This window comes from Haliotis asinina, chromosome 4, assembly GCF_037392515.1.
Source record: "Haliotis asinina isolate JCU_RB_2024 chromosome 4, JCU_Hal_asi_v2, whole genome shotgun sequence".
Classification (NCBI taxonomy): Eukaryota; Metazoa; Mollusca; class Gastropoda; order Lepetellida; family Haliotidae; genus Haliotis; species Haliotis asinina.
The window spans coordinates 56,134,621-56,206,709 of NC_090283.1; the positions used below are offsets into that span (position 1 = coordinate 56,134,621).

At 41.4% G+C, this 72,089-nt stretch overlaps 3 protein-coding genes across 4 annotated transcripts in view; 2 read left to right on the top strand and 1 right to left on the bottom strand.

The window, feature by feature from the left end:
- Positions 1 to 18,217: 18,217 nt before the first annotated feature.
- Positions 18,218 to 23,144, top strand: LOC137282605 (monocarboxylate transporter 5-like). The gene is made up of 5 exons (XM_067814379.1): positions 18,218 to 18,422; positions 19,926 to 20,069; positions 20,525 to 21,496; positions 21,841 to 21,891; positions 22,067 to 23,144. Exons 1-5 carry the CDS (start codon positions 18,224 to 18,226, stop codon positions 22,186 to 22,188), a joined length of 1,488 nt encoding a protein of 495 aa, XP_067670480.1. The 5' UTR covers positions 18,218 to 18,223; the 3' UTR covers positions 22,189 to 23,144.
- Positions 23,145 to 54,916: 31,772 nt separating this feature from the next.
- On the top strand, positions 54,917 to 57,862 carry LOC137281029 (monocarboxylate transporter 12-like). Its single transcript, XM_067812185.1, has 5 exons — positions 54,917 to 55,115; positions 55,510 to 55,653; positions 56,107 to 56,922; positions 57,387 to 57,437; positions 57,639 to 57,862. The coding sequence occupies exons 1-5, from the start codon at positions 54,917 to 54,919 to the stop codon at positions 57,755 to 57,757; spliced, it is 1,329 nt and encodes a 442-aa protein (XP_067668286.1). The 3' UTR covers positions 57,758 to 57,862.
- Positions 57,863 to 68,644: 10,782 nt separating this feature from the next.
- LOC137281700 (monocarboxylate transporter 2-like) overlaps positions 68,645 to 72,089 on the bottom strand; it is an 18,679-nt gene continuing 15,234 nt past the window's right edge. For both annotated transcript variants that reach the window (XM_067813112.1, XM_067813113.1), the window contains exons 4-6: positions 70,085 to 71,026; positions 69,501 to 69,551; positions 68,645 to 68,821 (exon numbers count right to left, since the gene is read on the bottom strand). In XM_067813112.1, the coding sequence (XP_067669213.1) occupies positions 68,733 to 68,821; positions 69,501 to 69,551; positions 70,085 to 71,026 (1,082 nt within the window). In that variant the 3' untranslated portion in view covers positions 68,645 to 68,732. The remainder of the gene's footprint in view (positions 68,822 to 69,500; positions 69,552 to 70,084; positions 71,027 to 72,089) is intronic.

Genomic DNA, 72,089 nt, shown 5'->3' on the forward strand with positions numbered 1-72,089 from the left:
CATTGTGATATTACAAAGAAAACTGGGTAGTTAGAGTGAAGCCCCTGTCCCTCTCCATTCCCAGCATAGCCTCAATTAAATTATTTAGTCACTGATCGCTCCGACTTGGCCGGACTGTTTACAACTACGTAAACATCACACATGCATCTTGAAGCTTCACAGGTGAACCCTAGATTTTGTTTACATAAAATGAATATAGTTATATCACTATAAATGCCACAATAGAGTCTTAAAGCATGGTGTCTGCAACAGACACTTCGCTCAAGTGATGTCCAGTGGTCCGTCTGATATCGCCCAGGCTAATAAAAGGAATCGCCTCAATGGTTAACTGTATTCCATCAGGCCTTGTGTTTCAGTCAACACACATTACATGCAACCTATATCTAGTAAGGAATACAATGTCTGAAAGAGCTGTGGCAAATACGTCGAGTGTGATTGTATACATATGTGCCGAATTTCTAAAGCGGATTTGAAATATTCATAATTGTTTTCAGTCGAAAAGTCTTTATTTCGACAATTATTTCCACAATATAACTGTCATTTTGAAAAGTACAAATTATAGTTCTGCTCGGACACTTTTCCCCTGTACCACCTTGGGTGGCCATTTTTTAGCTATGCAGACCTAATAACAAAACTATTATCTTTGACCTAAACCATGGAAGATTAAACCATCTATTCTCGCTTCAAGCTCCGTTGTATTGATATGGATGCAGATACGATTTTGACAAACATCATAGACAGTTCCCCGCGTTTGTGTGGCCATCCGGTAGAAAATGTGAAATATTTCTTCACATGCAATAAATTCATGGAATTATAAAAAAAACTCTTTTTATCCACAAGGAATTAGTACAGTACCATGAGGATATGCATCACTCACTAGCAATGATCTGCACAAATTATTGAAAAAGCGGACTACACTTTGCGCAAAATGTTTGCTTCAAACACTACATTTTCGAACTTGTAGGTATGATGTATGAATCTGGACACTTTTGATTGAGACTGTGTTGAAAATGGAGTATGAAAATGGCTAGTAAAGTGATGTATAGGTAGATATAATAATAATTTGTGAATCAAAACACAATTCAAGTGAGTGAGTGAGTGAGTGAGTTAATATTTAACGTCACATCGGCAATATCTCAGCCATATCGTGACGAGAACATTTAATACTAAAATGAAATATATGTCTATTATAAAACCTGTCAGCGAAGGACAGTAAAACAACTAGGATATCACAGAGTAGAATATAAAACTAGTAACTATACCTAAAACAATTTATCTATGCAGGACAATACAATGTAAAAATGGGCTATAGATTGCTAACAACTGAAGGTAGATCACCATACTAGGGACCATGGGGACTTACAGTACCTTTGCTACCTGCATGGACCCTAGCTGGATTTACATCATTCCCTCAGCCGTCAGCAATTTGTGAAATCTAGCCATACAATACAAAGACGCATATTCTACGATTAAAAACCTGGGAATTTAGAATTGACTTTGACTGTTTGAGGACTTACGTACCCTCTCAGGAGGACAATAATTTTACAATACTTCAACCCCCTTTGAGGGCACAGCCACTAACAATTCTAGTTACCAATTTAAACAACCAATAGTTAAAATACATCTATTTACAGAACACGTTATTCAAAATTCTACCAAAAAATCAATTTCTTTTAAAAAACCAACGATTAAATGAGAATTAATGTTAGTAAAAAGATCCTTTACAGTTTTGACATTAAAATATTTATCCCTTGTGATGGAGAATTCGACACAGTCAAGCAGAATATGCTTGATGACTCTCTCATCACAAGGGATACAAAACGGAGGATCCTCACCTTTCAATAGGTATGCATGAGTATATCGTGCGTGGCCAATACGACATCGTCTTAAAATAACCTCTTCAAATCTGGACTGACAGCCCAAGTAGGTGTAACCAATATACGGTTTTATTTCATGTAATTTATTTATACCTACTTGGGTGTCCCACTTCTTCTGCATCAGATCACGGATTTAAGTTCTAATGCTAGCTTTGTAATCAGTGTAAAGAATAAGAAGTGGTGTCACAGATTTGTTGAATGCTGCCTTGGCAGCAAGATCAGCCATTGCGTTACCGGAAATACCTACGTGGCTGGGTAACCAACAGAATACGATGTCGTATTGGCCAGTAACAAGATTATTATACAATTCAATAATTTCTATTAAAAGTGGATGTTTACAAGAAATATTTTTAATCGCCTGAAGGCAAGAAAGAGAGTCTGAATAGATTATATATTGTTTACGTTTAGGGTGTCTCTGAATATACCTAAGAGCTGTCAATATGGCGTTTGCTTCTGCAGTAAAAATAGAACTGTTATCTGGAATTCTAGAAGAGTGAGTGAGTGAGTTAATATTTAACGTCACATCGGCAATGTCGCAGCCATATCGTGACGAGAACATATATGACAAAAAAGAATACATATGGAAAATATGAAGAACCTGTCTACGAAGGACAGTAAAACCACTAGATTTTCACAGTTAGTATTGAATTCGGATTTTATTGTTATGTGCTGTAGTGTTTCCGTAACGTCCGCTCCGAGCCTTCTTACCTACTCGGTCTGCTGATGCCGTTCATGTTGTCTGCTGACTGACATTAAGCTTTTTACCGACGTCAACGATGGAAAGAATGGCGTCCAAGGACCTATGGCATGGACCGCCTCTTTTGTTGTTAAGTGTCTTCTGTTGGGCATTTTGGGAGTTTAGAAATGATTCACTGAACGCCCATCAAGAGGCGGCCATTCAATATGGTTTGTGTACACTGTACCCACTCAGACATGTCTAATCTGTCTGAAGTGTCTTCTGTTGGGCTATTCTATGTTAACGTTAATGTATTTAACTATACGTCCCTCGGCACTTCCCTCGGGTGTGGCACCCGTGGCGAGCCACCTCCTCGTGGTGGGTGCTGGGTAACGCCAAGAGCTCGCCGACACCCCCGTAGTGGACCCGGGGGCATATTTGGTCCACCAACCTGTTGGCCGTGGGTTGCAGCCCGTGTCGGTGGAGGAGGGGATCCTGGTGGTTGAGGGCAATAGGAACCTGCAACCGTGTTCCTGTTGCTCAACACACCACTTTGGCCCTGACTTCACCTAGACGGGAGGTAGAATTGGCCCGATTCTATCAATCGGCTGGTCACGTCATGCCCTGTGCATGGACAACGTTTATTTGGAATCATCACAGCATGGAAATTTTGATTACAGATTGTGACAACTTTATTTAATTGATCTTATATTTTGCCTAGAGTCTTGTGCCAGAAGGCGGTGGCTCATGGGCCAATCTGGTGATATAGACCTCTGAATTCTAAGTTTCTTAGGAAGATTGTCATGGGCCGGACCAGCCTGATATTTCTTCTTTTTGATTTCTTAGCTATTTATGTCTGTATTTCTGGAGTATAGCATCTCTGTAGCTCTGATCTTGCGGTTTGGTTTCCACTGCAGGATCGTCCTTGTTGACACTCGATGGCGGGTGGAGATCAGGGTTGCTGAACATCCTTTTATTAACATGGCTAAACACATTCCCCCTGGTTCAAAAAAGAATAAACGGAGACATCTTTCAACATCTTCTGATGATGAAGTCTCTTCAGCAGTAGTGGATTCATGGCCAAGATTCTTGGTCGTTGAAACAGCAGATGGAGGTCCATTGAAATTAAATCCCTTTGCTATATCTATGGGTATCAAAGGCATATGCGGAGAGGTAGCCAACGTTACACGCCTTCGTTCTGGCTCACTTCTTGTTGAATGTGCCCGGAGGCAGCAATCTGTAAACTTGCTAGGATTACAAAATTTCGTTGATACGCGGGTTGTTGTCTCTGTGCACAGCACATTGAACTCTTGCAGAGGTATTGTTCGTGACCGATCTCGTTGTCTGGCGTACATGACAGAAGAAGAAATTGTTGATGCATTAAAACTCCAAGGAGTAACTGCTGTTAAACGGTTTACCCGGAAGCAGGATGCAGATATCATTAAAACTAATACTTACATGTTTACGTTTGGACTGTCTTCTCTACCAAAAGCCATTAAAGCTGGTTACTTTAACATCCCAGTGGATGTATACATCCCAGTGGATGTATACATCCCAAATCCGCTGCGATGTTTTAAGTGCCAAACATTTGGACACGGTGCCAAGTCGTGCACTCGTAAAACAGTATGCTCCCGTTGCAGTGGGTCTCATGACAACACTGACTGCACAAGAGACATCAGATGCTCTAACTGTAACGGTGAGCACATGGCATCGTCAAAATCATGTCCTAATTTTGAACTCGAATCAAGGATTCTTAAAGTCAAAATCACTAATAACCTCTCCTACCAAGACGCCAAAAAGTTGATATCCGCAGAGTCTCAAATTACTCCACTCAGAACATATTCAGCCACTGTTTCTTCCCTCGTTCATCCTCCTGTAACCAAAGTTTCAACTTCATGCCAGACAGACATATCTTGGGTAAACGACAAACAAATTACTGTCAATGAATTCACTCAGTCCTCTCAAAATGAGCAAAGGTCGTCGACATCTGCCTCACAGACTGAACAAGAACCAGAGAGACAAACTAATCCAGGAAAGGTTAGTCAGTTGTCCAATAAAGAAAAGAAACAGCTGCGAAGGGCAAAGGCTCTTCAGCATTTAGAGGTACCATCAACGTCACCAACATCAGTGACGGTTCATAATCCGTTTGGACCTCTTGATATGGAGGTCACTCCTTCACAGCCAGAACGAGGGAGTAGACGTTCCTCGCGTTCAAGATCCCCGGTTGAACCGCCATGAACAGCACTATTCATTTAATTCAATGGAATTGTAGAGGCCTTCGGAATAATTTTAATGATCTACAATTATTAGCTCAAGATTTTAATCCGTCGGTTTTTAGTTTACAAGAGACACACTTGAAAAGTACTGATAACTTTGAATTGCGTCGGTACAATTCATTCCATTCCTTCTCACCTCCAGGTGACAGAGCCACCGGTGGCGCTTCTATTATCGTGAGGCAGGATGTTATCCACAGCCCGGTTCCTCTGCAGGCTATTGCTGTCCGTCTCACTTTACAGATCACCTTTACGCTTTGCTCTTTGTATATTTCTCCTTCTACAGCTCTTCGACAGTCCGATCTTCAGGATCTCTTTGACCAACTTCCTCGACCATGTATAATCATGGGTGATCTTAATGGACATAATCCTTTGTGGGGAGGTACCGACACCAACAATAAAGGAAAACTCCTCGAGGATTTCATTTCAAACAATAACTTATGCATCTTTAATGATGGATCTGTCACATATTTACATCCTGGTTCGGGAACTTATTCTGCACTCGATCTGTCCCTCGCAGACCCAACTGTTTATAACGAATTTGAATGGTCAGTTCACGATGACCTGTGTGGAAGTGACCATTTTCCAACAATACTTTCCGCTATAAATCAGAGTGATGACTCATCTGCCACAAGGTGGAATATTAATAAGGCTAACTGGCCATTATTTCAGACAATGTGTGCTGACAACTTGAACTCTGCCGTTTTTGTTAATGTTCCAGATCCGATTCAGTTGTTCTCTGACAAACTGAAAAGTATTGCCGATGAAACTATTCCTAAGGCCTCTGCTAAACCACATGTTCGTAGACCATGGTTTACTGACAGTTGCAAACAAGCTAGGAAGTGTAGAAAGAAGGCAGAAAAATATTTTCGCCACCACCCTACAGTTCATAATTTAAATACTTTTAAAATAAACAATGCCAAGGCTCGACGTACGTTTAAACAAAGTAAACGCCAGTCTTGGAAGACCTTTGTATCAAATATTAATTCACGTACACCAATGACAAAGGTGTGGAACATGATACAGAGAATCAAGGGTAAAGGTAGAAATTCCAGTGTTCATCATCTAAAAGATGGACCCGAGGTTTTAACTGATAAAATTGACATTGCAAACAAGTTGAATTACAATATAAACAAGAATATAATCAATTAAAAACTAAATATAGTACATATAAATCCATATTTACAGATGGGTCCAAGGATGGTGGGGCAGTGGCTTGTGCCACTGTCGTTGGATCCAAAACAGTATCTTCTCGACTGCCGGATCATGCCTCAATTTTCACAGCTGAAGCAAACGCTATATTAACAGCCTTAAAATATATCAATAAACATTCCAAATATAAGCAGTATATAATCTTTTCAGACTCTCTTTCGTGCCTTCAAGCTATTAAGGGTCTTTCTACCAAACATCCACTTTTAGTAGAGATTATTGAATTGTACAATGATCTTGCTGCTGGCCAATACGACGTCGTCTTTTGTTGGTTACCCAGTCACGTTGGCATTTCTGGGAACACACTTGCCGATCTGGCTGCCAAAGCAGCACTCACCAAATCTATGACATCACTTCTTATTCCATACTCTGATTATAAAGATGTCATCCGATCTTACATCCGGGATCTTATGCAGAAGAATTGGGACACCCAGGTAGGTATCAATAAATTACATGAAATTAAACCCCACATTGGTTATACCTACTTGGGTTGTCAGTCTAGATTTGAAGAGGTCATCATAAGGCGATGTCGTATTGGCCACACTAGATATACCCATGAATATCTATTGAAAGGTGAGGATCCTCCGTTCTGCATGTCTTGCTTGATTGTGTTGAATATTCCATCACAAGGGATAAGTATTTTAAAACACGAACCATGAAGGATCTTTTTAGTAATGTAAATCATCATTTAATTATTGCATATTTAAAAGAATTACATTTGTTATCCGATTTGTGAATAGATAAATATTTTATAAGTGGTCATTTGGATTAGTAACTGGGATTGTTAGTGGCTGTACCTTCAAGGGGGGTTGAAGTAGAGTAAAATTATTGTCCTCCTGAGAAGGTACGTAAGTCCCAAGGTATTCAAAGGTAATTTAAATTGACCGTCTATTTTAATTGTAGTATCCCTGTCATTTTAATTTTGGCTAAAATTCACTTCATCGCCTGCAGTTGAAGGGATGATATAAATCCAGCTAGGGTCCATGTAGGAAACTATTACACCGCGTTTTGAGCACTATACAGTTTTGTGACTGTATGAACGCCCACTACGGTGATGTGTAGACTATTGAAGTATTGTATTACGTTGTGATTAATGTGTAGTGAATCTACATGCGATGTTCATGTACTTCGAAAGCTGAATGCACTATAAACATGTTGCAATAATTAAATGTAACCAGTTCTTTTATTGACTACTAACGTAAAAGACGATCCTGTGACTCCTGTGTAATACACGCCTCGTTTGTTTACTCAGGTGTTATATTGTGGATGGGTTGGGGTTGTCCACCTCTTGCACATCAACCTGAATCGTCAACATCCATGTGTACATCTGGGAAAACGTATTGCGAAACCAGGGTTTTGGAACATACTTATACGGATCAGAGGTATGGGGATTTAAAAGATACGACAGCATTGAAAAGGTTCGCTTACAAGCTTGTAAAATATTGTTAAATGTCGGTCCACAGACACCACATGTAATAGTATATGGAGAATGTAGGCGTTTTCCAGTTTATAGTAATTCTTACGTTCGAACGATGAAGTACTGGCTTAAGTTAATGACAATGCATGATGGACGTATCCCGAAAAAGGCATATAATGTGTTATACCACCTAGACACAGCTGGGTACCACACGTGGGCGTCTGAGATCTGCCATATACTTTGCTCGCACGGCTTTTGAGTTTGTCTTGTATTCACAAGCAGTCGGTGATCCGTGTGCTTTTCTTCGCATTTTAGAGAGCGCTTGATCAATATGTTATCAAAACTGTACATCTACGCTTGCAAAAAGCTCACGTTACAGGTTGTATGCACAATATACAGGTCTTCTTGGACCCGAAGGATATCTACCCTTAAATTTGGAATATAAATTCCGTACAGTATTGGTTACATTCAGAGCTGCTGTATTCCGTTTAAAGAGTAACGTGGGTAGGTGACAAAATATTGATGTATCTCAAAGAAATTGTCCCGCGTGTAAAGTACACTTACAAGATGAATATCACTTTTTGTTGAAATGTCCAGCTTATAAAGATCTTCGGGAAAGATTTTTGCTTGACACCTTGCAAGTAAATATGATATCGTTTCAAAATATCCTTAAACAAGAACAAAACTGAAGACATAATTAATATACTTCGTTTCATCTATTGTGCATAAAAGATAAGAGAAAGTTTAGAATAATAGAAATTAGTATTAGAATTATATTTATTAAAAGATACACACATGTATATATATGTGTTCTGACATTTCGCGTTGGGGATGTAACATTGGTAAAAATTACCACAGGCTGACAGGTAAATGCTGAGTCCTTTTAGAACTGTTTGATGTTTTTATACCTGCTTCCAAGATGTATATTACTATGTACATGGGCCTGTGGTCTTCATACGTAATAAAGACTTTGATGATGATGAGGTATTCACTTGAAGTGAATTACCGATCTCTCTCCCCAACACATTCCCCAGGCAACGTTCAAAACATCAATAACTATGACTAGTAATTGACAGAAGTAATCAATATGCAACTTGCATGCAATGCCATACATCGATATCGATATCACAGGATTCGTTCTTCATAAACAGAAATTCGGGGCACATGGTCAGGTGAAATTAAGCAAGCGAGTGAGTGACAGCTTAACGTCACCTCGACAATATTTCAGCCATATATTGACGTAACACATTCGACATAAACAATAAATGCACATAATTTAGTTGCATACTCACCAGTCATCGACGGACTGTGAAATAACAAGAGTATCCCCAAAAGAGTTAAAACTAGCTAAGATTTATGTCAAAAAGTAGAAAACTATTTTAGACTATACATTGTAAAAATGGACTACTGACTAGCGCCAACAACTGAAGGTAAATCACCATTTAAACAAGCTTGAAATACGCAAGGAGAAAGGGTTGCGTTTCCAGCAGTGACTTCTACCATTGAGAGTATGGCGACGTTTTCCATTACAGAAGCCATGAATGTGACACAAAGTGAAGCTATTCGTTGTGTGATGATTTGAAACCAGCTTTGATATGAATACTTTTCAGATGACTACATTACGAACCGGGATTTACACAATCTTTTAGACACAGGCGTAGGAGGGCAAACGAGGAAATTGGACAGCAAACCTCAGTTGCGGCATCACTCGATCACAGGAAGACGTAAACTCAGCATAGTTACGCTGGAATGTGTAAGAGCAGATTCATTTAAATCCGCTAAACCAGGTCAGTTGTATTCACAAATCCCTACTCATGTATCGCGTCACTCGAGACGACCTAATTCAGGCAGCTAGTCGTGTTGTACAGCCTGACGGTATATTTAGAATTACGCCGTGTGATATTCACGCTTGTGGCGATAGCTGGATGGAGGTAAGCGTGTCTTGTTGATGTCAATGTTTTGATGACAGAAAACACGTGCTCAGTGAGTGTGTGAGAACAATGGAAACACATGTTCGTTGTATTTGCAAATGTAGTTTGTTTATAAAGGTAGTTATTTCCCAACCAGTAGCAGATACATTGCTTGCATTACGTAACTGAATGTCCCATTGTCTTTGTCTTTTCCCGTTCATGAACCATAGGTATGAAATATCCATTGTATGTGTAAACCGATAGACTCAGTGTCACACTTCGGCGGATTTGACATGTATGTATTCCTGTCACATATCAATGTCAGGTTATATCTTTACTCGCCAGTCTGAAAATTAAATAGAACTTGTATGAACGAAGGACAAAATGACATAACCTATCATTATTCAGACATTCGCCGATTCAAAAGGCTAGGGGCCGTCACCAAGTGTACGTATTTATATTTTGCAACATGCAACATGCAACATTTGCAAGAATTTGAGAGACACCCACGATCACTTATAAACGGCCAGTTAGCATCAGGTGCAAGACCATTATTTAATGGTTGGTTAGTTGGTTTTGCAGTTTTAAAACTGGCGACAGTAAGAGGTCTATTTGCGTCCAACACATTGACTTGATTTAACTAACAATCACATGTACCTCCATTGCCGTTTCAAATGGAATCGTTTCATTAAAATATTCAAATAAATGAAACGACAGCATTATTAATATTGATTTGGATTAATAAATGCATATATTGTGTAACAGCTGCATAGTTACGGATTAAAAAACTTAAGTAACCACTTCCATTTCTGAAACATGAATTTATTTCATGGTAGAAATAAATGTATTGTGCCCCTTTCAAAAAGACACGCCGCCGTGTGTGTATTGATTCCTGACACACTATTATCTGAAATTGTTAAAGTGATATAGAATACCCACTGCGTGACTCGTGCACGTGGCTTACAGATACGAATCCCACAAAGCGTTCGTACGTTACTAAATGTCAAAACTCTATAGTTCATCGTACGCTACGAACATTCGTGGATCGAGTCCCTGAGTTGTAGTTTTTGTAGTGGTATGTGTATAGGGATATGAAGGTGTTGCTGTTTCAAAAAATCATTGGGTCAGTGTGGCGGCGTTAATTATGGAACAGGTCAAAATGGGTACAAGAAACAATGCCCACAAAAAGCTAAAATGGCCAAAATTCAAGGTCAGAATGGCCACAGAAAAGGTCCATATGGCAATTTGTTTTTCATATTAATGTGTATTGTTCTTGAACGCGTTATCAACTGATACTTTGAGGCTGTTATTTATATTATATTTTGAGATTTTGACTAGGACCCGTTAATTATATGTCTATATAGTTCATGCACATACTCTTAGTACGCCCATACAGCAAACAGTTCCATTACATTATCTTGCAAAACAGGCGGTGCATGTAGACATGTTGAATTAGCAAATTCAATTGAACCACGTCATTCACATCCATCACGTATCAGAATATAATACTATGATGTTAGAGTTAAGCCGTTGTCATACTGAAAAAGAAACGTTATGCAAGCTGTTGCTATGGTAATGTAAAGGTCAAATTAACTAAGACTCAGTGTTCATCAAATGATGTTGTAATGTTGTTTCTGGAAAAATAGAATTGTCAGTAAATAAACAAAATTATGGATTTTATTCATCTTTCATTTAGGTCACATGATACTTGTTAGATGGCATCCTGACACGGAAGGCAATTGCCTGCCACTGAAATAAACTCAGAGGACATTTAATAATGATGATGATAATAGGGGTATTTACAGAGCGCCAGTTCCCCATCACTGAGGGACATGCTCAAAGCGAGTATCACATGTATGCATATACACATGGCGGACAACAGTAGGTACAGTTAGCGGTAGCGTTGGAAGAGATACGGTTTTAGTCCCGATTTAAACACAGATAGCGTAGGTGCACTCTTGAGGTTAAATGGGAGAGAGTTCCATAATGAGGCAGCTGGGTGTGAGAAGGATCGAGCCTCAAAAGATTTCGGTTTATATTTTGGTACAGTCAAGAGCAGTGGGTCAGCTGATCGGAGATTTCTAGCTGTTACAGTAATCCAGACGAGAAAGGATGAGCGATTTAGCCAGCGTGGCTGTAGTTTCAGCTGTAAGAGGATGACTGATTGATCCTATGTTTCTCAAATGAAAATGACATACCTTGCAGAGATGGTACACTTGCTTATCCATAGTAAGAAAAGAGTCAATAAAAACACCAAGATTTCTACATGATGCGAGGAAAGTATGAAAGACTGTCCGATTTGCAAGTGGGTTAACCGGGATTTTTGCTGTCTAGAAGGTGGAGCGATGATGATGGCCTCTGTCGTTTCATCGTTTAATTTAAGCATGTTGGTTGACATCCAGGATTTGACTTTGTTAGGGCAACTTTCCATGTTATCCAAAGATTCCATCTGGTTCGTTAAAGTGGGTTTGGAACGGGCTGCCAGCTGTGAGTCATCGGCATGGAAATGATGAGCCACATGCAGCTCTGATATCAAGTGTCCCAGTGGTCTTGTGTACATGGTGAAAAAGGTCGGACCCAGCACTGACCCTTGAGGGACACCACATGCCATTACTTCACTGTGGAACATATCTTTATTAATTAGGACAAACTGTTTCCTGTCTGTAAGGTGTGATGAACACCACTCCAGGACTGTGCCGTTCAAGCCTTAGTCATGTTATAAACGACTCAGCATCATTGCGTGATCGATGGTGTTGAACGCGGCTGACAGGTCTAACAGAACTAACATGGCGATGGCTCCTGAATCAACAGAGGTCTTTATGTTATTCACACAGTTCAGAGCCGTCTCTGTGCTGTGTGTCACTCTGTATGCGGACTGATAATTATCCATCAGTTTAGACTTTTGAAGATGTTCAAAGAGATGTGCTTTAACAACTTGACGTGAATGTCAAGTTGGATACTGGGCGGTAGTTGCTCGAGGTCTGAGCGTCAATAGCTGGATTTGTGGCTTGATAACTGCCTTCTTTAAACATGATGGCACCCTTCCGGTGGACAAGCTGGTGTTTACGATCTTTGTTATCACAGGAAGAAGCACGTCCACTAATCCCAGGAGGCATTTTGTGGGTAGTGGATCTAGCGAGCAAGATGTTGGTTTAGCTGAAGTGATTAGTGTCTTTAATTCCAGTTCAGAGACTGGCGTGAAAGAAGTAACTTTGGTTCCCGTGAAGTATGTATACGAACCAGTATCACACGCGAAAACCATGACGTATCCTTGATTTTTCTCTAAGAAATACGTACTAAAGTTGTTTGCAAGGGTTGTATTGGTACCATGTGGCAAACATACGTCCGCCTTCTTGCCGATCAACTTGTTAAGAGTGGAAAACAAGAGCTTAGGATTATCACAGTTTGTGCTAATTTCCTCAATAATGTAATCTCATCTAGCATTTCTGATACATCTGTTACCTTCATTCCGTGCAGAGTTGTACATCTGGCGGTGGACTTCGAGTCGTGACTTACGCCAGCGTCGCTCGGCAGAACGACTCTTTCTCTTTGCGTTTCTGACCTCTGCACAATACCAAGGTGCTGTATCTTGGGGACGAATTAGCTTGATTTTGACTGGTGCAAGCTTATTCAGCAGCTTATGCAATGTTTTATCAAACAATGTAGCCAGTTCATTAACATCATCAGGAGGGGAACGAAGGAGTGTTGATGCCATCAGATCATTTATGAAATGATTCCGGATATGGGCTTCCTTCTTGACGACGGGAGGCCTGCTATAATTAAGATGACACGTGATCATAAAATGGTCAGACATCTGTTGATCCTCGACTGAGATTCCAAGAATAGTGTTATCATCTCTAGACACCATCCAGTCAAGGATGTGGCCAGATTTGTGTGGGGGCTCAGCAACATATGCATGTTGCTTTAAGGCATGTGAATCAAGAACTGCACACACGTTTTTTGTCAGTTTATTTTCTTTATTGTCAAACTGACCATGTCTCCAAGAATCAGGTAGACTCCAGTCTTGCCATCTAAGTAGTCATACAGTGAGGGTGGGGTCTATATAGACAGACAGTCTTTAATGTCTTTTTCCCGGAGCTGATGACAGCCACCATGTACTCAAAAGTAACAAATCTATCAGTTAGTTTAGAGAAACTGATAACCATGTCCTCGTTATATATCACAGCTATACCTTCGCCTCTATCACTAAGTCGGGCTACATGGTGAAGTTTGTAACCACTTGGGGTGATCTCAGAACATTTTGATTCATGTCCATTTACTGATAACCAGGTTTCCGTTAAGAAAAGAATGTCAGTGTTTGATTCTATGATGTAGTCAGCAATTTCAACAGTTTTATTTCTAGCAGACTGGGCATTCCATACACTCATCTTCAGACTATCAAGTGACGTCCTGTCCTTAACAGGTTGTGGTGTATGGTCGTCAGTGTACTCACTTGAAATCTCACCAGCAGACCAGAATGCTTTGTTTACGTTTGCCACCTCTACAGCCTCTATTCGTAGGTTTAATCTCACTGATGTTTAGCTTTCTTATGTGACGCAACAATTCTGGCTGAATCCATTGTGTGTTTGATTGGAGAGAACCTGAGTCAGTCAGCTGGCTTCTACTGTAGGAGAGTTGGCTAACACTCACATTAATCCTGCTGGTATTTGGGCTTGGCTCACTGATTGATGAACAATAGCTCTTCAATGCTGTAGTATCAATATAGATGAGATTCCAAACTGTTAATATCAACAAAGTCAACAATCATTTTGCAACAATCTTTGACTTCAAAGACATCATAGGAAGAGTCTCCAGAACATGACGCAACTGCTGTGAAGTTTTCGTAGACATGGACCTGATAAAATTGGATGAAAAGGGGGGAATTTGTGAGAGCTCAAGTTGACTGCTGCCTGGTAGACGCACACGTGGCTACCATCCATTATAACGAATACATTTCAGTGTAGTGGGAACAGCTATAATGGAATGACTTAAGGTAATGAAAAGTAAATGTCCAGTCCAAATTCAATAACAGGAATCCATGTCAGTATCCATGACATATATAGGCAGAGACCATATGATTTCAATTTAACCATCATGTAATTCATTTCATTCGTTCGGGAAGGACGTTCGTAGAAGTCCGGTGCGCTTAAAGAAGTCGTCTTTTGAAAATTACAATTTCGTTCAAGTGTGAGTTGGAAACCCATTCTGTGGCAAACACTTCTATGATGAAGATTATCACTTCAAATCAAAGCTTTGCAGCCAAACAAATGGATCTAATAAATAAGAATCTTGAATTATGAGATTCTATCTATTGTATTGTCAGGTAAATTTGTATTGTATGTAGTAAACCAAAATTGCACTAACTGTTACTTTTAACCGGTAATTGTTCTAATTCTATATATTTACAGTCGTTGATTGTTACATTTCCGGAAAGCTATTGTTTGTTTTTGTTCATACCATGCTTTTCTCCCTATGAGTGCTATATTTATAACACATTTGTATTCTAGAGAGATATTCAGATAAGCAACATACTGCTTGTTAACCAATCCGGGTCCAGTTTTTAAAAATGAATATGCGCAGCGTTAGGCCAAACATACTTCCATTTCAGGGAAACTTTGGGTGCTACCGAGAGGTCAGGACATGTTTACCCGTTCCGCTAAAACCTGGTGTTATTCCTAAAATGTTCACAGTTATTGTCCCTTCACACCAATTTGTTTCTGAAGATAATCAAGACACGGTATCCTTTAGCAAGGACATTCTTAATTTACCTCGACTTTTTAGAGTTTAGACATTAAATAACAATAAAATGTAAAATTCAGGACAGTTTGAACAGATGTGAGGCAGCTTTAGTGTATTGTAAGAGGTGGCATAGGTGTTCCCAGTCTTGTTTAATGAAGACGTAATTCACTGTAGAAGCTTAGGCTTGCAGTTCTTCTCCATGCACTTCCATGATATCCAGTCGTCCTGTTTCCTCTGGCCCACTCGGTACCTAAAACCATCCATACCAAGATATCTACCACATCGTGGTGTACTTCCAATGAAAAATAATGAATAAATCAATGGCGCTACAATTTTTGTCTTACTTTTTAGTTCTTTATGCAGTCAAATTTGACTTTTTAACCTAACCATGGCTTCAATCCCTTATAACAACATTCATTGCATTTAAAGAGAGGTACAACGGTCGTCTTCTTGGGAAGACACCATATGAGCAAAGATCGCTCCAGAAGATGACGTTGCTGTCAATAGAAACCAAATCGCCTCACCTTGACCATTGTTACCATGGCTACCAACGTACGGCGTCATTTGCAGATTAGCTACCTGTAATCAAAGTTAAACAATGGACGTTTGGCCACTGAAGCATGACATTGTGGAGGAGGTGCGGGGTCCTACAGGCTGGCCAGACATCTGCCATAAATGCGACTTTTGACAGTCTGATCAGGAGTCGACCCTTTGTGACTGCTTTGTGTTAGTCGCTGCTTGACAGGGGTTAGGCAAGTAAGGTGGCTGACCATCGCCTCCCAAGTGTCGCCGAGTAATTGCTATCATACCAAGTAGTTACCATATGAAATCATGGTTGAAGTGTTGTGGACCCACTGATGGACTTAGAACTGTGTTTGAAGATAGATATCCCTTCTCAGCTATTCCAAAATGTTAGGGCTTACCTCACGTTAGTTTATCTCATGTTAGTTTATCTTAAGACAACGGTCTGCTACTAATTAACTCTGATTGTAATCTTGCTGGTGTTCCGATATCGTAAAAAAAATCCACGGTCTGGTATACGACATTAATTGGATTAAAACTTGCCACAAGAAATAATTGTAGCCACACTGCTTTGATTAACTCTACACCACATGCATCGAAGTTGCATTCTTCAGAGAGGTAAGTCTAGATAAGCTGGCAGTACATCATCGAAGGACGCCAGTTTGTTATAGTAATATTTATATCTTATAGAAATTATCTTTCAAACATTTATTTATTACCCGAGAGACTGTGCAAGTCTGTTTCTGGGGACGCCGAGCTGGTCGGGTTTCCAGGGATGAAAGGTTGATGACTCGATAGGGTCAACGACCGGCGATATCTAGAGAGGTCAGAATGAAGTTAAGCTGTTCGGATTAACCCAATAAACGACGGAGAACTAACTACATCCACCGTTTTGTCGCACTTACAACTGCACGTCTGGAGAGAGACAATGGAGGCCTTAACGCATTGACTTGTGTAAATGCGAACAAACTGGGATTTTATGGAATTTCCTTTTTCAACATTTGGGACAGAGGATTGTGGGGAAAAGGGGGTTTTAAAATGTACCATCATGAACCAACAGCACTAACGTTCTTGTTGGGAAGCTGATAGAAAGCAGGACGTTTGTACTTTATGAATGATGAAGAGGCAAGAGGGAATCTGAGCTGCATAAATTCGGGGCTTCGTCTGACGTTTAACTTGCCAAGTTCCGCACATGATTGTCGAAGATGCGAAGCCAGATCTTCAGGAAGTGCGTCAAACATCAAACCTGCTGGATATCACATGTTGTGTAAGTCTCATTACTAACATGGACGAAAGCAAATATACCATTTACCAGGTAGGCAAATCGTAGGCACGTTTTGCTATAAATTCCACCATGACTATGTGATGTAAATCTTGTGTAAATACGGATGATAAGATAAGTGATGTTGGTTTGTGGATGGGTCTATTAATTGTGTTTGAACAGTTTTATAACAGACGGTAATATGATGGTGATAACTGTTGAGGAAGAAGTCATACAATTATATGTTTCTACTTTTGATGAATGTTTTATTATTATCATTTTCATTACGTCTGTTGTGTTTATGTCAGCCATGTTGATGGTCAAGTGGAAGTAGCGCGGCAGTGTGGTATACGTGCATAGTAATGCGATCATAAAATTAGACGCATTTTCAATTTTTATTTGGTCTTATTTTATTAACAGTGCAGTCAAATCGAGTATTTCACGTGGGCATGGTCGAATCCAAATACAAACTGTTAACTATGGTTCTATTCATATTTACTAATCATGTACGTGTTCAGCAATTCATATATTCAATGTTCATGTTTATGCCAATTCCACCACGTTGGAGTCTTTACTATAGAGACATGTTCCGTAGATATCTTTGTAAGAGTGTGCACTGTCTGTAATGACGGTTACATGGAAGATGAGTACCATTTTTGATGGTTTGTGTTCAGTATAAAACACTGCGTGAGAGGTACATACGTACTGAGTTTCTATCAAACCCTGCTCGGATGTTCATGTCGTTCGAAAGTTTGCCAGCTATATCTTTTCTGCAAACTGTTTCAGAATAACCTGCTGATTAACTCTCTCTCTCTCTCTCTCTCTCTGTCTCTCTCTCTCTCTGGCTGTTTGTCTGTCTCTCTCTCTCTCTCTACCTTCTCTCTCTCTCTCACGTGCGTTTACTCACAGACGGAATGATGTACACAATATAATGCCATGTACTTGGCTAGAAAAAGAAACAGACGGTTTTACCTCAACATGCCTGAAGTACAGTAAGCACAAACAACAAAAGAGCGAAGCGCTCGTAAACGTATTACGTACGTGGCCAGCGTTTAAGAGAAAAGACGAACTCACATTTCTGAACGCGAAGTAAGTTATAACAGGAAAAGTCACAAATCGACAAAACAAAACATCATTAGTGACCAACAGCATGAGCATGGCTCTATACACCTGGGATACGATTACATGTGCCAACGAGATGGACCCCCCGATTCCGCTGGCAAATGAATCGCTCTACAGTTAAAGGAGAATATGCTTCACTCCAGATTTCAGATCACAGTTTTAGATTTTCTAATGCAATATGTCATGATATGTGTTTATGATGCAGATGCAGCCCAGAATGGAGGTTGCAAACGCCAACATTGACCGAGGCTACGCTTGGGTGGTCCTCGTGGCTGCGTTCGGCCTCCAGTTCATGGTTGGGCTTCTGGCATACTCTCCAGGCGTCATGAACATCGCCATGTTAGATGAAATTGAAAACGATCTGACGAAGACCTCTTGGGTAGGCTCCATAAACTTTGGGACCTGTACGTTACTAGGTACGTAAATTCGCCTGCATCATATCTTCGTCATCAAGTTCATATCTATACCTCCTTCGGGTGGGAAACAAGAACTGCTTTTTGCAGTTAGCTATGGAGTCATACTTTTAAAAATTACATATGCATTATAAATTAAACGTGAAGTGTTTTGGAAAAGTTAATATCAGTGCTTGAAAATATATATTCATTTCCGTAACTATGAAAGTATAAACCTTCAATATACGTACAATACCTTCTTATGTATTACGAGGCTTTGATTTGCCAAGTATAAACTTTAATATAAGGGCTGAAAGTTTCTTGTGAAATTGTCGTATCAAGCAGTCCGCGTTGCCACCGATGTATTATAACTGCGGTGAAAGATACGCTAACGTATTGCTCACTAGATTGAGACACTGTTGCAGAACACTAAATTTTGACCTGTTTCAGGTTAACCATCTGACGTTCCAGAATGAGAACGTGGCACGTCATGGAAAAACTGGTTACATAGATGTCTTTTTAATGCACTTTGCATGATGACCTTAGGAGTTACTATTCTCAGATACAGATAAATTTGAAGGACCAAAAATATTACACAGTGCCTTATACGGTGACCCTACCTAGAACGATGTCCTGAATAAACACATATTATTGTTTGTACACAGGCATAGGGAAACTACAAACAGATTTAGCAGTAACTGCATTATTATTGTTTCCAACCTGTTCATCAGGTAAATACAGTTCAACATAACAATACATAAGGCTAGATAAAAAAGTGAGAAAAATTATCGGGGATCGGCGCGTCACTTGTATTGGTGCGTGTAACTATTTTTTATTGCCATTTCTAAAAATAATTGTGATTTTGCCGCGTCTAAACAAACTAAAACCTCACTGACGTGACAGAACCACCAAATTGTAGGTGTCGGAATTGCTATTGTGCAAACTACGTTTTCCCTGTAAACGAGACATGTAGTGATCTGTGTTGCTTCTGTTAGTTACCTGGTTTAGCATATTTGGTCACAGATGTTACAGGATTTATGCAAATAATTACATTCAGTATTTTACAGCTCATGCTTGCATTGCATAACGTTATACAGATAACATTATACAGTTGATTTGGGGCATCTAATCCAAATATTAGTTCACGATGACAAGACGAATACTGTTATGTAAACGTTTGAGTGAATACTTATGGTGTAACGTCGCTTAATGCAATACTTTAGCAATATCATTGCAACAGACACCAGAAATTATCTCTTCCATATAACTTTGACGACCCACCCACTGGCCCTCGTGGGCCAGTATTAGGCCCCTGAATTTCTGTTTCTTTGTATTTTCAAAGGCAATATTGGTTGGGAACGTGTGTTTGATAATCTTCTTAGCCAGTGTTTTTGTGTCGTGCACAAGCAGGCGCACTTTGACAAAGCTCACTTACTGTCACGAACATTTTCTGCTTATGGAGGACTGTTACTGCCACATTCACAGGTCCCGTTGCTGACCTCATGACTGTTACTGCCACATTCACAGGTCCCGTTGCTGGCCTAATCCAGGATAAAGTTGGTTCACGTGCCACAGCCTTGATTGGTGCTGCTTTCACCTTTCTGGGAATGACGAGTGCCTCCTTTTGCAGATCTATAGTGGGACTAGTACTGACCTACGGCTTCATTGCAGGTGTGTACACAAGGACACCTGCATCAATTAAACCAGGGGTTGCTGTAGGATGTTTTCTGTTCCTTTCATGCTGTAATCAAAACTGATTTGGTAAACTTGTCTTATCTTGGTCAAAGTACAAAGACAATATATCATAGGACTCTCTGCATAATAGAGGACCGATTTCCTTTTCAAATTAACCTTTTCTTTGTATATCATTCTATACGTAGAATATATTTCATAGATTGTGAAGGTAGTGTGTCTTCGTCGAAGAGTTTTAACAGTCATGGACAGGTGATGCAGCTTCCATGTTCTACTAACTGATGCAAGGAGCTGCTTATGATATCAACTGAGACAATAATCCTGAAAGTATATCTTAGGTTTTGTACATTGTTTACATTAAGATAATACTATTTTACGTTGTTGAATTTTCACATTGAAACAACATAACATGAACTTTATATTTCTTTTAACAGGGTTTGGTTTGTGTCTTGCTTGCAATGTAGTTGGCGTTGTTGCTGGCAACTACTTCTTAAAGAGGCGAGAGATTGCATATGGTGTTTGCAGTGCTGGTGGAGGTATGGGTCTGTTTGTTTCCGGGCCTCTTGTGAGATATCTTCTTAGAAACTACAATCTCAGTGGAACCTTGCTTCTTCTTGGTGCTGTAGAATTCCACATGTGTGTTGCCAGTGTTACGTTCAGGCCATTACATGGACATTCACACAGCATAACTGTCACTCCAATGGAACCGGCAGCTAATGAAATCAGAGACGAAAGTGATTCCTCAGTGCACCAACAAGCCACTAATGCTGAGCCCTTAATATTAAAGAAAACAGAAGTTGATGACACAGTTGAGTTCGAACTTACCAACCGACAACTTCGTGGTTCAAAATCCTCAAGCCATGACAACGTTTCTCTTCCTCCATCACTTTACCTTCCAGAAACGGAAGGAATTAAAGCACACATAGGCAATGTTTTTATTGCTTTCAGAATCTTTAAACACTTGTCATTTGTTATGTATAATATAAGCCTCGCGCTATGGACTCTGGCTGAATCTGCTGCCGTCTTTCATCTTCCTTACTACACTCAGCTCAAGGGAAGTTCGCCAGATCAATCCGCAACCGTGTTTACAGCAATGGGCTTTGGCAGTGTTATTTCCAGAATATCTGCGGGATTGATAACTTCAGATTCGAAGATACCACATATTATCATCCAAGTTGGTCTTTTAGGAATATCTGGGATGATAGTGCTATTCTTCCCTCTTTATTCGAGCACCTACCACACACAGCTGGTGTTTGGGATCTTGTATGGGACATACAGCCAAGGAATTAATACTCTGATTGGTCCCATAATCCTTGACTTGGTAACTCTAAAGGAGGTTCCAGTGGCTTATGGGTTTGCATTTTTCTTCCAGGGAATTGGATACATCTTAGGTCCTCCAGTTGCAAGTAAGTGGTATATAACTTTGAGAACAGAAACCTGTTTGCCATGAATTATTTCAGCTGAACAATACATCTTCTGTAACCCGCGTGGTCTATAATCCGCTGTCGCGTGTTAACTGGGATCAGGTTGTCACAATAGCTACTGTGGAAACTTGATTTCTTCATCATTACCTGCACCTATTTAGAACCCTATAATGTTGGAAACAGAGTCATCAGTGCAGTGGTTTTAATTCATGGAAACATCACAGTAAACAGTGTAGTTAATATTTTTTACTGATAATACAGTTGTGTCATTGTTTTGATTGTCCATTAAACCAACACTCTTGCAAAAACTATATTTTCATTTTCAGGCTGGATTTATACGTCAACTGGTGTGTACCATTTCACGTACATTTTTGCAGGTAAGGTATAATGTTGTTAATTGTGAATGTGATATACAGAGAAAATACGATGAGTGTCTAATCTTATGTCATTTGTACTTATGATTCGAGGATACTACATATGATGAGATGCATAAACATGTTCTTTTAATATCTTGTTTGGGCATATATAAATATAATTATTGTATCTTATCAGGATCCTGCTTGGTATTAAGTTCAATGTCAGCTGCAGCTGTTAGCGTTGTAAGAAGAAGGAAAACTCAGGCAATGGATGTCCACCCGCTAGATGGTGATGAGGATCATGTGTTATGTCAATGAAAACCACATGGAGTCCCTGATATACGTCGCCACCATGCATCGTCGTCCTGCGTCACGATAGTGGCATGAAATCCACGAGCCGCGATAGATTGAAGTAGAAACATTTTTGATGAGAAGTATACCTCGCTAGTGTAATAGATATTGAGTACGCTCCAGGATACAATACGGGAACCTGTGACATGACCGTGAAGGTGTCATGATGATATACTCATGTACAAGAATGTATCCACAGCTAACTCATACAGAATTACATCGTAAATGGTGATACTGGTTTCACTGTCAGAAGATCAATTTCCGTGTGTGAGGTAGGACAGGAACTGTAAGGTGACTCCATCAGATATATTATATTTGCATGTAATATGCCAAGGAAAGCGTGGAATATGTCAGTGTAAGCATGGAATGTTTCAAGATAAACATACAATAAATCTAGGTGAGCATGGAATATGTCAAGGAGAGCATGGAATATATTAAAATGAGCCTACAATAGATCAAGGTGAGCGTGGTATATGTCAAGGTGAGCACGGAATGTGCCAAGGTGAGCATGGAATATGTCAAGGTAAGCATCAAATATGTCACGGTGGGCGTGGAATATGTTACGATGACCGTGAAAGTATGTCAATTGAGCATGGGATGTGTCAGAGTGAGCATGGGATGTGTCAGAGTGACCATGGAATGTGTCAAAGTGAACATGGAATTTGTTAAGATGAGTATGGAATGTATCAAGATTAACGAGGAATGTGTCAAGGTAAGCATGAGATATGTCAAGATGATCGTGAGTATGTGAAGATGATCGTGAGTATGTCAAGATGATCGTGGAATGTGTCAAGCTAAGGATGGAATATGTCAAGATAAGCACGGACGTATCAAGTACCCAATCCCTGATCAAAATGTTCACTGAATGATGTAAAATATGTTGAACGATGTACAAGGTGTTGACTGAATAAAAGAACAACGGTTACTATGATACCATAACCACTTTCATGCGGGCCACCTCAATCTACAAACGTAATTAGTGAATTTAATTTCACGCCGCTTTTGGCGTACTCCAGCCATATCACCGTGAAGCAGACTAGAAAAGGATCAACGCATTGTACCCATGTGGGGTATCGAACTCAGGTCTTCGGTGTGACGAGCGGACGCTTTAACCACTCTGCTATCCCATCACCCTTATAAACGGAATGAAGTAATATCAGCACTGATCACTTTACAGCATATGTGGAAATGCACGAAATGGGCCCAAAGCGATTCCAGCATGAAACATCTTGAAATACGTATCCATGATATCTGAAATAACGCGAATGTGAATCCGCCTGAATCCCTTCTGGTGCAGGAAACCAAAGGAGGGCTGGTGACAAGCACTTGCAGAACACCATTATGCCCTCTGAGCCTGGACTTGGTGCGGTTCAGCACAAACTCCGGATACAAATATGCGAATTTGACGTGTTTTCTGTATCACTTCTGCTCACTTAACTAATTGTATTCGGAACGTATCTGTTCGTATCTAACAATAAAATAGCCCAATGGTGTCATTAATTAAAGATGATAGCTTTATTTTTAAGAGCATATTTACAGGCATGTCACTAAATAACTTCATGTTCTGACCCACCGATCAGAAGAACGTGTCTGTACGTCCTGCAAGAATCCGATATTGCCATGTTGCCGTTTCAAGTGAAATAAAATACGAAAAGCACAAATCGCAATACTGAATTCACGAAATGTGATAACTGCTTACTCTTCCTTCCTTGTGCTATTCTTCAATGTGGTTTAAGCATAATTTATTCACTTGGAAAAGGATTGGCAAAACAAGCCTGTATGGCTTATATTAATGCCTCTCCAGAACACATACTTTGTTCACACTTGTACGAAGACATTTTACATAATATTACTCTACAATGACATAATGTTGTATTAGATGAGTCAGAATGTTTCGTACGATAAACAAATAAGTCATCAAAGTGAGAACGGGTTGCATTTGTATAACAAGGTTTAAGTTACATTAAGAAGTAAACGTAGAAGCTTTACTAATATTTGATCATATTTGTTTCGTGGTCAGTTAATACATGGAAGTTATTACCTACTAAAAGTTTTAAGAATCAAATCGTTTTGATGCAATGATGAACTGATGAACTGAGTGTAGAATATCCATATTTGTCTGATATGACACTGAATTATTGCCATTCAGCACGTCTCGTAGTGTGAAACCTTTCGTATAGAAATATCATTTATGTCGTATACTGTTATATTTAGGACACGTGAAGGAATAATGGAAAGCATTCTCAGAAACATGTGAACAGGAGCATTATCAGAAGTGAAACGGATGTATTTGTCACTGTTTAAGTCACTGCATCCCAGCCTAAAGCGACTGTGAATTATTTGACAGAATCGACTACCATTGTCTAGATCAAACTTAATATCAGTATTAGCGCGGGATGTGATTTGATTCTTAAACTGTCCAACAGAAGAAGCACTAGTCGCATTAGGAGGTAGATTATTCCACAGTCTGATTGTATCGGGTAGAATTGGCGTACTTTGTAGATCTGCATCTGATAGTTTGGTAATTTTCATTATTTCTAAGAGTATAATCATTATTGTCAGATAAATCCCTGGAACAAGGTCACAAAGATAATCAGGAACCATGTGGTTTACCATTTTATAAAACAATGTTAATTTGCATCTTTCTATTCTTTTCGCTAAGGAGGTTTGATTTGTCTCATTGTAGAACTTATGGCTCGTGCCTCTGACTGTGCGTATGGCATCTAAGTGGACGTGTTCTAATGACAAGGATTGCTCATTTGTGCAATTGTCCCAAAGATGACTACAATGATCAAATAATGGTAGAATAAAGGATTTGTAGGTTGTTTCCAATGTTTCATATATATTTATTTGTGGGAATGCCAGATTAAGTTGTCCTGAAAGGTAATACCTAAGTGTTTGAGTCTGAACTTCTTTTATGACCGTAGCATTCATGGTGAGGGGAGGTTTCAGTGTTACGTGGGAATTGGATGGTTTCAGTTTTGTTTAGATTAAATTTAACTTGCCAGGTTTCTGCCCATTGGGATACACTGTCTACATCTGAGTTTAGGGGAAACGCATTTGTATAAGGATCGTCAGTTATCACGTAGAGTGACGTGTCATCTGGGAAGAGACGTATATTACTTTCGATTCCATCAACTATATCATTAATGTATACTAAGAATAGAAGAGGCCCGAGAACTGATCCTTGGGGAACTCCGGTTACAATCGGTTTGGATTCTGACTTTTTACCCTGAATAACTACTCTCTGCTTTCGATATTGTAGATACCTTTCAAACCATTTCAATGATGTTCCGCCTATTCCGGAGGAATATGAATAATTCCTTTGTGCCAAACTTTATCAAATGCCTTGCTTATAGCGCAGAATACAGCTCTAACTTCTTTTCCATTATCTATAGCTTTAGAAATAAAATTATACAAATGTGTAAGTTGATACGCTGGTGAATCTCCTGGAATAAATCCAGATTGTAAGTTTGAAAGGCAGTTATTATCACTTATGAAATTAACGACATATTTAAATACACATTTTTCAAAGACTTTCGATAAGCAAGACGTCAAAGTAACCGGTCTGTTATTACAACGGTCGATGATGTTACCCTTCTTATGCATGGGTATGACAAATGATTCTGTCCATATATCTGGGAAGACTGATGTTTGAAGTGACTTGATAAAAAGATGAGTTAATGGCAGAGACAAAGAAGACGATACCAGACGTAAAATATGATTTCTTATCCCATCTGGTCCTGTCACTTTATTAATGTTTAACGATGATAACACTTCTTGAACATCCTTTTTTGAGTAAGATGTAAATCAGTCAAATATGCACTGTTGTTATTCAGATTCACGTTTGGAAGATCTTTATTAGGATCAGCTACTGCCTGCTCAATAAAGTAATTATTCATGACCTTTGCTGACATTGACACTGGATCATGATAAACATCATTATTATAATGAATAGGGGGAAAAGATGTATTTTCAGATTTCTTGTTCATACAGTTTTTAACTATTCGCCACCATAGTTTGGTGTTATGGTTGTTATTTATTTCAATATCTAATTTTGCAATATAACCCTTCTTGGCTTTTCTAACTGCAGAAGTAACTTAGTTTCGAAATGTTCTATAAGTAGCCCAATCGGCTTCACGATTTTTTAGCTTCCCGATTTTATGTTCTCTAGTCCATTTCCTAATGAACCTGCAGATATTTTTATTCATCCACAGGGTATCTTTACTTCTTATCGTAACAGTTTTCTTTGGTATGTGAGAATCACATATATGTGATAGAGTTTTGACGAACGAATTTGTATTCATATTTATATCCGGTGATGATAGTACGTTTCCCCAGTCAGTAATTACGACCTGGGAGCAAATATTATCTTTATTTATCTGACTGTTATCATATACTTTTCTCTGATATGTTCTTGTTGATTTCATAGATTCATTTAGTATTACGGATACTGGACAATGGTCGCTGCGAAAAGGTTGCAAGACATTGCAATGAGGGCTTTACTGTTTTGAGTGATTCTGGTTGGCGATTCTATAAGTTGGCGTAAACCGTGAGTCGCCATAAGATTCGTTATTTCAGTGTCTAATTTGTTGAAAATATCTATATTAAAGTCTCCGACAATGATTGTACTTAAATCCATATCTAATGCATCCTCAATCGATTGATCTAACACATTCCAATACTGCTCGCTTCTATCTGCTCTATAGAATACACCCAATAAATACTTTCTGCTTTTGTCACGGAGCTATATGCTGCAAGACCAATCTTACCTAACGTTTCCATACGTTTAGCAATGAGTGTGTTCTTAACGTAAATAGCGACCCCACCACCCCTTGTAGGTCTGTCTTTCCTGACAGGACACTGATAGCCTGGAATTTGAATACAATGATCTGAAATTCCTCCACGGAGCCAAGTTTCTGTCAAACAGATAATGTCATAGTCATTCAATTCTGCATTTATGAGATCGATTTTATCTTTAACTTTGCAAACATTTAAATGAGTGAGTGAGTGAGTTTAGTTTTACGCCGCACTCAGCAATATTCCAGCTATATGGCGGCGGTCTGTAAATAATCGAGTCTGGACCAGACAATCCAGTGATCAACAACATGATCATCGATCTGACTTGGGAACCAGGTCAACCAAGTCAACCAAGTCAGCGAGCCTGACCATCTGATCCCTTTAGTCGCCTCTTACGACAAGCTGAGTCGCCTTTTATGGCAAGCATGGGTTCCTGAAGGCCTATTCTACCCGGGGACCTTCACGGGTCACATTTAAATGAATAATCTTGAGTTCAGTGTAGTTAAATGGCCCTGGGTTGGGATCGACGCCACATAGGGATATTCTAGCATCGTAAGGACATGTCATCATTACAACACACTTATGAAGGTGTAACAGATGTGGTTTATCGAAAGATAATTTAGGGTTAATAAAACCACCGATTGCCTGTATTGAGAAATGTCATCTTGCATCATGAAATTGTCAAATAAACGGCGGCAGTGGTGGGAGTAAGAGCTATAACTGGTAAAGACTGGCCACGAAACATGAACTAAGTCAAGTTTATGATGGACTAGATCATTGGTAAGCAAAACAGGCAAATAGATTCTGGTTTCTGAGTACAAACTAGGCAAATATACGTACATTTTGTGAACTGGAACCAGTCGAATCAGACTCAAAATCAGCATTTGTTTTGGGGAACAAAAAAAAAGAAAGCAAAAGGTTACAAGGCAGATCATGATCTGCAGGTTAGAAAGAAAAGATCTTTCATGGAATTTGTGGAAAACACCCATACATGTCCACACACCAATTATAGTAGGAAGTGATAACCATGGTTGTAATATGGAAACATACAAGACTTATATACATGTACTCAAAAATATATATCATACACATCTTGTGAGGTGTAAACACACACACACACACACACACACACACACACACACACACACATACATACATACATACATGAAGAGCCACCTCCTCGTGGTGGGTGCTGGGTAACGCTAAATGCTCTTCTCCCGTGTGGACCCGGGACAGAATGTGTCCACAGCACCCCATTGCTTGTCGTAAGAGGCGACTAAATTGGGCAACCTGTTTGCCGTGGGTTGCGTCCCGTGTTGGTGGAGGACGGGATCCTGGTGGTTGAGGGCAGTGGGGCTTTTAACTGCGTTCCATTGCTCAACACACCACTTCGGCCCTTACTTCACCTAGGCGGGTGGTTGAATAGGCCCGATTCAACCAATCGGCTGGTCATGCCAAGCCCTGTGCATAGACTACATGTGTGTCATTGCAGAAATCTGATTTGGAATTATTTTGAAGTTTGGTCTTGGCACTATTGGTAATCTGTAAATTTTAGTATTGTGAATTATGATCATATGAACTTTGCCTAGAGTCTTGTGACAGAAGGCGATGGCTCAAGGGCCAATCTGGTAGATTAATTTCTTATAATTCTTCTATTGGAGTATATCATGCGGGTATCCTTGGTGCTGCAGGCTGGAGGCCCGCTTGGTTTAGCATTGTCCTTGTGATGCTCCGTGGTGGGTGGGGAGCTCGGATGATGAACCAAATTAAACTAACCATGGTTTATGAAATTCCACCCCAAAAAACTAAACGTTTACTTGAAACTGACCCTGATGATACTGACCATAGACCGTCTGCATTGATTGAGCATTGGCCGCGTTTCGTTGTGATTGAGACTCCTGACAAGACACTCTTAGAGCTTAACCTCTTTAGTAGTATAGGGAATAGGGGTTCTGGACCACTTTCAAGAAATGTCTCTACAAAGCCTTATTTAGTAAATAAGGCTTTGGTTGGGTCATTAGCTCTTGCTACTATTACCCCTACTACAAAAAAGTTGGCGGTAATTACTATGCCTACTTTGTGTTGGTAGGAGGTAACACTGTGCCGTACGGTACGATCAATAATTCTTCTCTTACAAACCCCCTACCCGGGCCATCCCTCAAGTAGTACAAGTTAGGTTCGTCGGCTTTCATATCCACTTTATCTATGTTGTAAGTTTTGACTGACCATATAGGATTGGTGGCTCGCTTACGGCTATCGCCCTCGTGTTCCCCCGGCTGGTATAGATACCTCACTAGGGCCCTATCTGGTATCTGTTTCTCCTTCCCACGCAATGGAGCGGCCGACTCTGCAACTATTGATTTTAGTTTGATAGCGTCTGCCGGTTTCTTACCGGTGAGACGGGTGACTTCATGGTTGATTGCCGACACCACCTTGGGTAACCTCGTGACCCATTCAGTCGATCGTTTTCCAGGGGTGGCCATCTCCCTAGCATACTGATAGCCGAACAAGCGCTCAGCCAAAGTCCTATTAAATCTCTCAACTATGGCTTGGCTGCGATGGGCTCCGGCCGTGCCACGCCTGACCTTTGTATCGTGTTTGGCTAGCAGTTGTGACACGGCGCCCATGAACTCCCGTCCGGGGTCAACTTGCAGCTCTGTTGGCCACGTCAGCGGGCTGCGTTTGTATATGCGTTCGAATCCTCTGGCTACCTGGGCCGAATCTTTCGTGGTCAAGGGTTCGGCTTCCTTGTAACGACTGGCTACGTCCACTACGGTTAAGGCATACTTGTACCTCTTGTCGTGGGGTAGGAACAGTAGGTCTGCCTGGTGAACGCTATTAGGTATGTTAATACCGAACCTCCTTCTAGGCACGTAGCGTGGTGCCGGCAAATAGATCTGCCACAGGGCTTGTTTTTCAAGCCACGCTTTGGCTTCCTCCGGGGGTACTCGCGCTATTTTAGCTAGCTTATCTACTGCGCTAGCTCCTTTCCAGTACCCACGCGGGCTGTAGTAAATAGCCTCAAATTTTTTCACGCGGGCTGTAGTAAATAGCCTCAAATTTTTCATGTCCATACGCGTCAATAGCTATCCAACGTTTCGTGTCCATAGGCGACAGGGACGTCTTGTTTATAGTCAGTCCGTATATCTTATGTCCATCACTTCTAAGTGTGTTCATTTTATGCCTAAAGGTACGGGTCTTGAACAGGGCTTCCTTGAATCTGGCGTGTTTGATGTGTTGTTTCACCACATACTTCTTAACCCCCTTAGCCTTCCGGATCTCACTATTGTCGGCTTTCAGTATGGAGTACATCTTCGGTCTCAAACCTATGTACTCGGCTATGGGCGTGCCAGCACACTCGTCCTTCATCTTACCTAGGACCTTTTTATTTACAGTACTGTGTATGGCATGGGTCTTAGGGTAATCGCTGGTGTCGTATAAATCAAGGTGTTTTTTCATGTCCTCGTACACGTCCTCGGTTCGAATCTCCATCAGCAGGGAATCCGTGTCAGTGTACAGCACTTCACACCTGTCGCCGTACTGTTTCTTGAGCTCGTTGTAGTAAAAGTCGTACATCAGGTGTTTGGATAAATCGAGGATGCTCATCCCCACGTAAACAGGCCGGTTGAATTTTATGTGACTTTTCTTCATGTGTAGGGCAACCAGGTTGTCTGTGAATATCTTACTACGGTTGAATGCCGGACTGGCTATCAATCTCCTGAGCTTGTCTTCCTCACTCGACCGAACCAGCTTCACGGTCACGCGTTTCCTCAGGTTCTCCATAGTCTTACCAAACACCGAGTTGTTCATGAGCTTGTAGAGATTTTTCTCAAAATCACTGGTGGCTTTTTTTCGTAGGTCTGTGTTCATTCTGATGTAGGGCTCCATCCATGGACTCTGGTCGAACATGAGCACCCTGTGTATTTTGGTCAGCCTCATACCCAACGACAGGTACAGCTGTAGGTTGCGATAGTGAACGATGTACTTGGTCTTATTCATTAAGTTAGGCACGAGTTTTTCAACGTCTGTCACACGCCCACCTGACAAGTTATGTTGGTACTCAGACATCCAGTCTGGGTTAACCCTCATACGTTCGGGGGCCAGGGGGTAGCTGTTGTGCGATGTGTGTAATTCCTTGGGATACTCTAAGTCAACCTCGAGGATATAACCTTTGTTCGAATCTGGTGCAACCCCCATAACATCAACGTGGGGTACCCATTCGAATCCCCCTGTAGGTAGATACTGACTCATGGCCCAGCCGTACAGGTTGTTTGCGTCGAGGTAGAGAATGTGATTGGTTGGTTTGTTAGGATCGTAACCTTTCACGTATTGATTATTTGCTTTCGCGTATCGTTTGGATGCCATGGAAATCCCACCTCGCAAGCCTTTCTCAATGAATAGGTGCATGTCGTAATCTGTGAGCAATTCCAAATTAACTCCGGTCTTTTTAAGCAAGGCGTCCCACGACAGACCTGGGCTGGTGTAATACCATGCGGGGTCGAGTTTATACTGCTTGAAACATGTCCGCCTAAACGTTTCAAACACGTCGGCTAACAGCAGTACATCTGTCCTCAAGTACAGGTCGTGATAATCACCCAGGTTCTTACAACCCAGTTTATTCCATACGTTAGTCGCGTGCGAGTAATCATCTCGTGAGACGGACGCCTCATTCAGCTTGCTATAAAAGCAGTCAATAGGGGGTAGTCTGGTCTCGGTGAACTTAGCCCAACTATCCATGTACTCATAGGGGTACACACCCTTCCTCATAAGCAGGGGTCTAGTCTCGGCGTCTGTGTATCAATCGGTGATAGGGAAGGTATTGTTGGCCTTGACCAGACTGTCGAGTGACGACAGGAGGAACTGAAACGAGTCAATGAACCTAAGTCCGTTTAAGCTGAAGGAGATGTATCTCTCCATGTTGTTGGGGATGCACGTTATATTACCATCGATTTTCGCGATGGCCTGCATGATCAAGTGTGAGTCGTACCCTCTCAAGTTGTGAAAGACAACGGGGATGTTTATTGTCTTAGGGTTGATTTTAAGCTTGAGGTTGCACGCGTTGTGAGCGGCGCCTCTATACTTACCAGTTATGTGACAGTGATCTCTCACCGAATCACCGTTAAGTGGTGATTCACACACGTGACAGTTAGTGCTACTAGCGTGGGCTAGCCTGTCAACTCGGGTCATACGCATGGGAGCGATTTTATACAATGCATTCCTAATAATTTTTTCTTCCTCCTGCAAACACTTTAGAAACCTTTCAGCCGCGTCAGGCCCCCTATACACTACCGGAGCTTTCGTTTCCCCGTCACAACGGACGACAATGTATCCAAACGAACAGGCTTTATGCTCTTGTGTTTTGTGGGTGAAGGGAGCCTCGCCGGCGGCACCACTGGGGGTATCCCCCACAACTAAGGCTTCGAAGTCGGCATATATAATATAAGGCACAGACATTTGGTTCTTGTGGTTATTGAATTTTAGGATATTATCACCTTCCTTAGGCATGTCGACTCGTATGGCCGTCTGCCCCACACCTTGACAATCATCCCGGTGGGATTCTAATAAATCAGCTCGGGTGAAGCCATGTAGACATCGTTCACAGAAGTGGGTCTTTCCTTTGTATGCTGATTGGTCATACAACAGCTTGCTAAAGTGTTTTATCCATGTGTAGTGATACTTGTCACCTCGCTGGATCATGAATATATTGATAACTTGGCGATCCTTCACCGGGCTGACCCTGTGTACTATTGTTGTGTTACCTTCGTGCCCAAAGACATTTATAGCCAGATTATTCTGTTTTTCTACTTTAGTGATCTGGGATATGGGGGTGGGTTCATCTATACCATCCCAGTTGAGCCCATCGTCTTGGGGATAGCTAGAAAGCCTATCTGAATGAGTGCCAGCTGGAAATAAGGCTGACCTGATAGCTAACCTCAGGCAATCGTTTCCTCTATTCTTAACGTTTACTATGGCATGTTTGTTCCTATAGTAGGGGGGCAAGGCTAGATATGACCCGCCTCTGAACGGCACGTAGTTAGCTATGTCTAGATAGACATTATCGATTTTATCTACAGCCCACCCGGACCCCAAGTGTGTGTAGCGTTCTAGGTATTCTCGTATCTGCTGAAAACTGGTATCGATTGATGCGTCAATGGTCTTTGTATGTGTGACGACCTCTTGTTGACCTCGGAAGTAAGGCTGAACATATTCAGTGGTACTCCCAACCTGCTTATCGAGCGACATTTTCACTGTGATCTGAAACTTGATACTTCCTAGATTATTTAGTTCCTGGTTGACCTTATCAGCTATCAGAGGCTTGATATCTGTAATGTCTATGTTTCTATCAACGTGCATGCGCCAACCTCTCAAATAGTTGCCTACAGCGCGCTCAGTGCGCACGAACTGTAGGTCAATAGCTCTATTCTGTCGTAATAATTCTACAAGCTGTGGTTTTCTCATACGGGAATACCCGCCTAAACCCAAATCGTGTGCCTCGGCTTTCAGTTGTTTTACAGTGGGAGGTTTTGCTACGGGGGCATGTGATAACAATGCGGTTAACCCGGCTCTCCCCAGGTTTGAATAACCCGTGTATCCAAGCTGTTTTGCTTGAGCTTTTAATTGTTTTACCGTAGGAGGGGCTTCTAAACCTAGTAATCTCAACAATGCTGACTTCCGCATTCTAGAATACCCGATCACACCTCTCTGTTTTGCGACCCGCTTGAGCTCGCTTACAGTAGACATCGTGTTTACACCTAAGAGAACCAATGTCTAATTGGTTCACAGTAAAGGGAGGTAACCCTTTCACGCACTGGAGTCTATCTTGAGCAGTCGCCTACGTTCTTTTATGTAGCCTTTTTTATTCTCGTAGATGAGTTGATGTCTGACTACGTTCGCTCCATGAGCTTTACATAGACAGTAGTGTCCTTTAACCCCGATACCACACACAGAACACGTGTAGTTAGGACTTCCCATATGGAAACAACAGAACCCCTGATTCCTGCATTTCCTACCACAGGCCTCGGTCTTCCCCATAAGTATGTATTCGCATCGGTATGGAGCGGGTCTCATGTTTACTTATATAGGTATTTTAATTTAATTGCTTCGCAACCAACGCAGTAGCTGCTATACCCAACACTATGAAGCCCAGTTCACGATTCATTTGTCCCTTGGATGGTGTGTAGTACTGAGCGAGTGTGGGTTTATTGAGCGGTTCCAATTGTTTACCAGTTAGTAGATAGTATTCTTTCATTGCTTCATCGACATCGTTGAATGTTTTAATGGCATGGTTTTCACGCTTGAGTTGTTCGTTAATAAAATCGATCCTCTCTAGGCGTTTTTTAGCATAATCGGCCTGTGCTCTTTGTAATTTCTCAGTAGCGAGATCGTGTCGCTTCCTTTCTTCCTGTATTTCAGCCGCGTGATCATCTCGTAGTTTCGAGAAGAGGAAATTACTCCCGGAAAATGCCAGGGCATTCACTAACGCCCCACCGACCATCATAGCTATCGTGGCCATCCCTATATTTCTTTCATTATATTATCAGGTATGATCCCTTGTTTTACTAGGATGTCTTTTGTGGCCATCGCCATACCAAGGTTCATTATGAGCATACCCATATCCTGCAGGTTGAAATCTAGCTTGATAGTTGGTTGTTTAAGCACCATTTTAGTCAACCGAGCGTACCCTACGGCTAGACTGGCGACCACTGTGGCGTGGTATGCGTCGTTGACGAACGTTTTCCCCTCAGACATTATGTATATGATATAAAATATTAAAATTATAACATGATATGCGGATCAATAGTGGGGGATACCCCCACACCCCCACTGTTAGGGGTTACCTCACTGTTGTGGGGCTCACTGTGGGAGGGTACCCCCACGTATAACCATGTTATAACCACGGCAGCAGTTACGCCTACAGCCAACAACAGTCGGGTTGGGTTGGTCACTTTATGTTGGTTACACCACCGTTTTTTACCGGCAGCTACTCTCTTAGGATTCTTCTGCCTGGTTACTGTTGGGGGTACCCCCACTGGGGTCACTGGTTCCTGTGAAGGGGTCTCCTCCACTGTTGGGGGTACCTCCACTGGTTCCTGTGCAGTATCCATCTATACTATTATTATTATTTTTTCTCTCAAATTGACAATGTTTTGCTGTGATAATCGCCGCCGTCACTGGAGCCAACAACATACCATATTTGTGGTACAGCCCGCAGCTGATAGAGCTCACGGCGTGTTCGATAAAAGGGTCTTTATCTAGGTCCTCCCACAGGTAAAGTCGGCGCTCTGGTGGAATGGGAAGGAAGTGTGATACAATACCGGTGTATATCTGGGTCATAGCCGATCCTATTGTCTTTGTCATTTCTGCTCCGAGCCGGGACTCGTATCTAGCGTACAGCTTATCGATTTCTTCGGCTGACATTTTGTGAATTTTATGCGGGGTGTAGTCTCCAAAGTAATGTTTGGCTTTGCCGCCAACAGCCAACGCCGCCAGTTTCTCTCGCTTGGGGGAATCCCCCACACCCCCAGTGGGGGTACCCCCAGACAATTGTTCGAGCAATTCCTCACACTCCATCTTATAATATAACAAGTAAGATTTAGTTTTAACTATATAATACCCGATGCAGACAAAACACAGTGAAATGAAGGTTAAGTTGCACACGACAAATACTTCAAATATCATAGCTATGCTTAGCATTTGCGAATCCCTGTCCTTGCAGTGAAATAAGGCCACCCATCGCGTCTGCTCCCTGAGGTCTTTCAACACCGAGTTGAACTTCTGCGTTAGCACCCAGACGCTGTGATTTGCATGCCGGCCGGAGAAGGCCAGGTACGATAGCATGTCTCTCTTTTTTGTTATCTCGCGATTAGCGCTGCAGTCGTCCAGTATGAACAGCGTCGGTTCCCCTTTAAATTTCTCGTGAAGAGCTTTCAACCAGTCCTGCAGGCGTGTTCCAGGGTCGATTTTGTGTACGTCCGGGTCCGTCATCACCCAAGGTCGCGCGTACGTTTTATTCATGCTCAGAGTAGGGCACATGATAACGATGTTATCGAACACATCCTTGTAGTAACCCTCCAACATATCCAACACGAAAACGGTCTTCCCACAGCCAGTCTGCCCGCACACTATGGCGCAGTGTGGGTCAGTGGGTAGTTGTGGGTACCCCTGGGGGTCTCCCCCATCAGTAGATGGCTTGGACGAATCTCCCATTGTCTATATTAAGTTGCGCGTCCATAATAACGTACAGATATAATTTCAACTTACCAGCGGTTTGAGCCTTCTTAGTAATCTGGATGGTTATCCCTTCGCTGCCGTTATCTATACGGCGCCCGCTACCGTGCAGTTTATCATCATCCGTGGATCGCATGTCCAACCATAGGGCGTACTTGGTGGTCAGGTATTCACCGATCTGCACGGAGCCGAGGTCCAGGTCCTTTGTTATGTAATCCCCCACTGGTAGCTTTTTTATCTCATCCCACTGCTGGTGTGGCCTCATACCATGACTGAACAGCTGGTTTGGCACGCCCTCGATGGTCACTTCCACCTTTTCAATCTCGGGGTTGAAAAACTTCTCGCTGTCCCTCCGGAATGGATCGTAATCCTCCACGGGGACGACCAGGATACCTTTCATCGATCGCGCCGGCACGTTCAGGTTGATATTCCACACAGTGTCGCTCTTATCTCACACGACTGATCTATGCCTCAATACGCGATCGTACAGGATGGCCATCTTCCCAGAGTACTGGTTTCGAACCTGCCTGGCCAGCTCCGGGCTAGTGACCATGTCGAACTCAAGAGAGATGTTGTCTATGGCATAACTAGCCTCATCACCGTTCGGCGTACGCACTACTTTGCTATAGTCGTTAAACGTGAGCTCGTATTCGAGCCTATCACCCAGCGCGGCCTGGTAAAACGGCGCGTGTCCCGTGAGCAACTCGAAGTCGAGCGGCACGCAGAATCGATTCCCGTATGCTAGAGCGATGGCCTTTTCACCGTCCGATAGCTTGTCTTGCTGGTCTTGCGTGAAGACATACCCTATGCGCGCCCGGGTTGATTTGCTGATGCCCTGGTACACATCATTGACTCGTTCTCTCTCGCTTTTCCAGAGATCCTTGTAGCAGTGAAACACGTCGCTGTCGTCGATGCTCAGCACCTCGTTACCGCTGATCTTGACGGTCGTTTTCTTGATGATAGCTCGACCCACGTTCCGCACTAGCTCGCGTTTGTCGTTGTCGGAGGTCAACGTGATATTGAACGCCAGTCGAACAGTGCCTGGTACAATGAGGTCATTCTCACCAAGGTTTGGAAATCTAACCAGCAGAGTTTGATTCTGGTCTATCTTGCTGGGATTGTTGGTGATGGTCACCGACTGGCGCACGGCTCTGGCTCCTAATGGCTCTCTCAATCTTCTGAAAGGATCTAATTTTCTGCCGTACATTGTTATATAAAAGAAATATATTTTTAATACTAATGGATGAAGACATAGATATGACGGAGATACCGGGCGCTAGTGCCCAGGCATTCGATGATGAGCAGGAGACCTCATTTACTAGTTCACCATTGAACCAAGAACTCTTGGAAACAACGGTAAATGATTATTACGAAAGTTTAAGAAGAGATAAAAACTACGTTGAACCACAGGGTCGATACCATAAGAATTTTTTTATTGATACAAAGGGTGTTCTACGCCTTAAGTCTGACCCAGGGGTTGACCTCTTTAACAAGAGCAATAAAAAACCACTGGCCTTGTCAACTCTAGCCAGCCGCCATGGTGTCGAATTTATCCGTAAAAATCTAAACATGAATGATTACGGTGGTGCAATACCTAAGGCCGTTAAAGAAGATCTGCAAGCTACCAGATCCCACCTCACCACTAGAGATGAAATGACACCACAGCGTGCTACAGAAGCCTCGGACAGCATAGAAAAACTGTTGAGCACCTACTGGGACAAACCGTTACCGGGGTTTGACTTTCCGGTAAGGGAACTGCGCGGCTTAGACGAAGCCGTGAAACGCGTGCGTGGAGAACTCGTGAACAACATGGGGAAACTGAACGAAATCGACGAGCACATCGCTAGGGAAAAAAACAAACTCAACGAAACTGAAAACGATGATATGAAGCGTCGTATCAATGAACGAATACGTGATTTAGAAGACGAGAGACGTACACGATTGGAAGCCGCTTCCTCGAATCGTGAACAGCTTCGATCCCAGATCAGTCGTATTCGGGAAACAATCGATAGAATACTGAATGAGGATACAACTTTAGCCAACAGGATTCGGATATTGTTCCGGGAGCAAGGGATCACCATCGTCAGCATTCTAACTGCATTGGGTTTCATCATATCAACCCTGGTGGTGTCACTGACAGGGGGAACCCCTGTTGGGCCTACAGGAGGCGGCGGAACTCCAAGTGGCGGTGGGGGTGTTAAAGACTGGATAAAAAAACTCGGTGAAGGCCTAGCTAAACTGGCTGGTAAAGCCGCCGAAGCCCTTCCCGGCATCCTGGGTAGCATCGTCTCGTGGTTGTTGGGCGCTCTGGCTAAAACTGCCATGTGGCTCAGTCAAAACATGTGGGCAGCCATCGTCGCCGTGGCGGGTCTGGTGTACGTAGCGGCTAAGAAATCTTTAACCAAATAAGTCCCAAAGTTACCCCACCAACCACCAGGGCCGTTTTATTATCAATATGATTGGTGGCCTGAATATGGGGGCCACCTCCTGTGGTGTTGGTTGAATTTTAGGCTCCGGAGGTGGCGCCACTATACCCTTTTCACGTGGTGGGATGTGTGGGATATAGGGGGTGTTAATATCGGGGTTGATACCCAACTTTTGGTCCGCCGTGGCTATGACTATTTTGTTGTTATAACCCACCACTTTTTTTACTCTCAGTTGCATATCATTCGGAGCCATGTACAACCCCACGCCGAACACGTAATTGACTTTCGATCTGGCGTATTCTAACACGTTTTGGTAACGGTCGATGGCCCTCGGGAGATCAACTGGAGAATTGATAGCATCCTCAACGTTGGAAACGAATTGTGTCTGAGCGTCGTAAGCAGTTCCCTTACCGAGGATGTTGGAACGCGTCATCGACTGCGCACCCAACAGCGCCCACACGTACGTTCGAATCGAGTCGTTCAACCTGACTACCCCGGCACGAGTGAATCCTTTCGACGTGTCCAGCATGAACATTTTCCACCCGTCTGCGGTTGACTGCTCCACTTTCTGGACTGTGAAAGCAACACCACCTTTAAAGTTCATACGATCATCCCTCCATTCATTACTCGACAAAGCAAAGTCCTGGCGTAGTATATCTCGTTTCAGTAAATCATCACTAACTTCTTTCACTGATCGCGCGCCATCATAAGGAATACCCAACCCGTGGTTCGGCCCCGGCAAACGCCAATTCGTCTTCGGGTTTATTTCGAATTCATTGCAAATACGTTCGTAGGCCCGTCTATCGTACGGGTTGTTTATTGCGCCCCACGCTTTGTCCTGTGGGAGGGGGGCGCTGATCTCTTTAAGGATACGTCTGACCTGGTAGTACACGTGGAACTTGAACACAGACTGACTCAGCGGTCCACGCCGAGTGTCGGCCAATGTCACACCACACCCCGTTGTAGCGCACCACACGGCAAAGTTGAATTGATTCTGCCAGAACTGCATAGGGTTGTTGAACCAAGCGTGGACTGCCTTGATGTTAGTCACCGAAAGCTTATACTTATCGAACACATCTAAAAGCTGGGCATTGAAATACAACTCAGGAGCAACCACGATCTTCATGGGGGAGAAATCTACGTCCAGTTTAGGGTAAAACACGCCAGGGGAATACATTTTAAAACTATTATATAATGAGCATATATACTCTAACATGTACATAACACTTCCAGGAATAACGAGCGGTGAGGCCGTTCAGCTGACGCACGCGATCGATAACACGTCAGGCCAACTCGAAGTCGCACTCTGCGATATCACCTACCTACCGCAATGGACTAACATCAATATCAGCAACAATAAGCTGTTCGTCAGTGGAACTCGCAGCCAGATAACTGACGGCTACTACAGCGTGTGCTCTCTAAACGACGAGGTCTTCAAACACCTTGGAGCCGAACTCAAGATGAACGACTCAAACGGCACAGTGGTGTTAATCAACAACGGAAGAAACCCCTTGAGGCTCGGCCGACCATTAGCGAGGATACTCGGTATGTCTCCTGACGAGATAAAACCAACAACAACCGTCACAGGCACGAAGGTACCTGACCTAGTACCGTACCGAGAGCTGTACATTCATCTCGATCAGGTGAGCACAACGTACAACATTCAAGGAGGTCACCCTTCCACTATACTGAGAGCAGTGCCGGTGAAAACTGAGAAATACAACGACGGTAGAACCGAGTCGTTTTCACCACGGCAGTATAAGAGATTAACCCAGGGCAACATACCTGAGCTGACAATATCGGTGTTAGATATAAATCATAATCCTGTAAATATAGGATACCTCAGCTTAACGCTTCATGTAAAATGACCAGCGCCCAAGGTCCCGGAGTGAAAAAATGCGCCAATATTGGGATCTCCGACCTCGGAGACACGCGCGGTTTCGACGCTCCCGGAGTAGATGGTAAATCGTACGCCTTGCAACTGAAAACCAACATTTACAAACGCGTTGAAATCCCCTCCGGTGGAACCCTAAGTGATATGATAGATACCACAAGAGCAACAGTCAACACTAAGTACGCCCTTGTCAACACCGGTGATAATAATTGGATAATATACCCATCGTTCGGGGGTAAACTGTTCGACTTAAACGATGTTGAGAGCACTACCGTCGTCCAAAACAAACCATATATGCTCGTCTTCACTGAAGATAACAAGTGGGTGTTGTTACCCGATAACGACGACTGGTTTCTCAATATTAGACTCGTCTCCCCTTACGTGTTTACGGATAACAAAGACAACCACCTAAACAAAGTCGTGAACAATGGAACCCTGCTCGTGGCTTACGTCCCAACTCAGAGACGTAGCGTAGTCGTCAGCCCACTCAACACTATGGCAGCCCACATGCTATCGAGTAAACCGACCATACAAAACGTGACATTGCAGTTGGTGTCTGAATTCGAAGGCGTGGTCAGTATACTAGAGAGTCTACCGGCAAACTCAACACTGATCATCAAAGTCTACCTAGGGGAACCATCGGTGAATGATGTTGAGATCGTGAAGGGGATCAAACTCGGGTGGGTGAAACGACACCAGTATCAAGTTTGCAACGTTTACGTGCGGGTGGGTGTTGGAGCCGACACCAGTCTGCAGGGGGTCAACGTGATCGTGGAAAACAAGATATCACTAACCAAGATCTTCCTGCCTGACAACATACACTTCATGGGTATGAAGTTAACCCCTGAATTATTATCAAAAAACCAGTTGGAAATTATATCGTAATAGTATAATAATGACCAGTCATCGTCCCAACACTACGCTTAACGACCTGGGAGATACGGAGGGATTCGATCAGCCTGGTGAGGAAGGTGAATTATACATCCTGCACTTCAAAGACAACGTGTACAGACGGGTGCCATTACCAGATTTAAAAGAGCCCAAATGGTTGATCAACTTAACATTCACCTCACCTTATATCACATTAAATAATAGGTTGGTCTCTAAGATTAAGAACAACGGTATCTGGGCCGGGGATTTCATTCCGGAGAGGACATTAATACACATACCATCTACTGGTTACGAAAAAAAGGGGTTAAGTGCTTATCCACACAATAAATTAATATTTAGCAGTAATCTTGATAGAATATCCTCCCCTTTCACCCTCATCATAGAAGTCTTCTTTACGGCTTTATTCGATGGAGCTCCCCCAATAGTACACCAAATTTTACCCGGGGTGTCAATACGCTGGTATTACATAGACCAATATTGTCGTATTGTTATACAACAGGATACCACGGGTCCTATAAACCACTTAATAAACCTCCGTGGGGTTTCTATTACAACAGGAAATTCTATTAGCCTCTCACCTATTGCCCTGACTAGTAGTCTAGAACTTGTAGACTTCAAATTCATTGATAGATTTTTAACTGAACCCCAATTAAAATATCTTTCAAAATATACATTATAGGATGGGTCTGTACCCAGTCGTAGAGGAAGTAGCGAAGACGCTGGAAACTGTAGATGGGTTCCGCTTGAGGCAGTTATGTGATGTGAAACGTCAACTAGAACAAGACCGTGACACGCGGAAAGCACTATGTAAAAAGTACAATAGAGCTTTCAATATCGTGGACGGGGTTGACACTACCCTTATGGCAACCAGCATGGGACTAGGGGCGGCAGGCGTTGGGTTGTTGGCTACCATCGTGGCTGCACCTATAGTGCTAGGTATTGAAATAACGGCTGGGGTGGCAGGGTTGGCAGGGTTGGCGCTTAAGTTAGTATCACGCAGACTTAATCGTAAGGCATTGAAACACGACGAGATCAGGGTTCTGGCCGAAGCAAAGCTGAACACAGTGAGTGAGCGTATTTCCACAGCACTCTCTGATAGTAAGATCTCAGAAGAGGAGTTTCGTTCAATCCTCTCTGAACTCAAAAAATATAACGGAATGAAACAAGATATTCGATCCAAGTCTCGTAAGTCTGCTATCAGCGAGGACGAGAAAAAAAAGTACATAGAACAGGGGATACAAAAAGCCCAGCAAGCCTTTATTATGAACACCAAAGAGATCGTAGGCGGTTCACGTTAAACTGTTTCATCGATATAAACGTGACATAGGCCGCCAAAGTGAGGTATCTATACCAGCCGGGGGAACACGAGGGCGATAGCCGTAAGCGAGCCACCGATCCTATATGGTCAGTCAAAACTTACAACATAGATAAAGTGGATATGAAAGCCGACGAACCTAACTTGTACTACTTGAGGGATGGCCCGGGTAGGGGGTTTGTAAGAGAAGAATTATTGATCGTACCGTACGGCACAGTGTTACCTCCTACCAACACAAAGTAGGCATAGTAATTACCGCCAACTTTTTTGTAGTAGGGGTAATAGTAGCAAGAGCTAATGACCCAACCAAAGCCTTATTTACTAAATAAGGCTTTGTAGAGACATTTCTTGAAAGTGGTCCAGAACCCCTATTCCCTATACTACTTCTTTGCTGTCTCCAAAGGTATTCAAGTTATTGCTGGAGATGTGAAAAACATTAGACGATTACGTTCGGGTGCACTGTTAGTTGAATGTAGTAAAAAACAACAATCCACCAACCTGATGAACATCAAATCTTTAGTGGGCATTGCCGTCACGGTGTCTGCTCACAAAACCCTGAACACAAGCAAAGGTATCGTTAGGGATCGTTTGTTTGACGACATGTCTGAACTTGATATAGGATCTGAAATGAAGGATCAAGGTGTACTCTACGTCAAGCGCTTTTCAACCCGGAGAAACAATGAAACCATCAAAACCAATACGTATCTGTTTACTTTTTCCTCTCCAAATGCACCCAAATCAGTGAAGGCAGACTACTGTAATATTCAGGTTGATACCTACATCCCCAACCCGCTCAGGTGTTTTAAATGCCAGAAATATGGACACGGTGTATCTACCTGCACATTGTTAGGATTGTGACAGTGACTTTAAATAATGCACCAACTGCTCAGGTGGCCATTCTTCTTCTTCGAAACAGTGTCCAAAGAGCAAATGGAAATAAACAGAATAAAGTATACCCAAAACATTTCTTTTTCTGAAGCAAAAAAAAAAACTGGTGAAGAGATCTGACCTTACAGAAAGCTATGCTACAGTCGCAAAACCACCATCAGAGTCCAGATCTAAAATAACAAAATCATCTACAGGCTGCCAAACTACCTTGACTTGGGTGAACTGCGATTCTCCACAGCTTTTATCCCCTACTATGTCATCTCATACTGAGGAATCACTTCCTAGTACATCAAAGTCTTCTTCTGATAATCATCATCTCACACTCAAAGTCTCAGTCGACAGCTGATAGTCAGCAAACAGTAAAATGTAAACCGAAGCCAGAGCCTGATGCTTCAAAACAACAAAGTGACAGAGCTCCTAAAGGGTCACAGAACAAAATTCAATTATTCAATAAATATGGGTCTCTTGACACATAGGGCACATAGCTTGTCACCCTCCAAAAGAGTGCGGGGCAGATCCCCAATAAATCCCCCAAAAGATAGTTTATTCCAATAATATTGTACAGTGGAACTGCAGAGGTTTGAGTGAGTGAGTGAGTGAGTTAACATATAACGTCACATCGGCAATATTTCAGCCATATCGTGACGAGAACCATTAATATCATACATAATACAGAATGGTAAAAAGTCTGTCAACGAAGGGCAGTAAAGCAACTAGACTATCACAGGAAAATATTTAATACTAGTAATGAAATCTAAAACAATTCAACTATAGAGGACGATACACTATAAAAACAGGCTCTAGACCGCCGACAACTGAAGGTAGATCACCATACCAGGGTCCTTGGTGTCTTACAGTACCTTTGCTACCTGCATGGACCCTAGTTGGATTTACACCATCCCTTCAACCGCTGGCGAGTATACAAAATGCTAACCAAAATTAAAACAACAAGAATACAACGATTAAATACCTGGTAGATTTAAATTTACATCGAATGTTTGTGGACTTACGTACCCTCTCAGGAGGACAATAATTTTACAATAGTTCAACCCCCTTTGAGGGTACAGCCACTAACAATTCTAGTTCCTAACCTAAACTACCAATCATTAAAATACATTTATATACAGTACATATTACTCAAAATTCAATCCAGAAATCAATTTCCTTTAAAAAACCAATAATTAAATGAGCGCTGACTGTGTTAAAAAGATCCTTAACAGTTTTTACAGTAAAATACTTATCCCTTATGATGGAGAATTCAACACAGTCAAGCCGGATATGCTTGACTGTGACTCTCTCATCACAAGGGATACAAAACGGAGGATCCTCACTTTTTAAAAGGTATGCGTGAGTGTATCTTGTATGGCCAATACGACATCGTCACAAAAGGACTTCTTCAAATCTGGACTGACAACCCAAGTAAGTATAACCATCATCTATTATAAAGTCCTGCTCATGTCCAACTCTAGCATTTAGATCACCTATTACAGCGATCTGAGTATTGTCACCATATTCAGCCTTAATAGACTCCAGTTGGCTCCTCAGAATCTCAATCCCATTTACCTCATCTACAGTTTTATAGAAAGTCGAGTTTTCTGGAGGAATATAGTTAAAGCACAGCACTGTTTTCACGTCAAATATGCGTGAATGATCATCGACCAATAAAAATATGCCATTTGTGCAGCCTATGCATAACCGCCTGAGCATGGGTGCAAAGTTCTTCCGAATGTAGACACATAAGCCTCCAGCTACTCTGCCTGAGCCTGAATACAGTCTCGCCAGACCGTGGTGCACATATCCAGGTAACAAATCTGAGAATTCAGTGTCTGTCTTGCTAAAAGTTTCATACAGCCCAATAATGTCATATTTCGTCAACATATCTACAATGTCACTATTTACAAACTTTTTCAAACCACGAACATTCCATGAGAATATCTTTAAGCCTCCAAAGTTAAAAGTACATGTACTCTGGCCTTGACCACACCCCTATTCTTCCATCCATTCAGGTAGGGCTTTCCCATCTTTGGCACATATTCCTGTTTCCATGTCATACGTGAAGATTCTGTCGGCAATCACTATGGTGTCATAACGCATAAACATTTTCACCGATTCATCATAATGAAGGCGAGCCTTCTCCAGATAGGGATACAGCAGTTTGCGTTTATTCCGTACCAGTTCACTGTAGTCTTCCTTCAAGATGATTGTTTGTTCACCATCCTCACGCTTTTTCTTCCTGTATTCACCAAGCGCATGTTGTTTATGTTTGAACCTCAAAAACTCAACACATATTGGCCTGGGCTTACCACTACTGTTCTTTTTACCCAACCTTTCGATCAGCAGTTCGTCGTCACTTGTGGCGTTTTCTATCTTAAGCTCCTGCTCTAAGAAGTTCCTTACTTTGACTTGCGTATCTGTCCACAATTCCCTTTCGTCTTCTTTTAGTCCCATTATAATGACATTATTTCTTTTAGATGAATCTTCAAGCTTGCTAACCTTTTCCTTAAGTACCATATTTTCCTTTCGCCCTGCACTCAGATCCTCTGTGAGTTTCCTCGTAGCAATGCCGACTTCACGCCGGATGTTTTCAAGCAATTTGTCGAATTTTAGCTCCAGTCGTTGGAGAGTTCCCATTATGTCAGCTAAGCTAGCTATAATGAATATTATCGGGTCCTGAAGCAGTGTCATTAGCTTGCCCAAGAGCAGCATTTAGCTGATGAATAGAAAATAGTTCATTATAATCATCTGAATTAAAATTCATATTCTTTTTTTCATGGTGGTTTTTAAATTTTTGAAGAGTCGGTGAATAATTGGATGAGGAGGAATGTTTAGCTATCGTTTCACCTAGTTTATTAGCAATATCAGCTTTTTCCGTTAAAAGAGTGTCACCCTCCTTAAGATGGTGCACGCTACTTTTTGAACCTTTACCTTTTATCTTCTTCACCATATTCCATACCTTAGAAATAGGCGTTAATTTTAGAAACATAATCTCGCCATGACTGTCGTTTACTTTGTTTAAATGTACGACGAGCCTTGGCGTTTGAAATTTTAAACTGATTTAAGTTGTGATTTAAGTAGCTTGTTTGCAATCAATAGTAAACCATGGCTTCCGAATGTGTGGAACCATAGAGGACTTGGGAAAACATTCATCAGCAATCATGTTTAATTCATCAGAAAACATCTGAATAGGATCAGACACATAGAGAAAGAATTCTGGGTTTAATCTGCTTATACATAAGGTTTCGAATAAAGACCAATCTGCCTTGTTAAAGTTCCATCTAGACGACGGTGCAGCATCACTGGGGCTTATGGCCGAAAGTATAGTGGGGAAAATGGTCACTTCCACAAAGATCATCGTGGACTGACCATTGAAATTCATTGTATAAACTGGAATCAGCAACAGATAAATCAAGACAGGAGTATGAACCAGTCGCAGGATGCAAATATGTGTGAGAATCATCATTAAAAATACATAAATCAGTATTTGTGAAGAAATCCTCAAGAATTTTTCCTTTCCCGTTGGTGTTACTATTGCCCCAAAGTGGGTTATGAGCATTGAAATCTCCCATTTCTGAGACGCGTTATATTCTTGACATCTCCACAAATCCCTTCAACAACCTTGGACACAACAAAAGGGTTAACCTTGAGAGGTGCTCCATCAACTCAATTAACCACCAGAAACCGTGGCCATGAGTCGATATTACTTTGAGAGGCACTTTCATCTTCAGAAGAAATGGTATCTGTATCTAAATGTCTTCTTTTATTTTGCGATCTAGAACCAGTGGTGAGTAAGTTTGCCATGATAAGGAAAATCGTTCAACATCCCCGCTCCCCACCCACCATGGTGTGTCAACAAGGACAGTGCTGAAGTGGAAGCCGACTACAAACACTAGGGTTACGGGGATGCTATACTCCAGCAAAAGAGGCACTGGTAGCTGCCATTGTCAAACAAGAGTAAAAGAAAGGCTGGTTCTGCCCTACACATTTACCCGAAGACAAAGAGAACCTGGAGGTCAATAATGCCAGATTGGCCCATAAGCCACCGCCTTCTGGCATAGGACTTTAGGCAGAATTAGTTCTAACATGGTAGTGTATATTAGAACAGATCAAGAATTAACGTAATAGGCAATGTTATAAAGTTAAATGTGTCCACGCTCAGGGCACGGCGCGACCAGCCGATTGATAGAATCGGGCCAGTTCTACCACCCGTCTAGGTGAAGTAAGGGCCGAAGTGGTGTGTTGGGCAACAGGAACACGGTCACAGGCCCCTGGTACCCTCAACCACCAGGATCCCGTCCTCCACCGACACAGGGGCGCAACACACGGCCAACAGGCTGGTGGACCAAATATTCCCCCGGGTCCACTACGGGGGCGTTGGCGAGCTCTTAGCGTTACCCAGCACCCACCACGAGGAGGTGGCTCGCACAGAGTGCCACAGAGGTTTCAGGACTAATTTACATGAATTACAGCTATTAGTCCAAGATTTCACACCTTCAGCGTTATGTCTCCAAGAGACATATTTAAAGCAAATAGATACATTTGACCTTCGTCATTTTGATGCATATCATTGTTTTTCACCTCCGGGTGATAGGGCCACTGGCGGATCATCCATTCTAGTCAAACAAAACGTTATTCAAAGCCCCGTTCCACTTAATACTAATATGCAGGCTGTTGCAGTGAGAATTACTTTACATGTAGCGTTTACGCTGTGCTCTCTTTATATTTCACCATCTTCGGCTTTTGCCAAAACCGATCTTCAAGCTGTATATGATCAGCTCCCGAAGCCCTGTATTATAATGGGAGATTTAAATGGGCACAACCCACTCTGGGGTAGTGTAAATACAAACACTAGGGGTAAATTGTTGGAGGACTTTTGTTCTGACAATGACATGTATTTATACTGGTGGTTCCAACACATATTTACATCCTGGTACAGGGACTTATTCTGCTCTCGACTTGTCACTTACAAATTCAGAACTATTAAATGAATTCGAATGGTCAGTCCACGATGACCTGTGTGGAAGTGACCATTTTCCTACTATATTAAAAGGTGTAACTCCATCTGATATTCCTCCATCATCAAGACGGAATTTTAAAAAGGCTAACTGGGCTTTATATGAAACACTGTGTGCTGAAAAACTTAAACCTGAACGTATTATTGACGTTTCAGATGCTATTAAATCTTTTTCTGATGAACTGAATTCCATAGCTGATGAGTGTATACCAAATTCCTCTCCAGTTCCACACATACGAATACCATGGTTCAACGATGAGTGCAAACAAGCTAGGAAGGCAAGGAAAAAGGCAGAACACTATTTCCGTCGCCATCCTATGGTGCATAATTTAAATAAATTTATAATTTTAAATGCTAAAGCACGGCGTACTTTTAAACAAAACAAACGCCAATCTTGGCAAAATTATGTGTCCAAAATAAATTCTCGGACACCCATGTCCAAGGTATGGAACATGGTCCAGAAAATCAAAGGTAAAGGTACTAAATGTACTGTCCATCATCTTAAACATGGAGATCAATTGCTTACTGATAAATCAGATATTGCTAATAAACTAGGTGAAACCCTTGCTAAACACTCTTCCTCTTCAAATTATGTACCAAAATTCCAGCAATATCAAAAACAAGAAGAAAAGAAAACTATTAATTTCAATTCTGATAATGGGGAAGATTATAATGTAACTTTTTCTATTCATGAACTCCATACTGCTCTTGATCAAGCTCATGACACAGCCACTGGAGCTGATAACATACATTATCAACTCCTGAAGCACTTACCAGAATCCTGCCTAGAAACTCTCCTAAATATTGTTGATGATATTTGGACATCGGGTAACTTTCCTCCGTCATGGCGTGACGCCATAGTAGTACCAATACCTAAACCTGGACGTGATCATACGGATCCATCCAATTATCGTCCGATTTCATTAACTAGCTGTGTTTGCAAGACCATGGAACGCATGATAAATAATCGACTAGTTTGGTACTTGGAAACAAATAACCTTATAACTGATATACAATGTGGTTTCCGTAAAATACAGAAGTACTGTCGATCACTTAGTGCGTTTAGAATCATTTGTTAAAAATGCACTAATTAATAAACAACATGCTGTGTATATCTTTTTTGATCTAGAAAAAGCATATGACATAACCTGGAAATATGGTATTTTAAGAGACCTACATGACTTCGGCTTGCGAGGTCGTTTACCTCAATTTATAGCCAACTTTTTAAATGGCAGACAGTTTCAAGTTCGAGTGGGTTCTACCCTGTCTGATCATTACAATCAGGATCAGGGTGTTCCACAAGGCAGTATTTTGTCTGTCACACTTTTTAGCATCAAGATAAATAGTTTATCTAAAGTTTTAAACGATTCAACTGATGGATCGTCATTTGTGGATGATTTTAATATTTCTTGTCGTGGTAAAAATATGCATAATATTGAACGGCAATTGCAGTTGTGTTTAAACAAAATAAATAAATGGTGTCTTGAAAACGGCTTTAAATTTTCTAAATCCAAAACTAATTGTAAACATTTTTGCAGAAAATATAAACCACATAAGGACCCTGAACTATCTCTAGATGGCACTCCCGTCACAGTTGTAAAGGAGGCCAAGTTCTTGGGCCTAATCTTTGACTCCCATTTAACATTTCTGCCTCATATCAAGTCCCTTAAAACTAAATGCCTGAAGGCGCTTGACTTGTTGAAAGTTGTTTCCAACTCCAAGTGATTCTGTCCACCATCAAGGCTTAAGACTTTGTCTTGGGTCTTTCAGAACTTCACCTATCGATAGTCTCTACGTTGAGGCCGATGAACCATCTCTTACTCAACGTCGTATAAAATTGTCTTTACAATACATTACTAAATTATATTCTAATGACTCTAACCCTGCCTTTCACTGTGTGTTCAATCCCCTTTATGAGGATTTGTATAACAAAAAATCTTCTCTTGTTCCACCTCTTGGGCACAGAATTAAACCATTTATTTCTTCTGCCGGTATTGAGCTGGAAGGTATGTCGCCTTCCCGTCTTCTTTCTTCTCCTCCTTGGCAATTGGTTAGGCCACAAGTGGACTTAACATTAACATCATTTAAAAAATCAGAAACAAATGAATTACAATATAAACAAAAATATCATCAATTAAAACATAAATATAGCAATTACAAACCCTTATTTACAGATGGGTCCAAGGACGGTGGCCCAGTGGCTTGTGCCACTGTCATTGGATCCAGAACAATATCGTCTAGATTACCAGATAATAGTTCTATTTTTACCGCTGAAGCTAACGCCATATTAACAGCTCTCAAATATATTCAAAGACACCCTAAACGTAAACAATATATAATCTATTCCGATTCTCTTTCTTGCCTTCAGGCTATTAAAAATATTTCTTGCAAACATCCACGTTTAATAGAAATTATTGAATTGTATAATGATCTTGCTACTGGCCAATACGACATCGTCTGCTATTGGTTACCCAGCCATGTAGGAATCTCTGGTAACACATTGGCTGACCTTGCTGCTAAAGCAGCACTCAACAAATCTGTGACACCACTTCTTATTCCTTATAGTGATTACAAGGACACCATTAGATCTTATATCCGTGATCTGATGCAAAAGAAGTGGGATGCCCAAGTAGGTATAAATAAATTACATGAGATAAAACCTTACATTGGTTTTACCCACTTGGGTTGTCAGTCCAGATTTGAAGAGGTTATTTTACGACGATGTCTTATTGGCCACACTAGATATACTCATGCGTACCTGTTAAAAGGTGAGGATCCTCCATTTTGTATCCCTTGTGATGAGAGAGTTACAGTCAAGCATATTCTGCTTGACTGTGTTGAATTCTCCATCACAAGGGATAGATATTTCAATGTCAGAACCATCAAGGATCTTTTTACCACTGTTGGTTCTCATTTACTTATTGGTTTTGTAAAAGAAATTGATTTTGTGGCTGAATTTTGAGTAATATGTTCTGTAAATAGGTGTTTTTTAAATCATTGGTAGCTTAGATTAGTAATTTGTATTGTTAGCGGCTGTACCCTCAAAGGGGGTTGAAGTATTGTAAAATTGTCCTCGATGTAAATTTAAGTTTACCAGGTTTTTAATCGTAGTATTCTTGTCATTTTAAATTTGGCTAGCATTTCGTACACTCACCGGCAGCTGAAGCGATGGTGTAAATCCAACTAGAGTCCATGCAGGTAGCAGAGGTACTGTAAGTCCCCATGGTCCCTAGTATGGTGATCTACCTTCTGTTGTTGGCGATCTATAGCCCGTGTCTTATAATGTATTGTCTTCTTTAATTACAATTTTTTAGTTTTTCATGCTGGTTTTATATTCATGTCTGTGATATTCTAGTGTTTTACTGTCCTTTGTTGACAGGTTTTTATATTACACACATTTCAGTGTTAAGTTCCCGTCACGATATGGCTGAAATATTGCCGATGTGACATTAAATGTTAACTCACTCACTCACATACATACATACATACATACATACATACATACATACATACATACATACATACATACATACATACATACATATCTACATATACATGAATATACACAAGCTTGTACATATACTAACATATGCATACTCGAATACAGATACATATACACACATACCGATATACATATACGCCCGCATACATACACACACATACACAGATGGATATACACGTGCATATACATGCACATGCGCACGTACACATATCCAGATAAACTCACTGATACACGCATAGTCGCACATACACATATGTAGATTCTCTGCAATGTACACACTCCGATTTTCCGTGCAGTGTACCCTACTGGCAGTCAGTTACCACGTGTCAAGAACATCTAGGTACTATTACACATGCAGATAATGTATACATATATTCATGACACACTTACCCAACCCCCAACAGTTACTGCATAGCTAATGCTACCTTACCGGTTCGTCATTGACTTGGATATAACATGCGAGGTAAGACGCTTTAAATATAGTATGTTTATGAATAACATCCAGTTTCAAAAGACATGCTATCAGACCGACACATGAAAGCCACATGTATATTACATCACGGTCATTATTAGCCAACGTATTCAGTGTATTAAAGAGCACTACCCTGCCTTGACTGTTTCAACTCTTGCTGGATGTACCATTACACGTGGAATCTGATGTTATCGAACTCACACGAGTTTCACCGCTTCAGTAAGTCACCGACCATTTGAGTCATGGTAGGGGTGGGGTAGGGGTAGAGTTGGAGATTAGATATCTTTATATCTGTACCTCGATTATTTTGCGTTAAAGAACGAGTGTTTAGGAAAATACGGCAATGCAAGTAACCCATTTGTTATCATTTCTTGTTCATGCATGTCCGTGTACAGATGATGTTTGCGCCCCGGTCACCTTGTGTAAGATATTGTGTACAGTATGACATAACTACATATCTGATAGACCGAGAATATTTGTTCCCCGATAATATATGTTAATCAAGATTCTGTCTGAAAAGGCAGACTAAATAATATTTTTATATAATTCATCAAAACGACAGAAGAGGTATGAAGATACACAAAGAGCAAGTCACTCAACTCCGCTAACTGTAACGTTGTTGAAATATTCAGCTGGTAATCATTATCAATGCAGTCCCACTTTTCACATATTTACCCTTCCCAGGATCATTGGCAAGGTCGTTACTGGCAAGGTCGCGTGATGTAAAGAAGTTGCCTAATGTGATGTCCCACCCTGACCCTATATTGACGGGATCGCTCCTTGACAACAGGTTCGCCATGGCGAAACTGGACCAGTCCATTAACCTTACCCAAATAAGGATAGCATTGCAGAGGATAAAATGTCTCAGTATTTACTAACAAGGAAAGCTTCTCTGGATTTCGAAGGCGTGTACTGCTTGTAGCAGCAACGACCTCTGAAAGGAAAAAGGTGTTCGTGGTTTGTGAGAAAAGGGCCAGGTGAATAGAACCTCCGTAATTTCTTGCTGAGTGACTGAAACAACACTCTGATGGTGGCTAACTTTTCGGTTTGCTGACGCTCTTCTTTGTCCCTTTCTCCCGTGACATTGCAGCCCGCAACAGAGACGTATCATGTTTGGGACTCCACAGTAACTCGGTACTGAGATTGTTATTATGGGTTACTCCACAAGTGATCAGCACACCAATGATTTCCACACTGTCCGTTTTCAACCATTCCTTACCCGATTATGTACATATATCTATGCACTTTGGCAGAAATATTTTTTGAAATGTGTGAGTGAGAAATGCCAAAAATCTAAAAAAGTTGTTAATTATTTTAATGAATATTGAGCCCTGGGGTCAGTTTTTACCCGAAACATTGCACAAGGGACAATTACAGGAGGGATGTCAAAATATAAACATCTGCCACTACCTCATTCAATCGCAGCTGCCACATGTCGCTGTATGATCTGTTGTAACATACGGTACTCGCTCAAGGAGCAGGTGATTCTGATCCTCTTCTGTTGTGACGTACGGCACTTGCTCAAGGAGCACCTGATTCTGATTTAGTGTAGTGTAACCAAAAGCAACTACCGTGGTTTGTTTGGGTTGATGTTTCTGATTGAACAAACTATTCATCACTTCGACGTAATGACATAAAACGTCAACCTAAACTGTATTTACTACTTTTCCTTGAAGTATACTGTTATGTCATAATAAAAAAAATAGCTGAATATATCAATTTCAAGTGTTTAGGAACAACTGCAGCTATATTATCATCTTTCACATCTGACTTAAGGCGTGAGGATCTGATTTAGGACTGGCCTTCAGCATCTCAGGATCGGGTGACCCGGTTCACTAACTTTGTTGATATATGTCGCCATATCCCCCATTGTATCGGCTGATGCGCACGTGTCGTGCAACACTGTCAATAGTTATTTCCGTGTGCGAAGAATGAACACCTTGTTTCGACCACGGTCATCTTTATATCCTGTGTTTGGAATAGACATTCAGCAATGACTGAGCTTAGGCTATCAAGGTACAATGCAAAAGCACATACACCTGCCTAACACACAATCATACAGTGGGGACTGGTCTTCCACATTCCATATTTTTTCGTCAGAGGTAGCTGACGTGACTGGATGGTGTGGCTCGCTGGCAAATTTGATGCATATCACCTCGCAACTCAATTACATAGAGTGATATTTACAGATCACCGTTTCTTTCCTCTGAGATTTTGCTGGCTGCTTTATTTACAAACAAAGCACATATCCTCCTTGGTGCAGGAACGATGGAAGTATCCAGATCAAACATAGACCGAGGTTACGCTTGGGTGATCCTTGCAGCTGCCTTCACTTTACAGCTCATGGCTGGAATACTGGTGTACTCTCCTGGTGTCATGAACATCGCTGTGTTGGAGGAAATTGAAAACGATCTGACCAAGACCTCATGGATAGGCTCAGCCAACTTCGGAGCGTGCACTTTACTAGGTATGCATGATCGGATTTGAATGTCGTCTTCTTACACAAAACTGTCAGCATTTTCAATGTGCGTGATCAAATGCACTGCATGTTTGTAGACTTCAGATTGATTATAATCTATGGCAACGAGCCATATGTCAAGGGTTTCTTCAGACTAGAGACGACTGTAAGTGGAACTGTTAGTCTTTGGGACATGCCTGAATACGTTTTGGGTTTCCAAGAATGACAAACGTCAATGACATGTATGTTGTTTATTTTTACTTTTGTAGAAAGGCTACATGACTCATGCCAATAGTAAAGAAATAGGCAAATATCTGAGTATATGTGGTATTGTATCCCTTTGCACGCATACTCTCCACAAGTCGCTCACGTCAGTCTTTCGAGCTGTTTGTCAAATTCACAGGTCCAGTCGCTGGGTTGATACAGGCTAAAGCTGGTTCCCGTGTGGCAGCTATGCTTGGTGCCGCGTTAACCCTAACTGGCATGACTGTAGCCTCGTTTTGCAAAACGACGTTTGGCCTGGTGCTCACCTATGGTCTTGTATCAGGTATGTACTCTTCTTACCATATTGCATCAGAATAAACCTTTACCCTTGTAAACAATGTGTATTTTTGGAAAAGATATACTATCAGTGAGTGAGTTTAGTTTCACGCCGCATTCAGCAATAATAAAGCAATGTGGCAGCGGTGTGTAAATAATAGAATCTGGGCCAAAGAATCCGGTGATCAACAGCATGCGCGTCATGCAATGACAGTCTGCATTTCTCACCACCCGATACCGTTGGTCGCCTCTTACAACAAGCATGGGTTACCGAAGATCAATTCTAACCCAGATCTTCACGGTTCGAATTGATATACAATGATGTGCAGGACGCAAATGTCTTCTTTATGAACTTATAGAAAAAACATAACGATTTATCAAACAGCGTGAAACAAACTTGTGTATTCTTATTTGGACTTTTGTGTTTTTCAGGACAAATTCTTAATGTGTTTTTTTTCAGGATTTGGTGTTTGTCTGGCTTGCAATGTTGTTGGCGTTGTAACAGGGAAGTACTTTTCAAAGAGGCACGAAACAGCTTTTGGTGTGTGCATTGCTGGTGGAGGCTTGGGTCTCTTTGTTGCCGGACCTCTGGTGAGATACCTTCTCAGTCAATACAACCTAAGTGGGACGCTCCTTATCCTTGGTGCAATAGAATTCCACATGTGCGTTGCAGGTGTTACCTTGAGACCACTGCGGAAGGAACAGGCTCAAGGTGTAACTGAAAGTAGGAATGATCAGCGAGAAGACACAGCCACTGACAGAGGTTACATTGACAGGTTGTTGGAATCAAATGTTTGCAAAGTCTTCATGTCTTTTAGAGTTCTAAAACATATTGGATTTCTTATATACAATGTAAGCATCATGCTCTGGGCACTTGGCGAAGCAGCAGCTGTGTTCCATCTTCCATATTATGCCCAACAAAAAGGAAGCTCTCCAGATCAGGCTGCAACGCTGTTCACTGCAATGGGAGTTGGAAGTGTATTCTCAAGACTAGCTGCCGGAATAATGGCCTCCGATTCGAAAATCCCATACCTCACTCTTCACACAGGCTTTACTGGCATATCTGGAATAGTGCTGCTGTTATTCCCTCTTTATTCGCACACATACACTACACAGCTTGTATTTGGGAGTCTCTTTGGGACTTACAGCCAAGGTATGAATACTCTGGTTGGTCCCATTGTCCTTACCTTGGTGGCTCTGGAGGAGATTCCAGTGGCTTATGGGTTTGCATTTTTCTTTCAGGGAATTGGATACATCTTAGGACCTCCGGCAGCAAGTAAGTGGTCATAGCCTGTCCTATTTTTACCTATCCATCCAGACTTTCTCTTGAAGTGTTTTAGTGTTTGTTTTAGTCTTTCCGCCGCTGTTAACAATATCCCAGCAATATCACGGCGTGCAACATCAGGAATTATACTTTGTACACATGTGGAGATTCGCTGGAAGATCAGATGTCCCGATTGTTCAGCAGTGAGATCAGATTGTTACAGCAGCAGTTCACCCGTCATGTCATCATTACCAGCTGCATTTGTCTGCTGTTTGAATCTTACATTGTTTGAATATAGTCTATCAAGGCTTCTTCCGCCACCAGAAAACGGAAATATTCCAATCAAACACACAAACGTGAAGCAAAATGAGTTTTTTTTTAAATGGGTTTTGATCATGAGGACACAAATATCGCTTTCGACTTGATGTGATTATTCAGGTAGTATATTGTCAATGCAACCTTACTCTTTTTTTCAGGTTGGATTTATAAGTTAAGTGGCGTATACGATTTTACCTACGTGTTTGCAGGTACGATTTTACGTCAGTCCCAGTGAATACACACAGTGCACAGATAATGAACGGTTCAGTAATTGTGAGATCTGTCTTATAATTACGTGGAATGATATAAATTGCCAAGCTTTCATGTCGCCCTGTATCACCATCTGTACTGTCTTGGAAACATGTTTTACATTCTCATCTTCAATGCTCTGTACTGTTTCATTGTAACAGGATCGTCCATGGTGTTAAGTTCAATGTTGGCAGCAGCTGTTGGGGTGGTAAGAAGAAAGGATTTACAGAGAATGGATGCATTGACTCCGGATGTACAACAGAGGGATGTCAAGTATTAATGAAATCGTCAACAACCAGAGAATACTCCTATGACTTACATTCCATAGAAGATTATCATTTTACCTAGCTACGGTAGTGTTATCTCTACAGCTCCTTACGACGACTTGAATACATACCTGTTCATACAGAGACAGTAACAAGCCTAGGTTGGTGTTCACGAATTGGATTCCATGGAAAACCGCCAGCCAATTCACTTCCTCGTATATCTGCCATCAAATGTGTGTACTTCTAAGTTCGATTGAGCACATTTCTAAAACCGAGGATGTGCAGATCGTTACGGCTGAGCGAAATGAAAGATGCAACGGTTTTTGGTTTCCAAATCGATGAATGAACATACGTTTTTCCAAAATAGAAAAGCGAAAGCGAGTGCCTCAGGAAATGAATCATATTATGTCTCCCGATAGATCACGACACATGCAGCTTACTGAAGCAAATCAAGAGTGACAAACAGTATACTATACGACAACTTCTTTGAGTGGCATTATTTAGAAGTTTGGGAGTAATATAACGACAGACTTTATAGACTAATAAAGTCTAATATCTTTGTGCTTCACAACGATACAAGAATCTGTATCGAAACGTCGCATCATCCGGATAAAGAAGTTGTTAATCCATAAAGCTTGTCCTTATAATCCTAAGGGACAGTCTGCGGCTCACATTCACATATGTACATCTCTATGCGTCTTTATGTCTACACAATAACGAGAAGGAAATAAACAATTGGAACACCCTCATCCAGTGAGTGTTATAACCTAACTAGTCCTTTGCCATATCTCAACATCCGGGGTCCGTGACTGTCCGCAACTAGTATCAAGTGAGTGAGTGAGTGAGTTGAGTTTTAACGCCACTCAGAGATATTCCAGCCATATGGCGGCGCTCTGTATATAATCGAGTCTGGACCAGACAATCCAGTAATCAGCAGAACGCCCACTTGGGAATCGATGACGTGTCAACCAAGTCAGCAAGCCTCACCACCCGATCCCGTTAGTCGCCGACACGCGCATGGGTTAGTGAAGGCCAACATTCCAACCTGGATCTTTACGGGTGGTAGTATCAAGTAGGTTATGGGACATATTGACCGTGTTATAGGCTGCCTGGTAAATAATCAAGGATATAGAACATAATGCGAGTAACAGAATCCAAATATTCTTGAAGTACATGTATTACTTACTGGTGAATAATAGATGGGAAGCTGACAGTAATTCTTTAATAACGAGGTACGACATGAGACCATGGGGTGATTTAACTTGAATCAGAAATGTTGTATCGGGACATGTAACAAGGACGAGGCGTGTTTGAACCCTTTAAAGACCCCGTTAATAATAGGAGGGTGGTTTTTAAAATCTCCAGGACAAGACGATTGTTGCAGGTCCTCGTTTGGTATAGGGAGCTTCCCTATCCTGTCCACTCCAAGTCATCATGTAATGAAGAGAAGGATTAACTAAACCTATGTGATTATAAAACCTGGTGATTTAATTACTGTCTTAATGTGCGTCAGTACATGAATGCAATGTGTATAGTCTGGAGTCGTGGTCATCAGAACCCTCACTCTTTGACTCAGCATCCCGAGCGGACGAAGCGAGTGTATAACTTGAGCTTAACTTAGAACCCGAGTCTTCGGCGTGACGCGCCAACGCTCTACTACTCGGCTATCCCGCCGCTCCACGACACGAGACGTGATGGCAGATCTGTCTGACATGCTCCAATTCAAATAACGATGCTTAACTTCACTGCAGCTGTGGTTGTGTGTGTCTTCCTTGGGAGAAAGCATTACACTGGAAAACTTTTTTTCAACGAAGATCATTAGTTGCTGTTCATTTATCCATCGTTGACAGTGGGGTAACCTACTACCGCTTTGATTCCCCACATGAGTACAATGTGTGAAGCCACTTTCTGCCACGTCCCCTGACATGATAATTCTGGAATATTCTGGAATGGGGGCATAGAAACACAGTCACACTTACTCCTTCATCCATCGAAATATCATACCATTTTATTCCCACAGTCCAACCAGGGCCCTTGCAGGTAGTAAAATTAATGTAAGTGCTTACTGTCCAGGTATGGTGACATACCTTCAGTTGTTGGCTATCTAAAACCAGTTTTTATATTGTATCGTCCTTTATAGTTCACCTGTTTTAGATTTTAGATTTAAGTACTAGTTTTAAATATCTATCTGTGATAATCTAGTTGTTTTACTCTCCTTCGCTATTAAAGGTTTACCATTTATTAGTATACTATATATATAAAATATTGCCGATGTGATGATAATGATCCTATGACTCACTCCTATCATCAGTATAGTTTTCCAATAATTAAAACACTTTGCGCTTCTCGTCAGTAACACTTGCATACCTCATCGTTATATAAAAGGTAACTGCAAAGGTCATAGTCGCTTGAATACATACCGGTATATTGTAGGGAAAGTAAAATCTCATTAGTACATAGGGCTGTGGGTACCGTGATGGTAAAAGCGTCCGCTGATCACGGTGGGCACCTGGGTTCGATGCTCCACTTGATTACAATGTTTGAAGCTCATTTCTTGTGTCCACTGCCATGATATTGAATCAATACGGGGGCCTTCTAGACACCCCCAATTCTCAAAGCCACTTACCCCAACAACACCAATAATCCCTGCCTTTCCTGATGGGAGAGGTAGGAGCAAGACAATGTCTTTATCCTGTGCACATCAGTACATGCATCACAAACCCATCGTCATGTTCTCAAGGTGGCGTTCTTCACAGAGTAAGAAGTGGTGGTGCTTTTAGGGCAAGAAGGGGTGTTTTGTCGTACACGATCCCCAGTTACTGCATTTCTCTAATTCAGTGAACAACCATGCGTTTCATCTTGACAGTTATGTATCGAGTATCATGTAAGTAATGACTTCAGCATTTGATCAATTCATCTCAGTAACAGAGGCAGCATTTGGCATTTGGCTTCCAAATAAATACAAATTGACAACGCATGTGTTGACACACTGCATAAATGTATCGTATACCAGGGCAGCCTCCTGGTGATGTGTGACTAATGTGTCTCAGAGTCCCTGAACCACATTATATTCTCTACTGTCTTGTCCTCCCAGCGATACTAATCCTTCGTGAAGCAAGTCTAGATTTTCTCTGAATCTCCCATCTCACAGGGGCAGGTTTTCCAAAAAGGGATTATTTTCACTATAGAAATTATATATATATATTCATAGACAAAGCATTAGTCCATGAAGTGACAGCCATGCCCTGTTAAAAAAGTGAAACAGTCAAAATGTTACTAGGGGTTTTGAAACAAATGATTTCATTCAATATGCAGTGATTTCGAAGTTCTCTTTATTTATATGGAGATGTGGACCCTGTCAACATCATCGCATTATGCATTTGATCTTATCCCCATACAGTACAGTAATCAGTAAACCAAACATCACTGTTCGTTTTCTATTGAATAAATTGTTTTCGTCACGATATGGATGAGATTTTGCCGATGTGACGTTAAATATTAACCCACTCACTCACTCACTCACACACTCACTCAAACGTCCCTGACATAAGCACTTACAACCAGCTGTGTAACTGATGATGTGTGTTATGGAAGCTTGCCATGTCGGTAACACCGATGTACACAACTGGAAAAAAAGTAACTGTGTATTATTTGATGTGATGCCATTTTTAATGCAAAAAGATAATCATATAATTTGTGGTGATATGCTAAATGACTGTTTATCTGCTGACAAATTTTATCGTGTGTGTCCACCATTTATCCTGATACTGGCTTGACGACGCCGACAAATATATTACCCTTAAGACGTTTTAATGTAGCTTACCTTTAAACAACAACATTCAATCCTCGGCAGAGTGAGACGCTACACATTTGGCAATGATTTATTATCCCCAGAACGGTTATAAACGGAGGTAGCTCAGGATGGATTAATGTATGATAAAAATGAATAAATTTGACGTTTGTTAAACGGCATGTGAATTGCAGAAGCATTACATTCCAGTTTTTTCATTTATTGAGACAAACAAATATGAAATTATGACAACAAATGTATTACTCAGTTTATGCTCATGATATTATACGTCAGCCCTGAAATTATGAAACGATCAGCCTTTTTGCCGCCACATTGCATGTAGCATCAAGGTCATTTGTACAACCCGTGGTGTGTGTCACGTGACAGCTTCGTCGAGGTGTACGGTTCGTACACCATGGCAAATCCGCCAACATGGTTCCGCATGCTTTGGCTATTGACCAATCCGAATTCGACAAAATTATCTTAAGGATAATAAGCTGTCATATCTCAATTGCCAAAATCCATGTTCATGGTTTTGATCACTGTATTTTCTCGTTCAGACACGTTTATTTACAGACCGCCGCCAACGCGGTATAAAACTAAACTCACTCACCTACTCACCATTCCATCTGATGTCTTTCCATAAAGACAAACATCTTTGTTTTTGTCTCATTTCTAAACTAATTTGTCCTCATCTGAAGTATTGCTAGCTGAAAACTAAATATATGACTATGTATTCTTGTTGACAGCTGACAAACACCTTCCCTGTGAACGACATCATTTAACAGCGACTGCATAGGAAGGTGTCCTGGTGATTTTACATTTGTCCATCCTTCCGTGTCATCTGCCGGTCACATTGAGTATTTATCATTTCAGTTCATTACACATACAGGTGATCAGTGAGGACCCTGATCTATACAGATTTGGCTAATTGAAACGGAGGTCGCTCATCAGCAGAAAGCATTTACTTCTAACAGTCAAAAGACACTCTCGCATCACAATGTGCATCCAGTAGTCAGCTCTCAGCCAGAAACAGTCAAGTTGTCAAATTTCAGCAATCTACAACAGTCAGCAGTTCTCAGCCAGAAACAGATAGTAGTCAGACATCAGTCCTCAGACGTCCGAAGACAGCAGACAGGCATCGTGATCGTTAATCGTGATCAGTTGACAGTCACTCGTATTCAGTGCAAGGCGCAGTCAGAAGTAACCATGAATGTGACTCATATGGCCACAAACACAACTGACACTGATCAAAACTGGACTCAGTCTACAAACATCTCCAACGGAACAACCTTGATAACAACCGACCAGACATTTACCTACCTGATGATTAAAGCTTGCCTTATACCCTTCATTCTAACCAGTAACATGCTCATAATTGTTGCCGTGATCTTCTCTGAGTCTTTGAGAAAACCCATCTACGTCTTGGTCTCAAGCCTGGCCATCGGTGACTTTGCTGTGGGCGCTGTGGTCCTTCCTTATGATCTGTTGCACGGCTTAGTTCCTGGGTTGAAGAATTTAGAAATGACGTGTATTATTAAGGTGTGGATATGGACCACTGGATTAACTGTGTCCATTACTCACCTGTTTGTCATTGCACTTGAGCGTCTTCTAGCTGTTCGCTTTCCCTTTCTCTACAGAACATCGTACACAATGTCCAAGTGTGTATTGGTTGCTGTTTGCGTTTGGACGGTGTCATTCGCCATAGGAAGTGGTGCCCTTTCTCTTAAGAATTGGAATCAGGAGAAAGGTTGTGTTTTACGAGACATGTTGAGGTCTCCGTTTGGGAATTTCCTCACTATCTACCAAGTCGTGTTAACCCTTTCTACATTCTCTGTTTACATGCATTTGTTTTGCGTGATCCGGCAGAGTTCGAAAAGACGGGCAGAGATGACAAGTGCACGACGGAAAGCTGAACACAGACAATCCATTCTATCGTTCCTGGTGTTTTTCTTGTTTGTTGTGTTCTGGGTACCAGTAGCATTGAACGGAGTAGTGTCCAGGCTCCTACGAATAACAGACAGCTCACTCGCACGGCCTGTCGCCATCTTTGCGATGTCAAATTCTTTCGTCAACTTCATCGTGTACGGTCTGAAGAACGACGAGATGCGGATGGCGTGGAAGAAAATGTTTCATTGCAGACAAGCACAAGCACAAGCTGAAGACGCTCCACCACCCTACATTCCTGATGTGTCTCACAGCAGTACGTCTGTCGGGAAAACTGCATCTACTACATCAACGTCCGTTTCCATGGTTACATTGGAGGCAGGTAACGTGCAAGAAGTAAAATGACTACAACTTTATAAGCAAAAACTTGTCAACAACACTAAGTCAAAATCTGTATACATTCAATGACTGACATTTAGTCCTTAAAAACACATGTTGCTTGTATGATGAGTTTAGTGGGAGTACGCTGTAAAACCGATACTCGATAAAATTGTGTGAAATTTATTAACGGGGTAACATGGATTTCAGACAGAGAACTGTATTGATATTAATATTTTATTCTTCCTATTATTATTAATAATTATCATCAAAAGAGATGGATCTTCCATCTTGCAGATAACATGGACGAGACAAAGTCTGTGTAAATATTATGTGTTTGGTAATTGTAAGTCAATTTTGGTTTCAGACAGGCGAGTGAAGGTACATTATCTTACCTCACACATGAATGAATGTCGCTTTCTGATTGGCTAAGCGCCCTTGTATTTTTTTCAATGTACCACGCTTACAGACGATGTATCTTTTTTCAATGTACACCGCTGAAAATGCCGAACTCATTTGGTTCTTCATGGAAGTACTTCTTTATCTCGAATAACATTAATCACGCATGATACACGGAAATTACCTGGAGTATCTGGTGCATGTTGCTGTCATGTTTGTCATTGCTACAGTTAGTTTGAATCTGTTTATCTGTTAGTATATATGTTATAATAAGTGATAGTTGAAAAGAATAAACACTTATGAATTAAGTCTTTTCTTTTCATTATCTGTTGTCTGTTGGCTGTTGTTGATATTGGCTTTATGGCCTAACTGTGGTACTCCATACTACGAGGCTTTACCAGTGCTTCAAACAGTTCAAAATTAAATTGAGGTGTTCGGTAAGATAAATACGTTGTTCACTGGTCCCTCGGGGTCCATGGGTTCATGGACTCTTGAGGTTTGTTTATGTTCCCCGCGGGACCTTTAAACAACTTAAAATGAAGTGAGGTTTCAAGCGCCGTGAGCTGCCAACGCAACTGACTATGCTACAGGTATATTTTCAGGCTCTTCATGTCCATCCTCGGAGAGCAGGTTCTTGTTTCCTTACCGTGGATGTATGTCAGCTGTGACCCGATTTAGAAATGGTGTTCCGACACTCATGTTTGTTGTAATAAGCGAATAACGGGATCGCCTGGTCAGACGTGCTGACTTGGATGATGCATGCTAGTGTTGCCCAACTGCGTAGATCGATAGTAATGATGTCAGTCACTGTATTGTCTGGTCCAGACCTGATTGTTTGCATACCGCCGTCCTATAGCTGGAATATTGCTAAGTGCGGAGTAAAACTACACGCACTCGCTCACACATGGTGGTTAAATTTCAAGTTTCATCGTTACACACATGAATAGTAGTTAAAAAGTGAGAAACTTCCTTTCTGTATGCCTTGTGATGAGAGAATCACAGTCAGTCAATCATATTTTGCTGAGTAGATTTTTCTCTCACAAGGGATCTATATTTTATCATTCCACTGCATTAAATGATATTATTAGTGATTTCAATACTCATTTTATTCGTAGTTTGGGGGAAAATGAACTGATAAATAAACTGATAAATTATGAAATCGATATCTGTTTCAAATTTAGATTAATATCATGATCAACTAAGAACATAAATGATAGTGTCACTAAGGGGGTTAAAGTAGTGTAAAGGCATTGGCCTTCTTTCCGTGAAACATGAGACTATTGTTGACCAGAAAGCAAGAATCTCACATATGTGACCAGTATAGCGAAAATCTAACATTTGTGACAGTAGAGCAAGGATCTCACATTTATGACCAGTATAGCAACGATGTCACATTTGTGATCAATATAGAACGATAACGATGTCAAGAATACACTTCCAGCTGTATTTCAGCATTTGAATGCGAACCGTGTTTTAAGAGAAAGCCGCGCACTTAAAACATGTACATATATCATCGGGAATGTATGATCTGGCATTTTATCATTTTCACGACCACATGTGTGGTTCATGCATATGATGTATGTTACTGCAGGTTCTCATCAACACGCACGGGTTAACCCCATTGATCTTGTGGGCTAGGTTCGGAGGTTTCATCATGCATCTAGTCACCTTTATGGACATGACACAGATATTTCATACTTCCTTAAAGTACTGTCGTAACTGGCGATTTGGGTGTTAGCAAACCCTATTACCAGTTACCTGTTACGATGGCCGCTCTGACTTGTCGGGGTTGATGTAAGCTCTGGTTGCATACTCGCTTGGTCCGTCCCGGCTGCTACATCCAGGAATGAGTGGTCTGACGACCGAGACTCCTAACTAACACATAGCATTCATGTACTGGTCCTCTGGCACACCAGGAATCACTCAACACAAGGTTCTAGACTCACATAGGTTTACTCGATCATTTTCTTTATTACACAATATCGTGGCCTGGACAGGATGGAGCACGTTATGTCCTAACTAGGGAAATGTACAATCCTAGCGTTCGAACGTTCTGCCAAATCTGTAATATGCGCCCGCGCTGCTTCTGGTGCTGACGGGATCTTTTTAAGGTGGTCGAACCTGCTCCAACCTTGTCACATGACCCTATTCAATCCCTCTGATTTGTTAAACGTTACATCATTCCATGGTCTCACGTATGCCTCATGATCGGGAAAATTCCATTAACTCCCATTAGTGAATCATCCTTGATAAATCTATTCTATTCAGTTACTGACATATTCTCCTTTCCAGACGAGTGGGTATTAATCTTATCTCTAGAAATAGCAACTCCAATGTCAATGATCTGTACTACACTATTCATCATGGATGCAATTTTGACCCTATTGATTCTCTGATCAACAGATCAACATGGAAATTTCAGGAAAAGAAAGGGTCTAAATATTTTGAAGTTGATTATCTGAGATTTTGAAGATGATTATCTGATAGAATACAGTCTACAAGGTCACGTACAAGGTCAGCATGTATACTCGTGATAGTCAGTGATATTAGTTTTACGACTTATAGCAATATCCAGCAATACCGGAAATGGGTTTCACACATTGTGCCCGTGTGGGAATCGAACCCGCGTCTTCGACATGGAGAGCTGACGTTGTAACCACTAGGCTCCCCCATCGCCCTAAAATAGTGATATACGCCAGGGCCCCCATTCTCGAAACGTTCGTAGCCCTCAGAAGTCCTAACTTTGACTGTAGTCAGTGTGTAAAGAATAAGCTTAAGAAGTTTGGAAGGCTACGAAGGTTCCGAGAATAGCTAGCCAGGACCATAACCATGCAGCTCAGGAACATCATTTCCTTTGATGGTTGGGTCGTAGACTCAAAAGTAAAATTGACCATTGTGAACTATGTGACATCGAGGTGTTCACATCTAACAGTATCAGAACTACACAAGACTACAGCGAGTTCATCTTGACCCGAGCTACTCTCTTGATCCGGGAGGTGAAATGGCACACACTGCAGGTCGAGTTCACTTATTAAGTAGGGGAACAGAGGATCACATTAATGCTGCGTCCGTGCGAAGCATGCACACATCGATTCGTTACAGACCTTTGCCCCGGGAAACCAACACTGAAGAAACAATAATTTCATCTTTTAATTGACTTGTGTATGCAGTCACATGCTCTCTGGTTTGGGGCCCGTGAAGGTCCCGGGGTAGACTAGGCCTTCAGCAACCCATGCTTGCCATAAATGGCGACTTTGCTTGTCGTAAGAGGCGACTAACGGGATCAGGGGGTCAGGCTCGCTGACTTGGTTGACACATGTCATCTGTTCCCAAATGCGCAGATCGATGCTCATGTTGTTGATCACTTGATTGTCTGGTCCAAACTCGATTATTTACAGACCGCCGCCATATAGCTGGAATATTGCTGAGTGTGGCGTAAAACTAAACTCACTCACTCTCTGGTTTGGTTTACTAACGTTACAACGTACAGCCGTCAGTTACTTTCACAATCTGCTTCAGTCTCGCTGTCATTTTCTACCATCTGTAGCTTCTTTTTTAAAGAAAGGTAGGACATTGCTGACGATTCCCTGACACTGAGATGCCAAACGGCGACCTTGTGTAGGCTCTTCGGGCATGCTGGCTCTCAACTGAGAAAGGTGCATCCCTTCATAATATGAGACACAACCATGCATTGCGTGACAGTGTCAGGTCAAACGGAATAAGCTGTAGAAAAGACGACTCATTGGCTTAAATCTCACAAGATCGAGTTTTCAACCCCCGCGTACATGGATCCACGAATTGTAGACCCACTCTAATTATGCTCCGTAATGTTACATACCTGCAATCGTATCCCAGTTGTGTAGATCGATGTTCATGCTGTTGATCCATGGGTTGTCTGGCCCAGACTCAAATACTTACAGACAGTCGCCGTATAGCTGGAATATTCTTGTGTGCGGTGTAAAACTAAACTCAATCTCTCACACATGCATGCAGCATGATGGTAAACGTCAGAGGATTCACTTTCTAGTTTCGTCTTACAACAGAAATCAGATCCAGCTCATTGTATTCATTCACTCATACGCTCACACACGCACAAAGACAAGCAAATCATACAGCAACCTACGATGAGTTGGCAAATGCTATGATAATGCAGATGAATAAGCTTTACTTCACAAACAAAACGTCACGTAGTCCACGATCGAGAATACTTTCAGAGTGGTCAAACACAGTAGTGAGTAAGTGAGTGAGTGAGTGAGTGAGTGACATGGGTTTACGCCGCTTTCAGTAATATTCCAGTAATGAGCAAAACAAATTCTATCGAGCATAAAAAATGGTGATGACATTTGTGGAACAAGATTATCAGTGACCACAGAGGGAGTGCTGAGGCCAAACAGCATACCCTGCTTTTCCGGCAGACATACTCTATGTCTCAATTTGACGTGGGCCATCGCTGTAATTCCCTAATGAAGTGTGTTGTAAATCCAATAAGTAACACACTCTATTTTCCTTTTAATAAACAACAAAACAGCATCCTGTCATGTTGATAATGTTCTGTCTAGATTCACCGTTGTTTGGAACAGACTTATTCCTGCCGTCGACATGGAACTTAGCAAGAAACATGCACCTGAAACCATAGAAGTGACATTATACTTTGTCTCGACTGGTTTCATTATGTTTCCCGTTATAATAACTAGGAATAGGAATCTTTTATTCTAGGGTAACATGATTTGGTTTCATTTGATTTTATCAAGCAACGTCAAATTGCTCCAAACTTACTACTTCAACTACGTGAAAACACTGGCGCAGCGTACCATCATCTTCGTAATATTCAGTATGATTAGCATCTGATATTGAACCATCATCTTTGTACTGTTCAGTATGATTTGCATATGATATTGAACCATCATCTTCGTAATGTTCAGTATGATTAGCATATGATATTGAACCATCATCTTCGTAATGTTCAGTATGATTAGCATATGATATTGAACCATCATCTTCGTAATGTTCAGTATGATTAGCATATGATATTGAACCATCATCTTCGTAATGTTCAGTATGATTAGCATATGATTTTGAACCATCATCTTTGTACTGTTCAGTATGATTTGCATATGATATTGAACCATCATCTTCGTAATGTTCAGTATGATTAGCATATGATTTTGAACCATCATCTTTGTACTGTTCAGTATGATTTGCATATGATATTTAACCATCATCTTTGTACTGTTCAGTATGATTTGCATATGATATTGAACCATCATCTTATGTATTTTGACATATGTTATTGTGAATCATACCTCCGAAGACGAACGTGTAATCGTACACTTGTGTGACGTCATAAATAAAGCCTGAAAAGAAACATAAAGATCATTAACACCAATTATTTGTATCATATATTTCGGTCAAAAGAATTTTCACATTTGATAATTGGATTTGATGCAGACATCTCAAAGATTGAAAACAGCCACCGAGACGTGGCTATCATGTCGTCCAACTTGAGACCCATAGTTAATATATCGTCATCTAATAACTATTTTTTGCATGTTTGGCAACTTTGAAATATTGGTGCATCTTAGTACATATGTGAACATTACGATTGTCTTGTACTTTTAACATAAAATTCAGCAAATGTCAAATTCAGCCTACATCACGTTTTCTTAGTATTGGTGTCATTTGTCGAGGGATGAACAATAAACCCGATCAGATTTATCAAACTATGTACAGTTTGTCAACATACGAATTTCACTGGGCATGCAATTTCATATTAAGCTGACAGGGAGACTGAATGCACCTCGGTCAGCGAATTGTGAACAGTAAATGATATTCACTGAATCTAAATTGCATCTTATTAATAAAAAATATGCATGTCTTTCAAACTTACTTGCAATGACTGACCCCAAGAGATATCCAATTCCACAAGAGAAATACACTATTCCAAAACCAATGGCAACATCAGACAAACTGGTAAGTTGTATAGTTAATGGTCCCATCAGTGAGTTTGTTCCATGGCTATACAAGCCATACAATAATGCAAACACCATCTGGCAGAGATATGTACTGGAAAATAGGGGGAAGAAGATGGTGACGAGTCCCGTAACACCAACAATCCCAAACTGAAGCAACTTGTATTCCGTAGTGGGGCTGGAAGCCATGAGACCGATGAGAACTCTCGTGAAGATGCCACCGGCTCCCATTGCACTTAACAGACTTGCTGCCTGTGTTGGCGAACTGCCTTTAGTTTCTGCATAGTTCGGAAGATGGAATATACATGCAGCATCACCTAACGACCAGAACAAGATTGCAAAGTTGTACAAAAGAAAATCCATTTTTGTGACTAGTTTTAACAAGCGTCCTATATTACAGCATTGTAGTTTCGGTTCCTCGCTAGTTTCTGTTCGAGGTGTGATATCTTCTGAGAGAAATGGAATTGCTGTTTGATATGTGCTGGCATCCTTCATGTAGTGTATACCAGCAACTGTTGTATCACCTTTCAGACAGATGTCATCAGCGTGTTGACTTGAAGGTTCTTTGGCTGATACACCATCTTCGTCTTGGTGGACGACTATGAAAGATTCGTTGGAAGTTATTGATGGTTTTCGCAGTAAGGATGCCGCAATTGACATATGGAATGAAATGGCCCCCATTATCAACAAAGTTCCATGCAGGTTATATTGGTCCAGAAGGAATCTAGTGAGTGGACCTGCTATGAAGAGCCCCAGTGCACCTCCTGCCATGCACACACCATAAGCTGCTGGCCTCCTCTTTTCGAAGTAGTGGCCAGGGACCACGCCCACCACATTTCCACAGAGGGATAATCCAAAGCCTGAAAAGGCGAAATATCATAAATTAGGTTGCGAATACATATTGCTTTACGTCACAGTCAGCAATATTCCACTGATTTAAGAATTAATTCATTAAACGCTGGTACTACATGAGATTAACAAGAAGGTTTGTTTGCTGTTTAACTCGGGAATATTCTAGCTATATGTTGTGCTGTTGATAGGAGTATTATCTGATGCTTCACTATTCTATGTCAATGAAACCTGCAAAATAACAGATCTGGTATATTATTATTCAGCCATGGCCGTGATGGTCCATGGTCCACCATCAAGTACGTCAACAGACATCTATATTGAACAGACTACAAGAGCTAAGAGCGTCAATCTGCTGTGTAAAGTGATTCCTGTCATGGCGTTCACACAATATCCATTAAATATGGTCGTTATATCCCTGACACACAATTCCCAGCAATAAGGCGAGTCTCTTACGAAACATACAGATGCCCATTCTCTTTCTCCAAGCGTCTCACTACGCAACGGAATGAATGCCTTACAAAGACATTGTAAGTCTGCCACCTACCCAGTAGAACCTTAAATTGTTGTTTAACGCCATACTCAGAAATATTCAATCTATATGAATTCACAATGCCATTTAGAAAGTGAACGTAACACATGCTATATTTAGGATTACACTTTCTCAGTAAAGTACAGATTTTAGTACTTTTGTTCGGCTGAGTGCCAGCGTCTATGCTTTATCGTTAGATACCACCTTCTAGGCAAAGTATATGCTAATTCACCAGCAAATTAACTCTATATCAGTAGGAACACTTATATATTCCAATCATTAGTGCTAGGATTTATATGTGATATCGGAACATTATATACATATACAGGAAACTATGTCGATATTAATATGATTGTACTCAATGGCGCAAATGTTCCCAGCATTTAGCGTATTCATCAGGTGTGTGGTGGCGATTATATTCCTTAATCGGATGGTATGGGTTTGAATCCAGTGACCATATATACCTTGGTGTCGGTTCACACGGAATGCCTCATACTGCCCTATGTCTAATACATTCTAGAAATGCGAGATTCATAATTTTA

What these genes read in the sequence shown, in the direction of transcription:
- LOC137281029 (XM_067812185.1), top strand. Translation starts at nt 54,917, where the DNA reads ATGGAAGTATCCAGATCAAACATAGACCGAGGTTACGCTTGGGTGATC. An exon ending in CACCTATGGTCTTGTATCAG is followed by an intron (nt 55,654 to 56,106) that starts GTATGTACTCTT and finishes GTTTTTTTTCAG; the next exon opens with GATTTGGTGTTTGTCTGGCT. An exon ending in TTTTACCTACGTGTTTGCAG is followed by an intron (nt 57,438 to 57,638) that starts GTACGATTTTAC and finishes TCATTGTAACAG; the next exon opens with GATCGTCCATGGTGTTAAGT.
- LOC137282605 (XM_067814379.1), top strand. Translation starts at nt 18,224, where the DNA reads ATGGAGGTTGCAAACGCCAACATTGACCGAGGCTACGCTTGGGTGGTC. An exon ending in TGGGACCTGTACGTTACTAG is followed by an intron (nt 18,423 to 19,925) that starts GTACGTAAATTC and finishes CCACATTCACAG; the next exon opens with GTCCCGTTGCTGGCCTAATC. An exon ending in TTTCACGTACATTTTTGCAG is followed by an intron (nt 21,892 to 22,066) that starts GTAAGGTATAAT and finishes GTATCTTATCAG; the next exon opens with GATCCTGCTTGGTATTAAGT.